We start from the raw sequence: 69,334 nt of genomic DNA, 5'->3' as shown, positions 1-69,334 counted from the left end.
GTAGCTAGCTACTGTTACTGCTGTGTGTGGGATCTGTCTCCGATTGACTCATTTTAAAAATGAAAGTCCTGTAAAAGGGTCTTCAATATGCATTTGGTGCATCATATTGTGCTAAAAGACAGAGCCTAAAGCAAACAGATCCCAGACAATCAACTCACCAGTTAATGAAACATGTGCAAGACATGGAAATAAAGGGACAGCAGTGTTCTTGTAGTGCTCTTGCATTATAGTACAGCAATGATAAGGAAAAATGTGAAAACCACCTGTTATTTCATATTAACAACCCTGTTCTGCTGCTTACTATAGAGAAACTTTCTTGAATGAGCAACGTTTCAGAGAAAAGGATGAGGATGGGGGCTAACTGACGCCAACATGACGTTGTCTCATGTAACGAGTAGTTTGGCTGATGATGGATAAAGATCAGGACAGAGCTGCTAACGCTAGCCTGACCCCACTGCAACCTGCTGTCCTACACCATAATGTAGTTAGCTAATTAAAGGTCACCTTGGTTTTGAAAGCTAGTAGCAGACATGCTAACGAAACACCTTGTTTACCTGTGAAATGTAATGGTAACGGTATCAATATGCCCTCAGTGTTCAGTATTTATTGTCTCAATGTCTAGGAAGTGATCAGATTCCACTGACAGTGTAATGATAAATAAATCAATGAGCCATGTAATTAATATCAGGCACAATGGAGCGGTGGTGTTAAATTACCAGTTAAGTGCCAATAAACTGCAAACTAACCTTGGTGACACTATTATTATCATTGTTCCAGTTAATTAAAATGTTTTTAACCTATTTGTGTAAAACTGTTTGTTCAACAAGTGCACAATAATGTTATTATAGCAAGAAAACAAGAGCAGATGTAACCAGAAAAGAGGAGGGAGGGTAGCAGGCAGGGGGAAGGCAGGAGGGAGGGAATCTCTGAAAGCTTCCTGTGCAGCCTCAGGGGCGTTGAACAGACACAGACTACTGCCAAGCCAACATCACACGACCCAAAGGTCTGCTGGGACGCCTGAGTTTCTAAGAATGCGCTCACTGAAAGCCAGCAGAAACTAAAACCCAAGGAGGGGGGAAGTGTTGTTAGAGCTCCTCTCAGGATTTGGACAGAATAATACAATAAATACAGAGATTACAGAATACAAATCTACTTTAGTATCTCTTTGATCAGTTGATCATGTGTCATGACTGCACATTTGGCATGATGCAACCAGATGTCAAAAACTGAAAGCTTTAAAAGCAAAGATTTGTGTTATTTAAAGAGGATTTCATCTAATTTAGTTTGCACTGACCTTCTGATGAATTAGAATTCAGACTATTTCAAACATTGATATGAATATTCAAAACACACATTAAAAAATAAGGATGTTGGAATTAGAAATTTGGCTCTCATAAGGGCCTTTTTTTGTCCCTCCAGGCCTACTAAGACTCAAGGATCTGAGAAACAATAGAGAAGCGCTCTGAGCTACATGCTAACATGCTCACAATAGCAATGCAAACATGCTGATGCTAAGCAAGTATAATCATGTGATGCATCTTAGTTTAGCGTGCTAGCATACTAACTACTATGCTATTTAGGCTGATGGGAGTTCATTAGTGTTGGAGGTATTTGGCCATAAACTAAATATTGGACAAATAAATGAAATAAAATATTTACCTCATGATGGCACGACATAACAGTAAAGATATTATACTTGTCATTGTCTCTTTATGTTTATATGTTACCTCAAACAGGCTGGAGGCTTTACAGGTCGCTGACCTGCACCAGTGACCAACATTTGAGGGTCCAAAACACAAACACTTCAGGCTGAACTGAGGGAACAAGCAGCCAGGGCTAAATCGATTTCTTGTTCAATGACTAGAGCTTCAGTGGCATCGCTCTGCTCAAACTAACTGCTATAAAAAAATAGTTATTGCTTCGGATTTTCAGCCTCACAAACGTCCCTCAGGCTACAGGCTTTGGGTGGATTTGGACAGAAATTATGGGTTTCAGGCTGAGCCCACTTTAAATGGGCCAGAGTAAAGATCTATAGCACCTCTTACCTCTAGTTTAACTGATATCATTTAGTAATCCATCTATCCATGTATTCATATCTGCTTATCCTTCTCGTTATGGTCATCTCAAGAAAAACTGCAGCTCCTTAGTTTCAACAGTTTTTCGCTCTGAATCACATCATGAGCAAATGTTGTGAAAGACATTTGGTGCTTTGTCACCAGCCTGGATCTCAGCTTATGAATTGCTCGTTTTGGTTTTCACATGGATGTTTGTGAAAACTAAATGACCAATTCATGAGGCCCACAAAATTAGACTAGAAGTCTTAACTGTGAAGAAACAGCACAAACAGATAAAATCCAAACGTATGAAGTCAGTTCGATAAAGGCTACAAAGTCATATTAAGCAATTGTTTTGTATTCGTTGCTCAGCTTTGACTCACATGTTCAGCTGCTGTAAAGCCAATCTGTTGCTGGGTGAGTCAGTCCCAAAACATTTGATAAAACTTTGCATGTTGCAACACAGATTTAGACACTTGCAATGAATTTGGACACACACTTTCCAGGATTCATTCAGGGCTTCAACCAATTATTATTGTCATTCTCGCTTAATCTGCCGATTCTTTTTTCAAGTAATCAATTCATTGTTTTGTCCAGAAAATGCCAGAAAATGTTATAATTTTCCACAGACCCAGGTGACATCTTCAAATGTCGTGTTTAGTCTGACCAAAATCCAAGGATATTCAGTTTATTTCAGTTTCAGAGTGTGGTAAAAGAGTAAACTGCCTGTGTGTCTACACCATTAGCTTACACCATTTAGCTAACCCTAACCCTCCCTATGGAAGTGAATAGTAAACTCCCTGAAACACAGCGGATAATGTAAATACCTAACTTAACTTCCTCTATTCTGTCTTGGCAGCGATTTTGAAAGTGATTGCTCCATTAAGACTATATTAAAGGCCAATGTCAGCTCTCAGCTCCACCCTGCTGCAGAAAATTGGATTTCACGGCTCAAAAACAACTGCCAAGAGAGCAGCAAGTGATAAACTCAAACTCCAGGCTTCAAATCCACCGTCCCTTCAGAAATGCGTGGGTGACATCACCGGCAGACGCTACGTCCATGTTCTGTTGCCTACAGATGACGGTTCAGCAAACAGGCAGAGAGAATTCATTAAAGATAAGGTCTGTGGAGGGGAAAAAAGGAAATGACCTTGTTTGCAGTTTTCATAAATACATTGAAAAGGACGGAGAACCAGGCACGGGAGTGGTGTGTTTGAAGATGTTTAAATGCTCATTCTTACGCAGGCTCCATTATAAGTTGGCTACACACTGGAAATACTATTCAGTGTAAGAATGAATTCATTTTGCATGACAGCAGCCTGTGAAAACAAGCAATCAGTTCAGTTTGTATCTACATCAGGTTTGACATTTACCCAGTGTGCACTGCTCCCATAAAAGACAAATAATGTTAAGGACACAGAGGAAGAAGTTTTAAAGCCATGTAAATATGTTGCACATGCAGAACAGGTGAATGGGAGGATTGTGTGCGTGTTATTGCTAATAACGTTATCCCTCTCCCTCTGTAAGATGCATTGTTAGAATTAATGGTCTGTCGGGTTGGAACAATACTCTTCATGGCGCTTAAAAAAAAACAGAATATTAACTAAACCTGATCCATCATGACTCCCAAAAGGCTAGTTTTTGTTTGCATATGTGAAATGCTTAAATTAAAAGCTAATCATTAAAAAGATAAAAATGGTGAAACTTGAAAATACGTATTCTTCATACTAAGGAGTAATAAATAATGCATTTTGGCGACGCTTTATTTTACAGCTGCCCGTAAAGATCAATGTAATTTGGTTCTGATTATTGGGAAAATAGAGACAGTGTTGGTACACACAGGTTAGCTGAAGCTGAACATATACTTTATGAATATTTAGTTTGGTGTGAAGGGAGCTTTTGTTTTATTACTATTTTCCATATAATTAGTACCAAATTACATAAAAGATTTAGGTTTGTTTGGGAAATTGCAGACCTGTAAATTAAAGAACTACAGATTATTTTCATTCCAACTTTACTAGAAAATATTGTGTATCGTACCAAACCATAGAGAGACTGTATCATTACGTTCCTACTCTATGGCACCTTACACTGTACTAGTCTCCTCACAATGGATGGTACTACTGGGGCTAGTTTTATACATTTCAATATTATCAGAGGTTAGATCTCAAACTAATGAAGGTTACATATATTGATTTGTAGGATTGGTGTTTGGAAAGGTAATTTCAACTTGTGGCTGATATAGTGGCTTCTTGTCCTTTTATTCCGTATCAGCCTACAGTATGACTTCAGTATCAACTTGCTCTACCAGTTTGATGCAGAGGCCGACAATAAATCTGTATTTTTTGCCTTTAACTTCAAACATTGTACAGCTGGACTCTTCCACATCCATCGCTGAACAGTGACTCAATCAATTTTCTGTTTCTCCCCGAGGGGCAGCCGATTGGTTGATCCCCCTTCGTCACCATAGTCACGACCTTTGTACCAGGAGACTCTTGAGGCCCATCTGAATGCAATGAAGGCAGCCCATCACCGTCCGATTAGCCTTTCACGAGCCAGAGATACTGAAATGAGAGTGGGTTCCCTGCCTATGAATAACAAATACTTTCCGTGTTCACTGATTGTGTACATTTTATTTTGCTGATGTCTTTGAATGCAAACTGGCCTTCAATGAAAGCTAAATGCTCTCTGGAGTAAAGAGAAAATAGATAGGCTCACAGTAGAAAGAGTTATTGTGAAACAAAGTAGTTTTCCAAACTGTTGTGGCATCTCTAATGAAGTGTAAATTGATAATAAATTAACAGTCAGGGGGCAAGAAAAAAGCCCTGACTGCCATTTGCTGCTGATGAAAGACTTAATTATGTAATCCCATTTTCTTGCAGTGAGCAGAGAAGACACCAGAGGGATGGGAAGTACAGCCTCACACACACAACAACACATGTGCAACATACAATGTGACAAGCTAAAAGCATGCTAACAAAAGCAGGCAAACACACGGGAGCTAAGTGACTTATGATGTCTTGGAGTTGCTTTAAGTCCACGCTGCACCGAATAATCACACTTTTACAGATCGTCTGGGGATGGAAACATTGAATTGTTTATTTTAGCAAATATTAAATCAGTCTCTGTTGAAACATTTTAATACTTACACTGGGTTTTAGTCTGGTCTGGCTGAGAGTGCCTGGTACATGAAGGCCTCAGTAATCACTTCAAGGTCCACTGCATTTAAAACTACCCTATTCAATATTTTTCATATTCATAAATGACTACGTCTAATATGAAAGAGGTTTATGACCCAACTCTGCAGTCACCGCCAGCTCGAAGGAGCGTTCCTTCTCGCCTTTCTGCTCACAGTTTTTATTTAAAGGCCGACAACTTTACTGTTTCTGTTTATTCTGACTTTCGTCAGTGTTGTTTCCAGTCGCAGCAGGCAGCAGTTTTCAGAGAAAAACCTGATAACTCTGTGTCTGTTGAATGGGTAAGTTTGCCACATTCGCCATAAAAACTTTATGAGGTGATAATATGTCAGCGTTGTGTTTATAGCTTGTTGCGTTGCCCCTAAGAGGCCAAAAAAATGTAGGCTGGTTTCAGTAGCACCCTTTCATTGTATCTGGATTAATAAGGTCATAACATGTCAACGTTGTGTGGCCAAAACATCAAGTAATGCGGGTTTAATGCCACCCCTTTGCATCCTGTGTCCATGTTAATGAGTGGTAGTGTCTCAAATGTTGTCCAAATGATGTCAAAAATAACAAATGTTGAAAGTTTGAGGGCGCTACTGTGATATATAACACCATCTTCAGATTTTGAGATATCTGCCTCTGAAACTTCTGCTGCCATTCAAACTTAAGCATTTTTTAGTTTTGGGTGAACAAATTAGGGCTTTGGGGGGTTCTTTTTGCCATTGTCACTATCTATAAATATGTGATTGTTATTGTTATTTCATCCTTAACAGCAAAAAATGAGTTGTGTTTAAGAACAATGCAACAGCACAACTCGTTGGTGGTATTTCATGTTGTAAACATTGATCTACAACACAGCGTCCCTCTTCAGTAGAGTGCCGTATTATGATATCATATTTCATTTGTAAACAGTCTGCCCACAACTCGACTATTTACCTTTCAGAGGAGCTCTGGAGATTTCCAACTGCCACTGAGGGAGTTATAACCACATTAGTCCACCAGTACATAACCGCCATTCATAACTCTCACTGATAGCCTTGAGCACTTAACAATTACTCTTTACTGCACTGTTCAAATGCTAAGAGCATCTGCTAAACCGAGCAGCTCAGAATAGATTCCCCCTTTCACATCGGGCCGTGAAACTCGATGATAGGGACATTTTATTTAGTGGAAATACAAGACCCATTTAGCCGCAGACAGTTTTTGGCAGGGAAAAAGACAAGCAGTCACTGGGCTCCAAGAAGATGGATGAGGAGGAAGAAACCAGTGCACAGTCCATATACAGCACCGTGACCGTCGCCACTGTTAAACCACTCGACTCACCAAAAAACATTCCCTGAATAATCTAGCTTTGATGAAATCCCATCACACTCACAGCTCAATTTATTTTCTTGACAGAGTGAGGAAGTCAAAGGTACTATCTCTTCTTCTGTGCTCTTTCTCCTCCCTGACGCCCAAATATGACCTCTGGAAAAGTGCACAAGATTCATCACAACTCAGGCTGCTGTTTATCCCTGAATGTGACGGAGTTAACTAACATGTTTACAGATGAAAATGGTTTGTTCAATTTGTGTTTTTGTCACTTCGTGTTTTTTTGTGAAGTAGTGTAATGGCGTTACTCATGATTAAAAAAGGCATCTGGTTCACCGACTGCACACTTTAGTTTGACCTCATTGTGATTGGTGGGTTTATGTGTGCAGTGTGTAGCAGTGAGCCAGGTGTCAAACTACCAGAGGCCCAGGTGTTGTTTCAGCATCTAAAAGAAAGAAACATGTTTTCATTCGAGCTGGACAATAAACTCAGATGCTACAGCTGAAGAATATTTGGTTAAGAACTGATGCTGCAACGTCAGGGAAAGATGGCGAGTCCATCGTCACCTTTTAGCTGGTAGAGAACCTCATTTATAAAACAGACTTACGATCAATTTTGATCTCAAGTATGACTTAAGCAGAAAACAACGTGTGAGTAGTTATTCATAAAACCTTACTTTGATGTGGAAATGGTCTTATAAGCAAACTCTATGGACTTGAAGTGATTTTCCTGCAGGTTATGTCGTGGTATTGCTGTGTGGGACGCATATGCGCCTAAACCTGTGGTGAACTTTGCATTGGCTTTATGAACAATGTGTCCATCTTATCTGGCCTCGATCTGCTTATTCACAGTGTCAAAGTACAGGGCAGGTAGAGTGAGTATATGGTCATCTTTATCAGTTTGTTCCTGGGGTCTGGAAATTTCCATCACAATGTGTAAATAGGCAACTGATTGCTAACACACTCACCATTTCATACGGTTATAATATGTCAATGTGTAACGACGCACCAGAAAGGCCAAAACTAAATGAATGCCGGTTTACAGTAATATAGAGCTTGATATTAAGATGCACCAAAGTTACTTTAAACAAACAAGACCAACACAGAGAATATTAGATGATATTTTAGAGTCTAAACTATATTTTTATGACTCTACTGGGTTGCTTTGTGACATCAAAGACTGCTTTATAGAACAACAATGAAAGGCCTGAGAGTCTTCAGAGATTCTGTCGAGAACACACTGTAATGAGTCAAATAGTGCTGTTTTCAACAGAGCAACAGAGAACACAAACGTATCCGGAGCAACACCAGGAAAAAACGGTGTGGCGAGCAGCAACAGCCTCCAACAGGAAACATTGTGGTATTAAACCTCACGGTGTCCTGCTGTGCAACTAAAAATGGTTCAAACCCACAAAAATGTATTTCAAAATCTAGCAGAGTTCCAAAATATTCCAAAGACACCAAATATGTCAGGTTGAATTTGCGGTGAATGTGTGCAAAATGATGCACAAAACATCCAGAATGTTTCCATTTGATGGCACAGTGGAGCCATAAAAGCTTGGATTTGAATATTTCAGTCAGTGTAAACATCACATAACTTCAATGAAGAGTTGGAACAAGCCTGGTTATTGAGATCTCATTATCACTGATTTATTTGTTGTAATCCAGTAAAATAAGAGAGCTGATAAGAGCAAGAATTACAAAGGTTTCTGTTCCTGCAGCTCTCAGTGCTCGAGGTAGCTCATTTTTCCATTTGAATTTGTTTAAAGTTGCATTTAATTAACAGCTCATCGTTTGCTGCGAGGATGAATCATTCCTGTCTCCAAATATAACCTCAGCTTTCATCACCACGCAGATTAACACACCGTAACACACACACAACTTCATGCATAAACTATCACTCTCCTAATAGGGCTGCAACTCACAATTATTTTCTTTATTTATTATCTTGTTGCTTAACTGTTTGGTCAAAAAAGATAATAGTTAAATTACAATTTGGCAGTTTTGCCAGAAAGAAATCTCAGCTCTTGTCTTCGTCACACAGAAACATACAGTGAAGTAAGGACTCCAATTTTAATATATATATCATGATATGGCAAATATACGCAAAATCACAAGTGGATGTTCAAAATAATGAAATGTGGTACTTTTATGCACTGAATTAAATCTTGATGCTCATTTGACGGCACAGACGCTGCAGCTAGAGAGTGTGACAGAGACGGGCACGAGTGATGACACTCTTTGTTGGTGAGTTTTTCATGTGTGTATGTGTGTGTGTGTGAACATAGATGTGTGACAGAAAGAAATGCATGTGTGCAAAAGTGAGTGTGTGAGAGAGAGAGAGAGAGAGAGAGAGAGAGAGAGAGAGAGAGAGAGAGAGAGAGAGAGAGAGAGAGAGAGAGAGAGAGAGAGAGAGAGAGAGAGAGAGAGAGAGAGAGTGATAGGTGGGAATGATTGGGTAAGTGGTGAATCCTCAGAGCTGCAGATGGCTGGTAATGTCATGCAGTGCTGAATTAATTTCACTTGACATCTTTGATTTCTCGTCGTGACGCACGCACGCAGTGAATTTTCTCCTCTGGCAGATTGTCCCTGAGGCTGAGAGCAATCCTGATCGAGACGACATGCTGATCGAGAAAGAAGGGATGCTGAATGAAATATTAAGATAATTACTTTGTACACTACTGTTCAGACCCATTTTGACAAAAAAAAAAAACAAATCATCAACCATTATAAGTTTAATATTCAGTATCCTAGAGACACTGGCTCGTCTTCAAATTACAAATTACTTTATCAGTCTATGTTTTTTATGGACTGAGAGGGTGTCCAGACTCATTGTTGACATTGTTGTTCACATAGTTTCTTAGCAACGAGAAGCGCCGCAATCATCGCGGAGAGAGACGAAGTCGTGTACAGCGTTCTTTCAAAAGTCAATACAAGTAAAACTCCAGCACTTCGCCTAAACCACAACATCAGCGTGACTCGCGTTATAATAACCACTTAACAGCAGAGCGGGACAGTTTCATGTGCTTCTTTTTGTTCTTACGGGTTATTGGGAGCAGTTTTTCTTACAAAATGAAGTCGCCACTGGAGAACAAGGGGAAAATATGTCTATTTATATCGTTATTCCTCACAGCCCACCGAGATGCACATAAAATACTCCTGAAGCACACAACAATAAAATCTGACTCTGTATTCAGGCTCAATCCTCTGGATGGCCACTGATATCTCCGTTGGAGAGTCTTTTCTGCACTTATGAGTGCATCAGGAGCGTTGCATTCTGGGTCGGGTCTGCACAGCCCACACGCTTGCTCTGTTTGAAGATTTCACCCACAAGACTCAGTCAACAAACACCTACGCTCATAATAAAGCACACTGTCTGCTGCCATCATGGGCTCAGACCACAGGAGGAGATTACATTCAGCCGTATGTTCTTTTCAAATCAGCTCGCCAAAGTGGAAAAGAGAGACTAAGCAGCTGATTGTCTATACACATACATATATATATATATATATATATATATATATATATATATGTTAGATTAACTGTAGGAGGATGCAGACTGCTGAGCACTAACAAGCTGTTAAAACTGCTGACAGAGTAGTTGTTATAAATTATGGTCATTCAACTTATTCTTGGAAGCTTTTAGCAAATGTTAGGATGCCAACACGCTAAAATAAGATGGTGAACATGGTAAACGTTTCACCTGCTAAACATCACCATGCTAGCATTGTCATTGTGAACATGTGCAGCTTTGCAGAGCCGCTATCATGACTGTAGACTTGTTAAAAGGGAGAAGTGTCAAGAGAAAACCCAAGAATAATGTCTCTTAGGAGGTTACACTGTACAAAATACTGCAATAACTTATTGTTCCTGCATTAAAAGTTAAATAAATCCATCAGAATATTGATGTATTAGATATGGAAGGAAATGGTGATGATCAGGGCACGTAGGGCTGAACAATTCATTGAAATATTATTGGAATTGCAATATGGCCAAGTATCCAAATCACAGGAGCTGATGGAGGCAAAATGTGTCAGAACATACCATTTATAAATGATGCATTGTGTTGCTACAGAGATGCCCCGGCCTATAAATCACAATCTCAGGACGTAAGAGAACGTGCTTGTTTGGTGCATATCGTTCAGTTAATAAAATATATAAATTAACAGTCTCCTCTTTAGATCTTTGGTGGAAAATTAAGTTTTCTTTTGAACCTGACACACACACACACATATACACACACACTGGCTTTTACTCATCATCCTGGTCCAGCCAAAGCGTCTTGTGGTGATTTCACCCATCCACCAGCATTTTTCCTCCCTCCTCATCCATCATTTTTCTATCAGCTATTCTGGCCTGAGCTTCCAGGGGAGTCCTGCTGCGGCTGTGTGGAGGACCCATCCATTATTCATGTCTTGTTTCCTGGCCACACGGACAGAGGAGACAGAGTCGACTCGTCCCCCAGCAGTGATGTATTGGTGCTATAAAAAAAAACAAAAAAAACTCTTCTCACAGCAGCCTCGGTCCAGCTCCTGCTCATCAGCACCAACCACAATGTGACATCTGCACAGAGTCACACAGGAAGTGACAGTTTTATTCAGCTGCACCATGTTCCTGCATGGCTTCAGGCCCATCAAGGCTAACGACATAACAGCAGCCTGAGAGGAGGGTGTGATGATTGGTTGTTAGGCTTACTGGGTCATCGCTCCTCCCCGGCTGTAACGTCCCCTTTGGGAGAATCTGTAGCCTAACATGAGTCTCGTCATTGTTCCCCTGCTTGTGCACCGTCACCCTGGTGGCACCAAGGCGGCTAGCAACACCATGTCAAACACAGTGACGTCAGCTCTCTGCATCCATTTTGGCTTTGCTCACTGCAAAATGGACTGAAGAGGAGCCAGACTGAGGGCAGCTGAGAGGTGCAGTTCAAAACCTGCAGCACAGCTGATAAAAACTGTTGTGCACGATACAGCTTCGTGCACAAAATGAGTTTTTCACAGCACGTACCAGCAGCTCACATTAGTGTCACTTTCTAATATTTAATACATTAGCATTCACCGCTTGTGTAATGTCTCTACAAGTTAATTGTGTTGTGACCTGCAGTCATCTCAACATGTCTTTCTTTAGCTGAAGGTGTGTTTATTAGAAACTGACTGACCTGCTGAGATCCGACAAATTACAAAAATGAAACTAAATTCATAATGAAAACGTGACAAATGAATCATTACCAACACAATAACCTCAGTCAATGAAGTCAAGTCAAGATTTTGTTGAGGAAATGTATCTGTTTTGAGATTAATCAAACTAAGAGATTACATCATGCTAGCGGCTCTGTGAGGACAGTGACAATGCTAACATGCTATTGTTTCACAGGGTTTTATGTTCACCGTTTTAGTTTAGCGTATTAGCTAACATTTGCTAAGTAACAAAGTAAAGCTGAGGCTGATGACAATGTCATTCGTTTGGCTGGTACAAATTCAGATCTTGACCTGATGATGGCGCTAGATGAAAAGTTACAGGACCACCAAAGTTATTACAATTCATCCAGAGACTGAAAACAAATTTCATTACATGTGTCAAGACATTTCACTCAAAGCTCCAAATGTGAAGCTCGCGATGGTGCAGAGAAAAGACAGAGGATCAAAAAAGGATTCGTCGTCTGAATTACGGCAGAATTGCAGACTTTGCCAGAACACAACTGCGACAAAAAAAAAGAAAAAAAGGTGAACGTGCTCTATGTAATAGTGATTTGTGCACTTCAAGACAACACCACCACTTCCAAGGAGGAAGTGAATTCTTCCTAGACACCAAATGATATGTAGGCCAAGCTCTATACGCAGACATCATTACCTCTGCGCGCTGCAGATGTTCTGCTGTAATGTTTTCTTTATGGTTGGGTGAATTAAATTGTTCCCACTACAAGCTTTGCTCTTGCTTCCCTGTGCATCAAAGCCTATTTGTGTTTCTGCTGGAGCGGGGGCGTATGTCTTCTCATTACTGCGTCCAGTTCAATCTACCGAACACTGGTCTTGAAAGTGGAGTAGATAAGAGGAGACGCTTTATTTTACAGGTTCCATTATTTCTTAATAATGTCCTGGAAGGTTTCTTGAAAGGACTTCGTAATTAGGTGCTAAAAGGGAAAATAGGGAGAATAATCTGAGACAGCAAACACATTAAAAGGAATAGTTTGACATTTTGCGAAATATGCTTATTTGCTTTCTTGTGCTGTGTGTTAAGTATGGAGCCAGATCAAGGATGCGATTAGCTTAGCCTAGCATAAAGACTGTCAGGGGAAACAGCTAACCTGGCCCTACCAGCACCTATGAAGCTCACCAATTAACATGCAGTATGCCATTTGTCATTTGTTTAATCTGTATACAAACAGAAATGTAAAAAGTTGCGTTTTATTGGGAGTTACGTGCTGCTTCCAGTCTTTGTGCTAGGCTAAGCTAACTGCCTCCTGGCTCCAGCTCTGTAGCTAACGCACAGATATGAGAGAGAGATATCAATCTTCTCATCTAACCGTCAGCAAGACAGCGATTAAGTACATTTCCCAAAATATCCAATGAGCTAGCAAAGGTACAATTGAAAGAACTGACAGATCCATTTAAACTCAAGTATATATTACCTTATTCTCCATATTTTTCTAATTGTACACTTTCCTGTAATTATCAACCAAACAGAAATATTTATACTATTGCATGTTCAGCTGCATTGACTAAGTGACTTTGGTAAAAGAAGATTGTTAAATGGAATAAATCAAAGGTGTACAACACCGTCTCCATTTGCCCTAATATTAGTGCCAAATGACATCGTCCTAACCAGAAAACCTATATGAAATTACAGTTACATATATGTTCCTTTCTAAGAAATTATAATGAAATTAGTAGTAGAAAGTTTGGGACTACAATATTAATCATATGCATTTGTTCATAAAAAGCAGGAGACAGCGGTTAAACACCTCCTCTGGCATGTAAGAAATAAATGCTGTCACTTGCTAATAGAGAGTTATGTGCTTGACACTAATCGCCGCTTCGACGCACCCATCTGGAGACGACGGAGAGGGCCATCGATTATCTCTCAGCCTCACAGTAAATCTTTCGCAGAGAGGAACGCTTGGGCAGAAAAACAGATCCGTCCAGAAAAACAATGCAGCAGGAGTGGACCAGCGTTTCCTTGAAGCACTGATCTGAATGTCGAAACAGCTGTTGCTAATTGCTGATCTCGACAACACCCGGATGTGGTAGTTGAGGAGGGAGGCTGTGCTCTACTTTTTTTTTTTTTTTAAAGATGTTATGCTAATGTATCCGGCACCATTGCTCCCAGCTGCAGAGAGAGGCGAGTTGTAACTTGTGACAGGGCTAATCTCTGCGGACAGACCGGAGCACGGCCCAATCAGCAGGGGTAGCAGGCAGAAAATGAGAACACCAAACAGAGCAGCTCCCTTAGCTCCTCCTGGTTTCAAGTGGAGCTCCTGTGTGTTCAGCAGTGTGAACAGTCCTTTAGATGGGAATGTCAGCCTCACCTGCAACACAGATGTCACATCACTCTACTTTTGTTGTGCTGAGTGGCGGCTCAGGGCATGGAAAGATTTGAATCAAATAATTTAAACATCTGAAGGGATTAGGGCTGCAGCTAATGATTAATCTCATTAGAGATAAATCTGAAGATTATTTTCTCGATTAAGTCATAATCATTTCGATTTCCCACAGCCCAATTATTTAGATAGCTTGTTTCAGTCCTAAACCCGTCATATATATACGAGAAAGAAAAGCATGACATCCTGACATTTGAGAGGCTGTAACCAGCAAATATCTGGCATTTTTGTTTGACTATAACTATCAAAATAGTGGCTGGTTGATTTTCTGTGATCAGCTAATTGTTGCAGCTCTAAAAAGGGATGTGTTGAAGCTTGGATTTGGCTTCACCACTTGCAGCTATCTTAGTTAGTTACTGCGAACATCACTACCAGTAGTTACAGCCTCTTTTGTTGTATGCTGCGTGACAGCTCCACTTGGATTCATATTAATACTTCTAGCCAATCATTTCTACTGTTAAGAAGGTCTGGGGTTCGATTCCCAAAGCTGGATTGGGTCTTTCTATGTGGGTATGTTCTCCTGGTGCTTCAGAGAAAGCACCCAAACCTGCACGTCCAAACGCTCCAGCACAGCACTGCAGGTGTAGAAAAATAGAAAACACAAAACTGAAAAGTAATCTTCCTGGAGAATGGATGGGTACCATTTAGGTGTCAAATGCATCCAAAGTCTATACACAAATCACAACCACTAGTTTGAAGCAAAAAGAAAAACAAAACTGTCAACAGGATACATTTGATTGCTGTGAACTTCTTTAAGGAGGAGCTGCTATGCTGTCTGTCAAGATAAAGATGTTACCAATGCAGCCTGATACAGGATAATTAAGAGGCTGAATGTGTGTCAAGTTTCGAATCACAAACCATAAATCTTTCTCAGGAAAAGAGGACTGTCCTGAGGTTCGCAACAGCAGCTGCTCCCCTCATGTGGGCTGGATGCATAAATAGCTGAGATCATGGCTGCCAGAGGGACAAGAGACCAGACATGGCAAGTTGTAAAACGCATCACCTCCAAAACACAGAAAGCACCATAAATTCATGCCATCAATCATTTTCCAGCAGCTTGTTCCTCTTTCAAACGCGCGTTAAAGGTCAATCACAATATCAAGCAACGTCTCTCTCTCTCTCTCTGTGCAAAGTCGTTTTAGCACCACTGATATAAACCACCGCAAAGCAACACCACAGAGGAAAGCAAGGGGGGGAAAACTGCTCAACACTCTTTCTCCATCTCATTCTCCCCGCTGGGTTTCCACAAGGTCATTTTGGCGCACGACGCAGGACAGGACACCCGGCTGCACTGACACCTCTGAGCGGGTCCTCATATTGTACAAATTAAATGTAACAACACATAAGCAGGACAACTTTTTTCTTTTTCACAATTTGAGAAAAAAAAAGATGTGCGGTTAAGGCAGAACTACACATTTATGGCCGTGCACTAAAAAGAAAAGGCGGAACAGGAGACGGAGAGGGGCAAGGGCATTGGAGCCAAAACCGTCGCCAATAAGACAAAAGTGGATCGATGACGGGATGCTGGCCATGTGTGCTGTTTAATGACATTAAAACATAACGCTCGTAACCCTGCTCCCCTCCCTGCCTCCTCCTCCTCCTCCTCCTCCTCCTCCTCAGAGTGAATCCTCTGCGCTTGGATGGATGACGGTGATCGCTCTTAACGCACAAGACCTCCGCGCAAGAACAAGAACGAGGGGCGCATTTCGCCAAAAACCCGCAATCAGAAATCTTCCACTCTTGTCTGAAAGCAACATTTCAAACGAATGGCCTTCGTTTTCTTATCCATAAGTCGACTTATTCCTTGATTTCCCTCCGGGTACGGGTTTAGGGGTCATCGCGTTGCGCAGCAGAGGCCTATAAACTCGTTTTTAGTGACAAATAAATGTCTATTTGTATCATAAACACATGTAAATCTACCTGTTATCCTGCACCTGGATGCACGGTCGACAACGACAGCAGCTGAGGCAATTAGGGGAATTAATGCATTAAATGGAAGGTTAAGAGAAAGCTGCGCATTTAAAGAGGATGAATCATTTTCTTACCTTTTGGAGGGAAGGTCAGCGCGTTTTAGGGTGACCGGGATTCGCTTTTTCTGTGCAGGGAGTCACCCCGAGTACCTGAAGCAAAAAGGTCCTGTGTTCTCCTGTGATGTACGCTGACGTAGTAGCAGAGAGCTGCACCCCCCTCCCTCCTCCGCCCCCTTCACTTACTACACAACATCCCTCTTGGATGAAGACACCGCCCCTCCTCTTCCTCCAGCAGACACCATTCCTCGCTGGAAGAAGAGGGGGGTTTGCAAGGTTTCATGAAACCTGAAACGGTGAAGGCGATTTATTTTTCTCCTGAGTGATTCAATCATTGGTGAGTCTCAATAGTACAATGTCACACTTTACATGGGCTTCACACGGTGCAAACTGCGCTCATGCTCAGTGGTGGTTAGACTTGTGATTGGCTCCATATGCACCAAACCATTTGGTGGTGCAAGACGATTGTCTCCCTGCACGTGCTCAGGCTCGTGCCTATAATTGGCCATGTTAAAAAGAAAAAAGAAAAAAACACAAGGATGCCCCTGGTGGAAGATAACTGAAGTCCTATTCATTAATCTGACTGTAATAGACCGAAGCCATGAGATTAAAATAACATGTTGGCCTGGTCAGCAATAAAGTGATTCATTAACAGTGAGCATCATTGTAGGAGTTTGAGATACAGATATTTACAACATGGAAAATCATGGTAAAGTAAGGTGTTTTAATCCAGGATTTTATTCAAAACCTGACATTACATCTATGAAGTGGGTTGAATTAAAAGGCCCGAACTGTTTCATCGAATACCTTTTATCCTCGATTCAGAACCGTCTTGACTGTGTATTTTGTACGACATAGGTACAGCAGTGGGAAGCAGTCTTCAGGGATCAGAAATTGGAAACATGGTTTCTTCACAGCAGACACTTTGAGTTGTCATTGCAGGAAAAGCACAGGTGTTACTAATAACATTAACAATGGTTCTGTTCTAAGTGTCCCAGTGAGTCATGACACTGTGACAGTGAACCAACATGAACAACACCAGGACCCTGAAACCAAAGCAGCTAAATGAAATAATTTTATTATTTACACCTGTGTTTTACTTACTGTGACTCTGAGGCCTAACTGGCAAAGATGAGGTCTGTTCCCAAAATGTGCCTGTCATGTGTGGTAAACTAAGAAAATGACTTAAAAATGCTTTAAATACTAACTGAGAATGTTTTAAAAGTTGTACAAGAACACAAAAGCCTCGTTATTGAGATGTAAAGAGAAGAAGCCATGAAAACACACAGTGAAGGCAAATAAATGAGACTTGAACTTATTGAAAAACACTATAAAAACGAATTAACTGAGGAATCCTCGTTCTCACCCCTCTTTCCCTCTTTCCTCTAAGCAAATTAACATCGCCATCTCCGATTGGTCGAACGCCACATGACCTCATTGTGCCGTCACTCAGATTTCCACTGACACTCCAGCTGTCGTCTGATTGTCATCAGGAGCCGCCAGATCAGATGAGGCCTTTCATCTCGCTTCAGGCTTTCAGCTGCTTTTGTCTGTGTGGGTCATCTATTGATCAGCCGGCCTGAAAGGCTGCTGCTATCTGCAGGCACCAGGACCTCCATCGTCTGTCCGGCTCAGTCTGACTGTGAAGAGCGATGAAACAGTGACAAAGTGACGCATTATTGGTGGCTGAAAGTTGAATTTGCTTTACCTTATTCCCTAAAAGATACACATACATGACTGTGATGTTTTGTCGAGTGTGGACTCGTTCAAGAGCTGCAGAAAGAATGATATAATGAACTGGTCGAAAGAGTTTTTGGGCCCTGCAGAGGAACCTGTTGGTAATCTGACAGAGCGGACGAACGCAGCTGCACACGTTTCCCTGCAGCAGCCGGCAGCTGGCCTGGCTGAAGCCCTGACACACCAGATCATCATCTCAACAAACTCAAAATATACCTCCAGAAACTGCAAACTGCAGCTCCACAGTTTGTATGTCTGCAACTGTTGACTCTAATTGTATTTTATTGTGTCTTCTGTACCTGCCTTAACGAAATTTACTTCAATTTAATTCCCAAAGAGGATCAAATTTCCTGGACGCATTTAATGAAGTGCCTCAGGCAGCGCTTATCTGCGGTTGTAAATGCTGTAATGAACCACAGCAGGAAACAGAGGCTTTATATTAAACTGCACAGGTACATGTGTTGTAATGTTGTGTCCATTAATCTCTATGATGCAACATGACTCATTAACGTCCTTGAGGCCTTTCATGACCGTACGACCTCTGACAATCAGTATTGTTCTTATTCCAATGGGGGTTTACTGTAAGATATCCTGTGTTGGTTGGTGTTTATGATGACAGTCACAGTTGGATTTAAGTTTACAGTATTTTTCCCTTTTAATGGTAAAAATATGGTTTTCATAATTAAAGGAGAAAATAATAAACGATAAATGTTTGTCTTGAGTTTTTAGTTTGGTTTTAGTCGCCATCTGGTGGTTATTTGAGGTAACGCTTACAGTCATTCAGTCCACCTGAAGAACTGAAGCTTCTCAGTATTAATATACACTGATTTAAAGACGAACAAACGCCTGAAATGAGTCGATGTTTTATAAACGTGTTATAAACCAAAATGTTCCTCATTTTCTGACCAGTTAGTTTTGCAGCTCCAATCCTTCACTGACGAGGACAAACTCTCCTTCAATCTGTCTCCACTTCCCCTTTTTTAAATGTACACATTCTCCCTTAACTCAAATACTGTGTATACGTATTATAGATCACCATATTCAGATCCAGTCAGAGTGTAAAAAGTTTTACCCCTTGGGATGATATTGTCTGAATGAGGGGCGCCATTTTCCATCTCCATCAAGACCCTGACCTTTCAACTGGACTTTTAGGATCTTTGATGTCTTTCAGCAGACTGACATTTTCTAAGTAGAATATTAATGCAGGAACACAAATTGATATAATATGGTATGAACACATGAAGGTCAAAATGAAGTACTGAACAATAAATGACTATATGAATATTAGAGCAGCCTCACTAAGTAAAAAGAGGACATATAACATTAAATTTAATTGAAGTGGCTACCATAAGCTAATGCTAATAGTACTACTACTGATGTGAGTGATGAGAAATAATATAGATTTCTTTTTAGAGGGAAAATGTATTTAAAAGAAATATTAAACATATATAAATAAACATGATGTTAAAAGTTTTATGGATCTATATTGACACTATTGTAATACAATATTCTTACAAAATTACAAAACATTTAATATATTTTGATTAAATGTGACATGTTTACATACATAAGAGTATATCTTTGTTTTAAATAAAATGAATTACATGATTAACTCAATATCAGACAAATAAAATACTTTAATGTATATTTTTCAGATATTTATTTTAATGAAAATACATGACAACTATCCCACAAACAGACACCTAAAAATGGCCTTAATTAAAATGCTATGGTGACACACAATAATAAACAAACTGTGAACAGCCTAATAAAGGAAATCCCCTCCGGCGGACTTGGTGAGATTATTATGATCAGACCAGTTTGGTGCGACATGGATCCTCTTCAGGATTTCGAGGCCATTTCGGTCTCCTGCTCCACTTTGTGCTCATTGGTTGTTTCTCTCTCTCTCTCGCTCTGATTGATGCAAATGAAACACCTCGGCTGCGCCTCTCTGCGTCCACTTTGTGCCGCTGCCGCTGTGGAGGAGGAGGAAGAGGAGGAGGAGGAGGAAGAGGAGGAGGAGAGACACGACGGACGGGAGAAACCGTCGGAAGCGTCTCAAACACGTACAGACGGAGGCACGAAATGAAAGTAGCGCTTTGTTTACGTCCCTTCACATGCCTGCGGATGATGATGATGATGATGATGATGATGATGATGATGGCGCATCCCTTTCATTCGCATATTTAAAACGTGGTGCAGGAGGAGGGTGGTGCAGGATTTTTTTTTTTGGGAGAGGGGGGAGTTGTTTTGTGCTGAATTTAAAGACAACAGACTCAGTGGTGTCGGTGGTTTTCTTAAAATATGATGCTCGGCAGAAACCAGGTCGGTGAAATCTGGATTTTACCATGAGAGGAACCGGCATGGACCTGCTGTGGAGGATCCTGGCAGCTCTCAGCTTCGACTGCTTCAAAGATTCATCGTCGTCAAGGTGAGAGACGATTGGTCAACCTGTGTTTCATCGGATATAACCTAAAACCCCTGAAATCCCCACAACATTCCTGTTTAGTTGGTGTCTGTGGGCACCTTGACCTGTTTTCCAGCCTCCCGTGAATCTGCCTGTTTATTTTTCTCTCCTATTTTCTTGTATATTTATAAATCCAGCACCCTGGATGATCCTTAATTGTGTAGTCCTTCCTGCAACTGTTTGTTTTATTCACACTGAGGACAGATTCAATGTGCAGGCTGTGATAAATCAGGCAAAACTAGATGTTTTTAAACACTGAGGGGAAGTATCGTCCTTCACTTCACAGTTGTTATGACAACAGGTTTTCTGAGTCATTTTGTCCAGCTTTGCCTCGCTGAAAGGCCAGTTCATGTTACACAACTTAGAAACAGGGAAGCTGAGATCCTATAAAGCCCAATGAGAAAACCAGTCCAGGAATATTAACATAACCGATCTTCTTTGCACATTAAAATGGCTTCAGACAACATGAGGTTGTGTTCCCAGTATTTCAGGTATCCACTGCACCTGTTAATGAGGAAGCAACAGACACAGAACATACAGTCTCAATGGAAAGACACACCTCCACAGTTTTAAATTATTGAGCAATCACCCAACTGCACCCTAACGGAGATCATTTCAGGTCTTGTTTTACCAGTTATTTGTTCCCTGGAACAAATCTGTGCAAACAACTCCAAATCTGTTATTAGTGTGCACTGGGAAAGAGATAGATACCTGTACACAGTGTACAGAGCTTTTTATAGTATAATCAGAACATGAAAATAGAGCATTATCATTTGGGATAAGATAATCAAGAGAGAAAGAAAAATAATATATATATAAATGTCATAAACAAAAGCTGAATCATATTTTTAAGGTTTGGTTGGGTTTTGTCTGAAGACGTCGGCTTGGACTTCGATGGACATTTGTTTTTATAGACCAAATGATTCATCGATTAGTCAACACCATAATTGGCAGTTAATCCATATTGAATATAATCCTCAGTTAGAGCCCCAGTTGGCTTGTTTGCTGTAGACTTCAAACAAATCTGCTTTAAAGAAGAACAACATGGAATAAAGTGATACTATGAAACAGCGTTGAAACGATTAGTCGATTAATGCCGGACATTTGTTTGTTCCAGCTTCTGAAAACTTAGCGGTTTGTTTATTTTACCCTTTTGATTTAATTGAAAATCAGAAATACTTTATTGATCCCCGGGGGGGGGGGGGGGGGGTTACACAATATCAGAGAATATCAGTCAATTTAAAGACCTGTGACTCTGGGACATTATGATGATTTTGATTTTATCATGACAATAATTGTCAGTTGCTTTCCTACATTAAAACAGACAATTGGGGACCACAAAAGTCATAAGAAAGGGTTGTCAGCACCCACATTACCATTATGGCCCGGCAATTACCGAAAGGGATATCTGAAAATAAACCAGACAATAATATGGTCATTTCTTTACAGAAACACATAACATAGACAAAGAGTTTAGTTTTTTAAAGGAATAGTTTGACAATTTGGGAACTACTCAATTATCAAAAATAGATTGGCCGTTGATTTAGTCGACTAATCGTGTCAGCTCTTCAGTGTGTGGATCTTTTGTCTGACTTCTGCCTTCACATCCTGACTGTTGTGCTCCCTCTCAGGTCTCCCACCAAGCAGAGCTCCAGCCAGGCCGGCAGCCTGGAGAGCAGCTCCCTGACCGGCTCCCTGTCGCTGGGCCCCGACCTGCCGCACTGCCAGTGCTGCATCTCCTACGAGACCCGCCTGAAGCGCCTCTCCTGCGGACACCTCTACTGCGACCCCTGCTGCGACCAGATCGTCAACCTGGCCTTCGAAGACATCGAGGGCCTGTCCGACTACCCCTGCCCCATGTGCAAGTCCATCCGCCAGCTCGGAGGCCTGGGCCCCTCCTCCTCCGGGTACTTCTACGGGCCCTACGGCATCCTGCAGCAGCAGCAGGTCACAGGGAAGGAGCCCGGGAGTCGGTGGGGGTGAAGACTCTCTTGTGATCTTCAGCTGTGACCCGGTTGATTTTTAATGCAGTGCCATGATAGCTATGTGATGCCATGGACTACAACTAAAGGCCATCTTACTTTCCTCTGTCTCTCTTGCTCTGTCGTCTGTGGTTATCAGGTGAAACATGTGAGAATCCTTCGGTTTAAAGTGCCAAAATGCATCTCAGTCGATGGCTGAAAACTTGTACGTCATCCTAACAAATGTGGAAGAGAGGTGTCTTTATATTTCGGTCCATTTTTCGGTCCACCTCCATTCATATTTTTAACAGCATGCAGGTGTTCTACCTACTTCTAGTTTCATCCTACTGAACATAATGTTGGAAACTGGAGAGACCAAACCAGAAGCTTTACATGAGTTAACTGTGCAGTAGATATTTTGTATATTTAACGTTTTTCCTGTGAAAGTATTGAGCATTTTGCACACGATTCTCAAATTGTTTTATTCTGACTTTACATATCATGCAAGACGTTTAGATTTTACATTTTAATTCTCTTGTAAAGTGCCATGCTACTTTTTAAGTGTTCCAGATCATATGTAAATATTTATTTTGTTAAAAAATAAAGTTTGTGAGCTGTGTATGAGAACTGATGGTTTGCTTTTGTGGCACAGATTCAGTTTGAGAGTTTATGAACTGATAACACTTTTTTTTTTTATTTATCAGGATCAAAACATGCTGATACAAAAAATATGTACATCTGGCAAATTTAACTGATGTTCGTACCAAAAACATTAAATTATACAACAGACCAACAGTTGCAGCAGAAGATCAAATTAGATTTTCCATGCAACAGGACAATGATGACCTTTTTCCATGGAAGACAAGCAAATGCATTGGCATCACACCTGGAAAGCTCTGAAATTGTAGCTGATATCGATGTGCCTTGATATTGATGTAATGAATATTAACAACATTTGAATAATTCATAGTGCTATCAAGTGAGGTACCTTTTGACATGAGAGAAGGTCGGCATCAGTCGTATATCTGACATCCTGCCCAGAAAAACCTGCTTTTTCAAACACATAACGGTGCAATTTCATTCGTCCGTGGGACGCCAGTGCATCTACTTGACACCCACATCATGCGAACGACAACCTGTTCAGATTCAGGTCCAGATACTTCCCTTTGTGCTTTAAATATAGTCAGACACCTTGACCTAAATGCTGGCTGCATACTAATAGACCACCAGGCAGGATGAAAAAAATAAAAAAAAGAGGTAAAGACAGGAAGAAATAAGCTTCCCTTTGCTTCCAACACTGGTACCTTCTCAAGGTACGGCGATCAAAAGGCAGAAAAATCTTTGTGTTTTTCCAATTCCACCACAAAATGATGGAGAAATTAATACTAAATAATACTAAATTTGGTCAGAAACAATTCAGAAATCACGCTTATTTACATTTATGACATCAGAAATTGACCGATAAAGGTCAAAAATACTTGAAAGAAAGGTGAAAGTTTATATTATATTACTAAAGCCCTGAAATGATGTCAGTCATGCAATAATGTGCAGTGACGTTAGCCACAACCAGACACACACAGGCTAATATGAACTGAATATAGGCCTCTCGCTGCTCCTGAGCATGCATGTAAGTGGAGCGATATGAGAGCAGTACCAAAATAGCTCTCATGCCCTAAATTCCACATTAAAGTCACTGGTCACAGCGCCGGGAGCTCAAAAATGACGCTTTCCAAACAACAGTCTACTTTTCCATTTGAAGCTAAAATACAAAAAAACGAGGAAATGAATATGTCTTTCTGCACGTTAGCATGACATATTGAAGACCTAAAGAGCCAGTTGTAAAAGAAGTCTTCTTCACTGCCATGTAACCCGTCAAAGTGCCCTTATCTATCTATGTCCTGCCCAGTCATTGTAACCCATTTTGGATAAGAAGCTAAAAATGGAAACTACAAGCCTTCTGTCTGTCTTGAAGGGTGACAGGACGCAAAATGTGTCATGACAGTTTCCACTGCATTTTAACATGCTGCAAGACGTGCTCATGAAGTTCTGTCGGTTTACATTATTAAGCATCTTCAGCCCTTATTCTTTTTGTCTTAGATATATTTCATTAGTGGAATATTGAAGATTTTCTTTACAAATATACAAAACAGTTGTCACATTTTTAATACAGTACAGACGATAAGTAGCAGAGTCAAGAGCTCTTGCACTGATTATTTTTGGGTCCACCCAAATGTTTTATATCACTTTGTAGTCAATCAAATGTGTTTTGACAGGTGTCCTCAGTACATGCTACCAGCGAGGGACACGTCAGTCTCATGTTGTGCAGGCAGGGGATTTGGTCATAGTACCCGGTCCCGGGTGGAGCATATATGAGGACAGTTAAGACGAGGACCAAACTTCAGGAAGCTATCGAGGGCCCGTTGCTCTTAGGCAGCTTGGCGTTGTTGGGTGCTGGGTAATAGCGTTGGTCAGGACGGGCCTCTGTTACTGAAGAGTGCCCAAATAGAAAGGTGTGCTTGTTGCTGCCGCCATTGTCTTTGTGGCCGGGCCTGGATGGTGGAGCTGAGGCCGGTGGAGGGCCCCTGGAGGTGTGGTGGTTGGTGGAGGTAGGAAGGGGTGCCACTCTGGGCATCATTGTGCTCTGAGGCCTCGGCGCTGGGAAGAGGAAGGTGCCGTTGTTGGTGTTTTGGTTCAGGTTGGTGTCGGTCCGCCGGGGCTCGGCCATCTTGGAGGGCGGGTTTGGATCCGTGCCGGTGGACGCTTGTGCTAGCTTGTCTTTGAGCTGCTGCACCTCCCGGGCTAGCCGCTCCACAGGGTGGGGGTGGTTTGCAGAGATGGGGTGGGAGAATGCCTAAGGATGGAAAGCAACATGGTCAATTTCTCTTACAGTAGGTGGTCACTAACTTAACTTCTTCAACCTCAACGAACCCACCGGAGGAGGAAGAATTATTACTCAAATCATGATTAAAGAATCCGATGATGTTCTGTATTTTTCTTGTCGTCAACAAATCCAATCCAACAAATCCAGCAGTGAATTGATCCTACTAATAAGTATTTTCTGTGTATCCAAAGCCTGATATACTGTATCCTATCATATCTTAGAGCGCCATTATTGTCCAAACACTACTAAAAACACATCAATAAGCCGTGGTGCACCACAGGTGTGTTAATCCACAGCTGAAAATAGTCCCCCAAAAAGCACTATTTACTCTTATTTGAGTAAAGTTTGCCAAGTATTACAGTGCCCAGCTGTTTTAGGAAAAATATTTAGCCTTTTTAAATAGAAAATGAAACTATATACAGAATTTGTGACCTGTTTTAAAATATCTCGTCTTCTGTAGGAACGAATGGGATTGTGGTTGAGTGTCACAGACAGGTCAGGGAGTCGGAGAGCATTGGGATACACACATGGGAAACACATTTGATCTTTAGTGGGATTTGTTGACAACAACAAACATGTAGAATGTCAATCCTTTAACCAATCCTTCTGTTGACTGTGTTAGAGAGGTGTAAAGTCATTTTTGATGCTGTAGTTTGTGGTTTTGTTGTACTGAAGTGCACTATACATGAGAGTTGTTTGTGTCAAGACTTTTATGTGAAAGAGCAACAGCCACATTAAAACAAGGGTTAGAGTTGGTTTGAGGTCTTGTGCTCCAGGTAATTAAACTAACTGGTGTTTGTTTTCGGACTGAGCTGTGCAGAAGTTCCCAAGCACAAATGTTCAGTGATTTCTGAATGAATAGATATCCTGTGTCAATGCGGATAAGAAAAAAGGGAGTTTGTCGGCCCGGAGGGGCAGTTTAATGGTGTGTGAAATTGTAGCACACTTCAATTACACAAAAGCACAGATTTATACCCTAATCTCTCTACACTGCTAACCTGAGTTGGTGCTTTAGTGGTTTTACTTGTTCCTCTACAACTCCCTTAAAATAGATGACTGCACCCACCCACACAGCCCTCAACTATTCTTAACATCACCATGGGGACACTGACAGACGTGCTGTTGTACAGACATCACAAAGGTCCATATTGGGAGTTGCCGATCAACAGCTCCAACTAATCTCCACATCAAAGAGACAACGTCATCTATTCAGTCATGATGTGACAGGATGCAGCACAGAAGACATGATGAGGCTGAACATTGCAGATATGTGGAGCCTTCCGGAAGTGCTGTGGGCCAGATTTAATAAAACATTTGTGGAGGATGTCGCCCACTTGTTAAACCCAATGACACATCAACCCTGCAATATTTAAATTAGACAGCAATGATTAGTGCTGCCTATCTGATGGTTCAGTGTACTGAGTGTATCCCTACTCTCAGTAAATCACATCCTTTTCATTACTTAAAATGTTAAATCATTTCACTGGCTGTCAAACCTTTACCAAATACTCTATTTGTGAATATCAGGGCGAACATAATTTACATGATAATTTAGGGGCCGACATTATAATGTTAACATTAAATGACAAAAAGCCTTTTGTGTTTGTGGTAACATTCCCTGATTTTGTTGTAGCACCAAATAAGCAGTCTAAATCCTAACATTTCCTCCCAGCTCACCTTTAATGCTGAGAGGAAATGTGTGAATTCAGAGCAGCTACTGGAGACTATAACAAACTCCTCTCGACTCTAAAGATTTAAAATGCAGCGGTGAAGTTGTTTCAAATATGGAATCTGTCACCCAGTTGAATGGTATTTTTAATAGGTTCGTATAACAATGGAGCACCGAGGCATTGCCTACAGTGTAAAAGCCAGTGGGTCCAAACCTTTCTGGCTTGTGAGCCCTGAACACAAAACAATGTCTAGCTGCGACTCCTCATCACAGATAATGTGTGGTCAGTTCAACCGAAGAGAGTTTCTCTTTCTCAGAGTGTTTCATTAAAAAGACTTTTAGAGGTCTGATGAGGTGGGAAACTGAGAAAAGTCAGTCAATGTACCTGTGCATGGAGTGCCCCCCGGAGGTAGCACTCCCTCCACAGACCCATGCAGGGCCCCATGAGGAGGGGCAGTAACGGCTCATAGGGGTCAAGTGGTCCTTGAGGTCCGGAGGTGGAAGTGAGGCCTTGGGGAAACTCTGTCAGGGCCCAAGCTTTCAGCAGCCTCTCCAGGCCAGGCACGTTCTCAGACGACGCCGCCCTCCGGTGGCTCTTCTTGTAAACGCCTGAACTGCTGCTACGCCAGGGAAGCAGGTTAGCAGGACAGGAGAAGGTCCCCCGAGAGAGGAGGAAGACTGAGCCGGGGATGGTGTCAGTCAGCTGGTGGGGAGATGTGGGAGGAAAACATACCATCAGTTAAATGGCTGTATCAAGTCTGAAAATGACTATTTCACTAACTTGCACTCTTCTAACCAGAGAAAAGCAATAAATCAGTGAAATTAGCTGATGGTCAGTTTGATTACTGTCAACCTGTTACCAAGGAGTCGATTTGAACTGGATGCATGTTTTGTGACCACAAGAGGGTGCAGTTGCCTGTTGCAAATACTAAGGGCACTGAAAGATGTCAGCTCAGTAAGGCGATTAGACGATTTCCTAGGAACAAAAAATCTGTAACAGTCCCTCATGTGGAATGATCCATGTTAAGTCAAAAGCTTAACATCCATTACCAAACATTAACATCCCAACATGAGATGCTGTCTGATGTCAACCACTTTTAAACCTGGAGTTCCCACCAGGGCCACTAGAGGGTGTGTTGCACCACAAAAGAGTTGGCAGTCATACCCTGTGTGTGTCTGGGTTGGTGTTGAGGTTGCCATTGAGCAGCAGTTGGAGAGGAGGGATTGGGGGGACGGGTTGGGTGAAACGGTCTAGTCTCTGCTTGCTGTACTGCAGGGCCCAGTCCCACACGGGGGGCAGAGGAGGGTCAGATGGATCTGAGGAAGAATCCGGATGAAGCACATCTCTCCAGCCATTGACTGGAGTGTATGACTGCCCGAGGTTCTGGGTAGAGTAGGATATACATTCGAAGGTTTATGTTGTTATCAATTTTCAATATTATACAGACTATCCGCTGTAATCATTTGGGGATTTGTCTAGGTCAGTGTATTCTTCATGATAAACAACAGATAAAGAAAACTATATATCACATGTTGTTTCCTCACCAACTTATCCTTAAAATGCAGAAATATCCCTACAGTATGCATGCAGCAAAATGTCTAGTAATGACTTTAAAATGCAATAAAAATGTCACATAAAATGTGCCTTTGTGCCTTTTTCAGTCCTGTAATCAGGCAGGAGATATCAAAGTCCCTCTCAGGTGTCCAGTACCTGCGAGCGTTTGCATCTCTCTCGCTGGCAGTTGGCCAAGAAGCTGGAGAAGAGTGGCAGGTGGATGCTGTCGTGCAACGCCAACAGGAAGTCATCTGTCAGCTGGAAGCGAGAGGGATACTGGGACAACAGCTGCCAAACACAGTCCAGGAAGAGCAGGAAGACTGGAGCCTGCAGGGACAGAGGGGAGGGAAGTTAGTAAGTAAATAAACTTTATTAAAGTTACAAGCAATAACACATTTTACAACAATAATCTCAGGAAATGGCCACACACTGAGACATAAAACAAAATATAAAACCATAAATAAAACCACTGCAACATCACTGTGTAATTCCATATTTGCATGGTTAAATGTGTGATTGGGGATCCAGTGTGACAGTGCTGTTTTGGGGTGAAGCTCACCTCCTCCTTGTCGTTGTCGCGGTGGTAGTTGATGCGGCTGTAAAAGCGATGGCCAGCCATCACCCACTCCTTCTGCACCAGGCTCTGGAAACCATGCTGGGTCCGACAATGTGGGTCACACATCACCTGCACCAGGCTGGACACCACGCAGCTCATGTCCCGGTCATCCGCTTCTGTAACGTCAAAACAAAGGGGAGCACATGCTAAAAGCTCATCAAACCTCTATGTTATTACCTGACACTTATTTTCCATCAACCTGATATGAAGTCAAACGTTAGTACACTATTGCTGTCGCATTATGAATGCATTTCTAAATGTTACATGTACTTCAATGGTGCATTGAGCTCAAACGAATTTCAATTTTAGAGCACCACTCAGGACACACAGCACTTTAATTTACAACCACCATTTAATTCTGCTCTTATTCCTCTTAAGGCTTATTAGCTGTTTGACAATAGAGACAGGGAGAGACAGCAATAGACAAAGAAAATATCGATACAACAGACCAGCACATAAATGATGATGACGAAGACACAGACCTAGACACAATAAAAGAAGAGGGAGAGGCACACTGAGAGACAAAGTTTTCTTGGGCTGGTGTAGTGAGTCATTTCTGCAGTGGGATATTTACTGCTGATCCAGCCACTGACAGATCTGCCGCACCAAAGAGACTTAGAGCACGACTGATATATGAACCTCTCAGCTAAACAGGCGCCCTGTAAAGGCCGGCCTGATGTTAATCACTCACAGCTGCAGAGTGGCAGAGAAAGTCCAACACCAGAAGCAAGTAGTAAACATTCGTAGCTGAAAACAGCCATTGTTCGAGTAATGAAGTGTTGGGTCTGTCTCTCCGGGTGTTTATGAATGCACCACAGGCAGCCAGACCAGAAGATTAGAAATCAACAACAGCCTACGGTTTGTAAGAGTCATACAATGGAATTTAAGGAGTACTTCAAAATGTCATCTTTTAAAATCAGCCTTCTTTTGTATTCTTTTGTCCCCTTTCCTTCGCTGTCAAGACACATCTATAAGTGCAACAAAACAACAACAACAAAAACTCAATCTTACTGTTTCTTGGTAACCTAAGCAATGACAACGTCAGGAGTTAGAGCTAAAATAACACAATTAATCAGTTGGCAATAACGTGGAGGTGAAAGCTGACAGGAGCCCCAGACAAACACTCTGAGGTCACCCTCACTGCACGTTTGGGTTTACCTGATCGGTCCAGTAGCATTCCCCACCACCTGATACATCTCACTGCCAGGTGGTGATCAATTGACACCTCTACTCCACAACAAACAACAGTCAGCATCTTTCTTTTCTCTTGTTCAAAGGAGGAAACTCCACTGAAACACTGTGAGTATCCCCACACCCGCTCAGTTCCTCTCATCCCAGGCAAGTCCAGAAAAGGAAAATCCTTATCAAGAAGTTTGGTCCAAGAGTCCGTGCTGTGAAGAGATGAGCCAAGCGATATCTACAGTTCTACCTTTAAAGAGAGGTGACCTTTCACGTCCAAACAGACGGGCCGCTGTCTTCCCCTGATGCTGGACTAGAAACGCACCAGACCGCTACAACTAGCCTCGTGATTGATGGGCTCACTTAGCACTAACAGACCCGATGAACTTAAAAGTTCAAACCAATACTGAATTTTAAAAACTATCAGATAATGAATCCGCACTATCAACTGCATTATAACTCTCCCAGACAGACAGCCATAAGAATTCTCTTGAAGTCCTTTAACTCGTGCTAAAGTAGAGTGAACTTTTGTTGCACATATGTGTGGGTCTATATGTACCTATATTACAGTTTTGTGAGGCCTCTCATATGCAACAGTTGCAGCCTGGTGTAACCGTGTCCTTAACAGCATGTTGTATGGAGGCCTATTGACAGTGTGCATGTAGGCTCAGTGGAGTGTGCTTGTCGCTGGTATATAGCTACTTCAGGGCAAGCCCTAATGTGGGATTAATGAGAGGGAGGCGCCCTGAATAATGAATGGATTGAATAATATGAGCCGGGGTCTGGGTCACATGACTCACCTTGCAGCGCCACAGTCAGGTGACCGCCGCGAAGCAGGCAGGCTACCTCTGAAGCTTTCTTCAGACAGGACCTGGAGACAAAAGGCGGGTTGATATTATCAAATGTATTGAAGCCAATTACAATTCTAGGTAGAAAATCAGTAAATAAATAGATAAAGTGAATCTGTCTCAGTAAATATAAGGCAACTGTAAGAGCAACTTTTTGGGGTTTCTCCATCAAGGATGATGCATTTAACAAACATACAGTGACCCCAAGAGACCAGAATGCTGTATTGGAAGATCTACTTAATAGAAACCTAGTATTTTAATGAGTATCCTTTTACTTGTACAAACTTTCAAGGTCTTGAGTTCAAGGATTTCAAATGCCCCAAATGATCACACAAATTCCTCAGTCAGTTAACAGTTAGCCAGCACGAGTTTAACAATCAAAAGCAGTGGGGAGGAAGAACCTGATAACTTTTTGTTAGGAATGATATTGATTCCCTGACTGGACAACCAGAGCTGTTACCTGGTGTAGTCGAGCCAGTGGGTGCTTTCCAGGGTAGATAACCATTTGTCATCAGGCACTGACACAGATGTGGAGATATCTAGAAGCCAAAACAGGAAAAAGACAGAAGATGAGAATGTAAGACAAGTCTTAAATCTAGAGCACAGAGTTATAAATAAAGCTTTTAATAAGATGCAGCAACTTACATCAAGCATTCAATATATGTAGAAAGACTACTGAAAACTTGCTGTTTGTTGAAACATTATTTACTGCACATCACTTTAAATATGAGTATGTCTTCCAGGCTGTAAAGAGTTCCTTAAAGAAGCTGCGTGCTACAATTGAATGTCTAAATTCCTCTTTTGCGTGTTTGTTGGTGTTTAACCCAGAAATCCATATTGAGAAAATCAATCAATTATACTGATTATACATTTGTTATTTATAACAACATTCGATTGGACAACCATTTCACATCAAAAGTAAAGCTACCTCCTCAAAACTAAAACATCCATATCTTGAATGGGACCCTAAGTGCAAAATCCACATAATCTCAGGGGGATTAGATTTTAATAAAATCCCCAAAATCTATTTTCATTTTCTATCTAGTTGTTGGGAAGACCCAAAGCCCACTGCCAGTAAGCCTGCTAAATACATCTGAGTGGCCATTTTTACAGGAACTGTGAAGCACTCACCCACAAAAGACAAAACACAGAGCTGACAAATGTGTGAACCGTGATAATCAGTGACCTTTACACATTGTTCATGTGCAAGAGAGAGTGAGTGTGTGTGAGATAGGTCAGCATTTCAGTTCCAGCTTCAGTTGTAGACGACCATGAGTTTTATCATCTCTCTGTTTACTCAAACAAGGAATGTGCTGTGTGTGCCTACATGACAAAAGCAACAATGAAGACCATCTCATGAAGCCTGTTTTGAGCTACCACAGTATGAGTGACTCAAACAACTCTGCAAAACAGTGATGTAATTATACATTTTGAAATGTACATCGAATACATCGGTGGTTTGAATGACACATACACTCAAGTGAATAAATAAATAATCCTTCAGACCACATACCTGACATGATAGAGGTTTATATAACCAGTGGACTGCCACGATGTGGATGCTTCATTTGTCACATTTGTCTTTATATGCTTTTGGATTTTTTTGTGCTGTGTGTAAATACATATTTGCTCAGGTGTTGTGTGTGGATGTGTGTGTTCATGTCTTTTCCCCACCTCCCAGACAGAGGGCGCGCAGCCGGCTGTGTGCCAGCTGGATATCGGCAGGTGAGGGCAGCTCCTCGCCCAGCTCCACCACCACACACAGAGAGGACTGGCAACCAAACAGGATCATCTCCAGGTTTCTACAGAGAAGGACATCCTGCTGTTAACACACTGCTACACCTGCAACAAGCTTGGACTACTTTGTAATCTAAAAAGCCACCTTTCAGTGGCAGAGCAAACTAATATTTATTTTTAAGTATGGGTTTAACTGTTGCTTCAGTTGAGAGGGAAAAAATAGTTGATACTGATAGGGACCAATGTTTAATCATTCAATATAAAAAAGTAAAAACTCTTTGTGCAAGTTGAGTCTACTATTCTGACTTCATGCTGTATTAGGCCACTTTCTAACTGCACCCATTAGGTAAGGCTATTTCCGGATTCAGGTTTCCTGTGTTATCAAACAGCATCTTCTCTACAGGCTGCTAATCGTATTGCCAAAGGTGTCAGACTTCCTCAAACAACTGGTGAGGCGAACAAGCTACAGTTAAACCTGTAACAGGCAACTTGTAGGCACACTGGTATCTTAAATTACAGCAGAGGTTAATTGCTTGAAAAATATGAATATCCAGAAATGCAAACTGATTTAATATAATGCACGCAGACAACTCTGCTGGCCTGTGAACACTTTCTGCTGAAACATACCAAAGATGCAAGAGGACAAAAATCTAACATTGGTGATTCCAGCTTTCCCCAGTAGACCACTCATGTTTCTGTTTGACATTTATATATATATAATTAGGTGGGATGGGATGGTTTTTGTAGCAGCCCTTCATTTTGATTTACACAGAGCTAATGGCTACATTTTTACAGGCAAAACATCAAACCTGTAATTACTTTTCCTGTAACCCATGCTTTGCCACGTGATAGTTGGAGCTAACAGTACAGCTAAATTATTTTAAAACACATTCAAATGTTAATGCTTACACTGACAGACACACATGCACTGAACTCCTTTTGTAAAACATCAAACACACACACACACACACACACACACCTGATGTCATCTTTCTCGTGGTAGATGTTGTTCTGGAAGCTGGCCATTCGCAGTAGATCACTGCCTCGGGGGTGTCGCCAACACCAGCGCTGCAACACAAAAACACAATTTCACTGTCTTTAATAACACGTTCCACATTGTTGAAATTCCCCACAGGCACGTCTGCATCTGTAATTTGTGTCACAGGAATGTTAATAAGAGGGGAAAAATGACTGTAGTTGAAATATCATTCTATTATAATACATAAGATACCCATGAAAAGGACAAGTGCTCATTTGAAGAATTCCTACTTTATTTTATTTTTCTCAAGTTCCAAAGTTAGTTTTGAAAGTCCGCACCTCTTTCTTAAAGTATGAAAATAGTAAAAAGTCAAACTTGAGACTTGAGTATTTTGGAACTTCAGCATGTTTGTTAGAGTTTTTATATAATGTGGTTTATCCTGTGACCTCCAAAATACTCAACAGAGTACTCCCTGCTCCCTCCCTACTTTTGTTCTTAAAATGAGTGGTAGTAGGTGAAATCCAAATGTTTCTCAATGCTAAGTGCACTCACAGGGATGCGTCCTTCATTGAAGTGGGCGAAGCTTTTCTTCAGCTCAGTGTCTAAAACCTTCTGTGGAACCACGATGAACCTAGGCAGGCTGACAGGAGACAGAAAGAGTGCTTGGTTTTATTGACAGAATATAAATAGAAGAGTGATAGCAGCCATGGATGATGGGTGATGAGATTCTTTTATATTCAACACATCAGTTGAGTATACTAAGTGGTCTTCTTTGTGTCTTTTATAGGAGTTTAGCCATGACTTTGCCTGACATTCTCAATTTCCTTCATGTTTTGCAAAACTGTGCTTTCCAAACATGCTCTTGTCAAGGCCTTGCAAGCAGATGTATTCACACATTCCTAAAAAAAAGTGTGTTACTGGTATGATGTAACATGATGGACAAGTGTAAATTAGCGTTTCGCAAAAAACCCTAAATACAGTGCATCTGGTGCTTGTGCATAATTGTATGTTGCAGTTCCAATGCTATTGTTATGTCCATGTCAAAAGCTTTGGCGCAGCATTTTGTGTTTTTCTACACTTTTGGTTATGAGATAACACTGAAGAGAGGATATTTGGGAAAACTGATATACCATACCAATTTTAAAAGAAAGATGTGCTGGTTACTATTCACCTCGGGTGTGAATTTACCTGGTGGACATCTCGAAGCGGTCGTTGACTGAGCTGATTCTCCAGCCCGTGGCCCCACACCTCTCCAGCTCTTGCTCCCAGTCTGAGGCAGACTCATACCAGTTCATGTGGGCGTTACGGCGACGGTTGCTTAGAAACTGCTTCATTTCTGGAGGAGGAAAGTGATTCAAACACTTCATTTCTTAAATATCTTGTGTCAGAGGGCAATACTGTTTTGATGCTTCTGACACTTTTGGAGACAAGATCAGATGGCGTACTGTATATGGTGATATTGTGACTTTTTAATATGATTTCAGAAGAAACACTATGAGTAACTGTGCATCATGAGTAGAGCTAGAATAGACCAAATGATTGATAGATGAATTGGTGAAATAATCGTCAGTCCTCATCATGGGGAAGATGTATTGAAACAGTATTGAAACCAAATGGAAAAACAATTGATACTGGCTATCCACTGGGATGATGTTCAGCAGACAGGCACAGCTGACTGTGAGAGACCTCTAAATAAATCCAGTCTGAGCTCTTGCTTCCTTTTCCACTAAGCTAAATTTAGGGGGAGATCAAAATGGTAAAATAATGCAAATTCACATCAGAACACACTGTCTTCGCAGATTGAATATAATGTTTGTTTATAAATTACTTTGACAAGCACATCCGAGGTGACTGAATCTTTTGGCCAGTCACAAAGTTAAAGTGATGCCTTCATACTTTCAGTACTGACCACACACCGGACACACTTGACCCCTGGGGCAGAGTTGAACTGTAGGGCATCTAGCGACTTGTTTCAGAGGGGGGCTTGCATTATTTATCCAACAGCTGACAGTCATCCTCAGCCTGGTCAGCCTAGCGTAGCTTTAACATAGCATAATGTATTGTACAGAAAGGCTCATATTACTCTATATGGTTGAGGTGAACAGCCAAGTGGCTTGGTTACAACTGGGCATAATGGTAAGAGTTTATGTTTTGTGAGTGAGATGTAAAGAGTGTCCTATTTGCTAAAAGTGGGTTGGATTCCTTCTCTCTGGTAGCACAATATTACATTTAATTATGGTGAATAAATCTTTCACAAATTGAGCTTTTCAATCACTGAGAAAATCAGCCCTCGAGGACTTTAGTGAGCCTCGCCTTGAAACCACTAAGAGATTTCCTCACATCTGGCTATAATTTCAAAGTCAGCATTTTTATTGTGTCATCATAGAGGAGAATGTTTCAAATGCTGCCAACCAGAGAGGATGAGAGCTTTACATCTCATTATACTGTTTAATATTCTCTCCAGTCTTAAGAGCTGTAACATCACATTCTGATTGTACGGCAGACAGTGGAAATAGACGGAAACAAAAATAGACAAAACAGACTTGAAGTCAAATGACAAACAGTGATCACAGTTTTGGGTACAGTCTGTCCCTGGAGCTAGAGTGGGTGAAAGTGAGAACAGGCTTGATGAAGGCACATCAGGAGAAAACTTTTAAGGCTTCAGAAAGCAAGTACAGCACATGACTAACACATCTGTGCTGCTTTTCTGATTCATGTGGGTATTTGCTTCTCGCTTTCAATGAGCTGTTATTTTTATGAATATTCATCAAAATGAAATATGCAAAGAAAAAATGAGTCATAGACAGATTTACTGATAAATACTTTAGATCATCAAATGTCACTCATTACTGATTATTTGCTTTAAATCCGAATTAAATACCTGTCTACACTTTACAGGACATCGGTCTGTATATCAAGATCTGTGTGAATAGTTCCACACATGCAGTAAACAACCTTTTGACTGAACAGAATATCATCATTGTCGTGAGTCTAGTACATACCAAACAAAATCGTGAATACCAAAAAATAATACGTGAGTTATATTTACTTATTCCTCCATGTTCTCTGGGACTGAATACAGCAGCAGGATGATAGACAGACTGACTGATAAGGTATTGTATCAGTGCCAGGGCGGGAATGGATGGTTGTATACATGAGGATGCATACATTAATCTACTCACCTACACTCCCAAGGGCAGCGTTCTGGAAAGATAAAACTGACCCTGGTTTGGGAGGCTGGTAAGTCTTGGCGATGGTGTAGGTTATCTGAGGAGGGAAACCAAAGTGAGCACATCAACATGACAAAGGTCATCAGCTTTCAATATCAATGCCCTGCAGAGTCAGATCATTGCTCTATGGTACAGATCAGCTTCTCTACACAGAAGTCTTCAGGCTCTGAAATGACTGATGACAGTATGACGGTAACCAGACCCTTGAATCCAAGCCAAAAAACACACACACACACACACACTGAAATATACAGTTGCATGCAAATAATTACCAACTTCAGTGCAAAAATCTCAATGAGAAGAATTTGGCATAAAACAGGTTACACTGAAAAACACAATAAAAAGAGCAAAAAAATGTAGAAAAACAAAAACTGCATAAAACAACAAAACAAATATATAAAACATGATTTTAAAGCCTGGGAAAAAAAACAATCACCCTCTGACAAATAGGTTTTCTGCAAATTCCAGTTTTCAGACCTAGTCATGCTAAAAATTAGAAAAAAAATCCTAAAATCAGGAGCTGGATACACACCTCTATGACTTGTGCGTCAGGAGTGAGGCGGTCAAACAGGAAGCAGATGACTCGCAGGTCCCTACAGTAAAGCACCAGCTCCTCCGGAGTGAACTTCAGCGAGGAGTTTGGGGTCACCAGCTTGGTCCTGTTTGGGCCAACTGCAACACAGGAAGGAAAAGGAACCTACATTAAACATTAAACATGAAACGGGTCAAGAGCCAAAGAACTCCAGAGTATAGATTACATACATACTTACAGTATGTAGGTTTGACCTATAGTATGAGGGCTCTACTTTACCAGGGAGCCCAAAACCTGCACATGCTAACATACAGTATGTGTTAACCACGGTAACCACGGGTGAAATCTTATGTATTACAACTTCAAGCCCTTCAATCCAAACCAATTTAATAATAATACAAACAATTGGTCTGAAGGTATACCAAAGCCATTTTTACAAACTATGCAACATGTCAGCTTCCTAGTCTCTTATCATTAATATTATTATAAGTAACATAAGTGCTGGTGGTACAACTGTTAGCTGTAGCATTAACAGTATCACAGCAAAAGGCATGATATAGAGTATACTAGTCTGTCACTGGACACAAAAGTAATACTAGTCAATAAATCTTGAGTCAAAGTAGTTTTATTATTAAATATTAAATATTTCTTTCTGGTTGAGAGTAATTGCATTTGGGCATAAGGTTTTACTTACCAACCACAACCTTCTCTATGGAAGCCAAAGCCACATCATGATCTCCTAAAAGCAATGGGTCTGCATTGTCCTGCACCATAAATGTTATTTAAAAACATTTTAAAAAAACAATACAAAAAACAACAGCAGATTATTAAACCATAATAGAATATGAGTATTTTAATCAGTACAGCTGTTCAGAGGGACTCACGTCAGGTTTGGGACTGTCCTGGGGCACGAAGGCCACTCTGAAGTGGGTACAGAAGAGGGTCCCAGACAGCCAACCTCTTCCTTCCCTGGCAGTCAACTTCTTCCTCACCATAACAGCTCTCTGAAGTACACACTCGCCTGGTGGGGACAAAAGGGAGATGCAGTACAGAGGTTACACGGTGGGATTTATTGGTAATGTAGCGGTCTTAGTTTTGCACATGTCTGAGTGTGTATAGGGGGGCTTCCAGTGAGGATACATAACAAGAAGTGTACACACAGAGAAACAGCAGTTGTTGCTTGTTGTTGCAAGCACTCAGGCCACGGTGGATGGGCAGCAAGGAGCAGAACAAAAACGCCATCTTAGGGATGACAGTAACTGCATATATATTTACATATAGTAAATTACCACATTTTAGTATGTACGTATTTGTTTGTCTAATGTACAGCTGGATATCAAAACTCCCTTAAATGGGTATTTAAATTACAGGTACTTCTTGTAGATACAAAATGAAGAGAGTCAGCAAATAGAGTGTTCATCCAATCAGGTATAGGAAGGGTTCATGTTGATGACTCAGAGAAGGAGAGCATCATCTACCGGCTTGGCTACTAGATTTTTAAAAATGTCTAAAGAGAAAACAGAACTCCGTCCCAGGCAAGTTTTAATAATATTTGATTTGTTGAAATATGTACTCTGTGTGTGTAGTACTGTGTATTAATAACCTGCTGATGAGTCCTCATGATTGGCTGAAAAGGAGAGGAAGGTTGAAGAAGCATCTGAAATTCCAGGACAAAGCTTCCAAAAACAAACCTTTTCACCCAGACAAATATCTTACACACAAACAGAGATGTGCATAAACACTCTCAGAGAAGAAGAACAAGAAAGGCAAACAGGCACACACACACACACACACACACACACACACACACACACACACACAGACACACAGACACACACAGACACACAGACACACACACACAGCAGTGACACAGCACATTTATAACAGTCTCCCGCAGGAATACAAAGGCTTTGCCAGCTAGACTGTGGGTTTCCATGGCAACAGAGTCCAGGATAGGGTAGACGTGGAGAAAATGGCCTTTTTGTCCATGACAAGAGGAGAGTTTGGCCAGAGACACATGGCAAGGCGAATGTTTTCATATTCACTCAAGACCATGAAAAAGACAGGGAAGGACTGCCGGTTCCTCGAAACTGAAAAAACATTCTGAGGAAACACTAAACTCCTTTACTGCACATGTGGAGGGAACTAGCACAGCCCTTAAACTGGAAACTGACAGTAGAGCTGTAGGGCTGAGCCCAGTCTCTGCAAAATAATTCTTCTTACTCTTAGCTTAATGAATGTTTACTTCCAACACCATAATTTGTTGATTGCAAAAGCGGAGTTTAAATCTTTGGGCGTGCTCTATGGTTACGCTCATGCCCTTCAGCCTCCAAAACCGCACATTAAAAATCCAAGGCTGGACTTCTCAATTAAACTTGACCACACATGATCCAGCTACAGAGGCTTCAGATGCTTAGCACAGTGAACACAAGTGAACCCCTGTTGAGAGCTTGTCTTTCAAAAGGACAATCTGTGGCTTTGCATGCCTCATTTTAATGTCTCCCCAGGGTGCAACAGAGCCAAATACATTCCTGTAGCCTAAAGTTTTGAGAGCTGAGGAGGGAAGGAAGAGGAAGACAGGGAACAAGGGCTTCTGGGCCTATTTGCACTCTTTGGTGAGATTTAAGAAGTTTGTGCTAGCAGGTGCTTAAACCCAGCATGAGTCTGCTGGACAAGGGAAGGTGTTTTACGAGACAGTTGTCTCTGTAATAATATAAAATCTTTTATGTTCTTCCTGGAGAGCTCCAGACAGAGTGTAACAATATATGCTGTAAACACAGTCTTAGTTAACCTGAAGCTTCTTCCACACTGATTAAAGCCAGACTTTACATTACAGTAGAATATTATACATTATAAATCTGTCTCCTGTCTGTGACCCTGTGTGTATATGCCACTGATGGTGGGACATTTGACTTTTGTTTGGTAAATGTGGCCAACAGTTAGCTGGATTACAGCTATTAAGATGTCAGATTCCCAGTATATTCTTCAGTGCCAGCAGCAACTTGACAGATGGAAGTTACATCAACCTCTGACAGCATTACAGGGTGGACAGCTCGCGAAAATAAAATGTTGGGTTGGAGTTTTGACCGACTGAGGATCAGAAGGGCAAAACTAGAGACGCTACACCACAAAGTTTTATTACTCTGAAACTCAGCAGTTACTGGCATTTCTTATTCTTACTTGAGTAACAAGGTCTCACATGACACAACAATTCGGGACCTGGCTGTCCAACAATTAATTCAAGTTTTCAGGAAGTTGTTTAAGAACGTGAGCTCCTATGAAGACCAACTCTAGTTGTTGTTCTAAATGTACACGATCTGAAAGCATTTGTTTTTGCATATCTTATATGCTGTTGGGCATAGATATGGGATGTTTTCCTCCACATTAAGACTACATTTGAGTTTCCCCTTTAATGTTTCAGCTGCTTTTGTTGATGTTGTGGTCAATGACTTGGATATAAGGAGAGAGCAGCCTGAATAATCAGCCTGAGAAAATACAGCTGAGGGAGATCTGAACCACATGCTCTCAGTCTCTGTTTTATTTGTTTTCATCCACATTTGTTTCTCATTTTCAGCTAGGATGCATGCAGAGCGAAAGGTTTCTGCCCTCCTCGAGACGAGAAATAAGTTACATTGGGCTAAATCGACAGACTAGCAGCTGATAAGGATATTTCTGTATAAATGACGATGAGAAAAGTCCTCGCTGCCTGGAGTCTTACCTATAATTTGACAATGCACAAAATGTCCAGAAGACTGCTCTGTTGACAAACTACCAACCTTCACGTGATGCAACATCCACTAACAGTGACAGCAGTTTTAAAATGACAACCAAGGTAGGTCAGCTGGTCAAGTAATACAACAAAAGCAAAAACTTTCCCTCCACTAAGCTGGTCTCTGTAAAGCTGCTCAGTCGTATGCAGATTACTGTAATTGCTAGCCAGTTAACAAACAAGACATGAAAATTATAACAACTATACAATACACTACATCTCAAGACATATTGATTATCAGAAAAATAAATTCCTCCAATCATGGACAATAAACATTCATTCAAACTCATGCAAACAAAGAGAATTTAATACCTTTTTCCAATATCAAGATCGAAACCCAAGTATTCAAATATCGATGCTCTGGTCTCTTGTCCATCAATCAACGAAGGATAAAGCTGATTGACAGCCTTTTAATCCCACAGTAACATAAGACTGTGGAGAAAAGGGATTGTGAAGTTGCTCTGAAGGGGGCCTTGGCCTCTTGGCATTGTGTGTGAATGGACAGTATACCCCCTCCCCCACTCACAGCATTGAAAAGGTACGTGATCTACCTATGGCTGTCGGAGCTGTCCTGACCTGTTTGCCCTCCCGCGGGCCGGCTCGGTTTCTGCGGTCCTGTGTCCCGGTGTCACATGAGAACACCGTGGACACTGGGCACTGTCCGTTAACTACTGGGACAACTTCTGCAAACATATTTCTGATTTAGTTGTTCGCAACTTGTCAGTGGATCCAGTCTGAGACAGCACACATTTAAGGCACTTTTTAACACAACCTGAGTTACCCTACCATGCAGCAATTGATGTGAGAACTAACTACTAAAATGCTGTTTTTTCGCAGGGTTGACAAACGACTCATCCTTTTTGCAGAGTATGTGCATGTGTGTGTTTGAGAGAGAGAAAGGGAGAAAGAGTCCACAGGTGCAATATGAGCCCTTTCACTCTGTGCGGTGACACCGAGTCGCGACTCCTTTGTGTCTGAAAGTGAACTTGTTCTCACAAATTGTCTCAACACTTACTCTGCAGAGCGTGCGCAGAGCCACAGGATAGATTTCCCGCGGCCGAAATCTGAATCTGTTTTTTAAAAAACTTACCAAAATAAAATTAAATGCTACATTTCGAGCAGGCTAATAGTAAGTAATTTTAGCTTACAGAAGAGCTAATATAAGTCTCAATGGAAAAAGAGAATAATAATTCTGAAAACATAACAGTGCTGCCAATATATATCTGCATTCTTCTTTCTCTTAATATAAGACAGGTTCTCACGGACAGCTGCATTTAATACTCTGCCTGGAATGGAGGTCGAGATGAATTTGAGAGCCAGCAGGGGAAAAAATGTTAAGAGTAAAGACATTTCACAGTGAAATGTTAACAGCTAAGAATAGGACCTCTGTGCGTGTTGTCAAGGACCAGCAGAGTCTGGAAAGTATTTGATGAAAACACACTGCTGGAAAACAAATTAGGCTAAGTGAATGAAAATAAGGAAGGAAGTGTGGGTGTTTGTAAAGAGTATGCGTGCATGCATGAATATGTGTGTGTACTGTATGTTTGTGAGGAAGTGTGTGTGAAAGGTCAACGTAAGCCCATGTCAAACAAAAAACACCTGAGGCATAAAAAGCAAGATAAAATTTAAAAAAAGAGAGAACAGTCATAAAGTGAGACAGAAATGGGCCACGGCAGCATCTCTCCGCCTCATATACTTCCCTCGAACAAACACATACATACACACACACACACACACACACACACACACACACACACACACACACACACACACACACACACACACAAACACACACACACACTCATTTACAATTAATCTGCTCTGGTGAAGAGCGCTGTGAGTAACTGCTGATGTGCAGCATTAAAGATTAGCCTGTGTCAGATCTAGGCGCTCTGGTCTTCTGCCATTCTCATGAAAAGCTCCTGCAGGGTGTTGCTGACACAAGAATATGAGCAGGGCTGGGCTAGCGAAATAACTTAGACTGCAGCAGCAGAGATTTTCTGTGGCCCTGCACTATCCAGCAGATTATCACATAGGTTAAGAGGGTTGACCTCTGGTAAAGCTAGCTGGATAAACTCTCTCTACAGCAGGGGTTTTTACAGTTGGAGGGGAAAAGGAAAGTGACTTCAGGGTGACCAGGATCTGGGGGCCATATCTTGTCAAGGCAGCTTAATCTCTAAACAAGGAGAGACCTAGTCACAGTTGGCAGGGGAGCACAGTTAATAGTAGTAATTAATGTAGTTCACCCAGCTACCCAACTACTTTAGTGAATACACAACACTGCCTGATAATGCACATCATGCACGTCATCCATGTAGTTTTGTGGTAGTGCTGCTACAAGCAAATGGTTAAATTCTGCAGTAACTATAAATCAGTCCACACGTTATAAACATCTGGTATAGTAAGCTCTGCAACACCTCACCTTTAGTTGCATACGACACTGAAACATTTGCTGATGATTTTAATTTAATTTTGTTAACATCAGAGCACATTTCATTATGCAATTAAGCTGTAAGACTGTTTGATCTCAGCTACACAACTGTTCAGTGAGTCCCTCATTGTGTGTTCAGATTAGATTTTCAACAACAGATGTTTTCCCATCTCAAAGGCAAAACACCTGCTGTGACATTCCTGGTCCAGGTGTGGCTACAAGTGCAATGGACATTTCAAACCACAGAGAACAATGACTGCAGCAGCAGTTTTCTGCCTCAGTGTTATTTTCATCTGATCCTGGAGCAGCATGGCAGTTGTCAGTTGAAGGTCATGCCGTGGGGTGTTATATTATTTAGTGCCTTTACACATTTCTTCTGTCTGACTGGCTGCGATGTTCAGCTGCAACCTGTTTATTGTTACAGTGGTAGTTATTATTTATGTGTGGATTTGTCAAATTTCTCAGAAGCTGCAATTTAGGAAGTACAATAGAAAATGTTGGTTATAGTAAGGTAGCTTTAGTAAATGCAATACATATATAGTCATATACAACTGTGCAATACATACATATATATATATACACACACACACACACATACATATACATTGTTATTGTATATATTTTTTCCTTTTATTTTTCACTTAAATACTGTAAATGTGTATATTTTTATTTTCTATTTCTTATTTTTATATTTGTACATACTTTTAGCTCTAAATTATGCTACTTTCTAATCTTGAATGGGAGCACCGGTACTGTACAATCTCCCCCCAGGGATCAATAAAGTATTTCTGATTCTGATTCTGATAAAAACTGACAACTAATCTCTGAACTGATCTCTAAACAATAGCTCATTAAAGCACAGTCTTACCTGGTAGGCAGCGCAGCCCAAACACATCTCGACTCCTTGCATTCACCCCACTCTGACTCAGCATCCTCTCCTGTAAGAGAACCACAGCAGACATCAACATTGTTTAATCCTTCTTGTTTCCAAAAGGACTGTCTACAGACAGGAGATGTCTTGTGCTTAAAAGGGAATAGTTTGCCATTTTGGGAACTCGCTTATTCGCTTTGTAGCTGCCAGTTAGATGAGAAGATCAGTCTTTATGCTAAGCTAAGCTAACCGTCTGCTGGCTGTAGCCTTAAATATAACGGACAGACCAACAGAATGCGACAGTTTGTAGACTACACATCAAAAGAACCTAAATACCCTGAATGATTATGTAAGCAGTGTTTGTTTGAAAGGAATAATGTTCTATTTCTAACCTAACCCACAGACTCTTTAAATTGTTTAGTCAAGAAATATACTCAGAACACACCAAACACATGGCCCGAGCCTTATGTCACATTTCGTCTTGTTGATTATATCTAAATGATGTCTCGTCCTGCTTCTCTCATCTGGCTCGTCTCATTTTCAAAGACAAAGAAACAAAGCCAAACCACACAATGCTCCATGATTCTTAGTTTCCATGTTGCTGTTTGTTCCCGCTTTCTCTATAATAGTAATGAAGTCTCACGTACTTGAGTCTGTTCTACAAGCAGAATCCAACCCCACAGAGCCACAGAGGTTTCTATAATCAGACTGTGAGCTTACTAGCACATATGCTTCCACTTAACTTTGCTACTAACCCTCCTTAAGACGGCCATTTACATTTATCGGCTTCAAATCCCATAATATGCCAAGGTCTGCAGTATGATTATACAGGTGAACAAACTTTATAGTAGTACAGAAATAGTGAAGGCTCTGAGCTGACATCCAAGAAAACTATACATTGTAGAGCCTCAAACGTCTCCTCAGCAGTTCTGGCCCACAATGAAACTATTAATCACTGTTTCATCTAAAGGCACCAGCTCTATCACAAAGAACCAGTATTTCTTCGAGTCAGCAAGGATGTGTGAACAATAACAAAGAGTCTACTCAGTTGCCAATGTTATGCTAACAATTTTGCAGTGTGGTGAATTCTGTGTTAGCAGCCTGTTCATGAAAACCTGAGACTCTAAGCTTGTGGCCCTCCATAAAAAAACAGGGAACATTTCACAAAGAGGACCTTTGCTCCTTGAAAAGGTGGTAAAATCACACTTATTCATGGCTGGTTGTTTTCTTTGCATGTCAGAGCAGCTGACTGTTTCTTTAACAAACACCCATAGATTCTGTAGTTTGCTACTGATGGTATATTTACATGATATCAGAGATATTTCATTTAGATTTGTCAAGTTTTTAAAATTGTTTTTGATATAATGACATATATATGAAGCAAATATTTCAAATGTTCGCTAAAAGAAAGAATGAACTGTATTTGTCTTTGTAAACTGTTAAAAAAGAATAAACCTTACTATTTGCTAATTAAACTAGGGCTATTAGCCATGAACACAGTAAAAAAAAGAAAACATGTAACTGTTTGAATAAATTCAAATAATATAAGCATTATGGGAAAATTTGCTCTGGTGCAATAGCTTGCTGTAAAATGTTTCTATATTGCCAACTCCAACATCTGTAATAAGACTACACTAGCCAATAGCATTTAGAGGTCACCCTGACCTATATTTTTCATTCCAAAACATTCAAAATATGATTACAGTTCCAACAATTTTACTGACCAAATACAAAAGGCTGAAGGCTCTGTGTTGACAAAAACCACTGGAGGAAAAACAAAGCTTTCTTGATGATAAGGCAGGACAGTAAATTTTTTACAAGACTTAGTTTCTGCTTGCCAGAGCATTGTTAATTTTTTTCCATGTGGCTTTAAAATGTCTTGTGCTTTCCCTCAGTCTCTCCATCAACACCCACAGAAAACCCGCAGCTGAATTCCTTCTCCCCTTTTAAGAACATCAGAGGCTATTCAGATCTTGTTTTGTTATTCCTCTCATAAGTCTAGTGTCTTAGATCTGTCCTCTGAATGTTGGCAGACTTGGACTTCAGGGTCTTGTGAGGCAAGTGAACCAACTAGATAACACTGCAATGCACAAGGTGAAGTACTACTGGCACTCTACTGCAGACTGGGCTATGTACATAATGTGATAAGGGTGATATGAGTGGAGCTCGGTTAAACTAGCAAAAACTTGATTTGAGGACACAATAAATGTGACAGAAAGACAGCAAATGCATTTATATGTGAAATCCAGGAATTTCTCCTTCACTTGCAACTACAGAGGTAAAACAGGCAACAGAGATAAGGAAAATGGACTGAGATAATGTCTAGGCATAAACTTAAAGGTGGCTGCCCTCATCTCTGAGTCACATATCACTCAAAAACCACATTTCCAGGGCCGTGTTAAAGCTGAGATCTCACTTTTGCTTTCATTGTGTGGCTTCAGCGTCCCCCACTCTATCACTTTTCTTGCTTCTTTCTCCTCCGTGACGCCTTTTGCCCCACTTTTGCCCTCCTCTGCTCCCTCCCTTCACCCCCAGGGACAGTGGCCAAGGCTTATTGCAGTTTCCATTGCTCATGGCTTCCCCTTGCTACTGGAGCCAGACTTCTGCAATAAGCGTGCTTGTTCCCGGGTCTGGAACATATTTCTCTTTCCTTAAAACGACAGGCCAGACCCATGAGGAAAGAGAACGAATGGGAATTTCGGAGGGTAGAGAAACAGTATTCTCTTGTTTCATCCCAATTTAAATCTCCTATCATTCTTAAAATCTTGCTTTACGTGGGATCACTGATAACGAGAGTTGTTTCAAGTCTGTTTCTTAATGATTTTCTGCAGGGGAAAAGGCTCTGGACTAACACGACCACCTCTCTTGACAAAAAAATGTACCAACAAGCTGGGTTTCATTTAAACAAATTCCAAACAAGACTCAATTGTCCCAAAACACACTGTGGACTTTTACCATCTGTTGTTAAGATGAACAACTCCGAGTCTCTTTAGAAAGCTACTCCTACTGAGATATGCTCTGCTTGGGGCTTGTAAAATACACTTTTAGCTTTTAGCCACTGCTCACTGTATGAAAAGGGTCACAGCCCATTTGTATTGTGCTTTGCATTTCCTCACATGAATGGGGAGAGTCATATGGCATTGTGAACTGGCTTGGAAGGAAAATGAGGACATGAGGTAGTTTTGCTAAATGGGGCTCACTTTGAAGTGTTTCCTTCAGAATAACACTTTTGTCTACGAAAATAAAATGAACTGAGACCGACTCATCACCATGTCTCCTTCAAAATGCAAAAGCTGCCTCAATGTGAGAAAACACAGAAATACAGAATAGACAGAAACAGATTCCGACATATATGGTAAAATAATGAATACATTTTTCATGAATTGGGAATTCAGATGGTTAATATTTAATGGGAGAATTTCACTATAGTGAATATCCAGCTTTTAACCCATTTCTGTGCAGAAGTCTGCAGCAATTAGTACAGCCTTTCCTGTTGTCACGTTTTACTCTAAAACCTCCCATGGATGTCTGGCAACAAGGGAATGTTTACAGCAGTGCTTGCATTCTCATCCGTACTTTATTATCACCCCATCAGTCTAGACTTCTGGACGCACAACAAACAGATCATTACCGGCTCGTTTAATGCTATCCCTGCTGAATGATTTGCAATTCATTGTCTCATATCACATTTGCGTCTACATTATGCCTTCCTCTTAACAGATGTTTGTGCAGCTGATGATGCATTGGAAGGTCAGTACAGGAAGGTTCAAAGGTCACCTGAAGCCAAATAAAACAGTGCTTATTTAATGTAGGAGGATAGTGGTTTAACAAGTCGAGTCTACAGTCTTGCTAGCAGCCCTGTGAGGCTGTACTACAGTGGTGCGTAAAGCTAAATGCTACCATCAGCATCCTATCATGCTCACAATGCTAACATACTGATGTTTAAGAAGCATAATGTTCACCATTACATTTAGTGTGTTAGCATGCTAACATTTGCTAATCAGCGCTGAAAGCAAAGTACAGCTGAGGAGGATGGAAACGTTATTAGTTTTGCAGGTATTTGGTCATAAACCCAAAGAGTTAGACAAATTGAAATTTTGTTGTGATGTCGACACTATGTAAAAAGTAAGGAGATCATTAAAGTTATTGAAAGAGATGTCCCGAGCAGAGTAATGGCATTATTAGAAAACACCAAGTAAAAAGGTACCAGTGCAGCTTACATTCACAAATCACTTATTATTTGATTTCACAGCCTTCACAGTCTTCATTTCAGTTTTCAAGTCAGATTCAGTGATTCTTCTTTTTGTGTGCCTAGTGGCTAGACAGACCACTCTGTGACTCAAAGATCACAAGTTTGACACCCACAACAGACAGTGTGTCCATCAACAGAAGCATTTCCTCCTCGTGGTCTCTGGAGCACACTTGTATCTCTAAACCCTTTATATTCTCACTAACAGTACATCATTGCAGATGAGCGTGTCAGCTAAATGGCTTAAGTGAAAATCTAATGCTGAATATTGAACATTCTCAGTGGCTCATAATCATCTCCCGTATGAAACATTATTTTGACAATCAGCTCTACTCTGACAACTCAGGTCCCACGAGTGAGATTATCAGAGCCGTTCCATACACTCAGAGCAGATAAACGACCAAGCTTCTCAAGACCCAGCCCTTTCGCAAGTGAATAGTGCTGCTGGTTAATTATCACCCAATGCCAGATCAATACACCCTCTAACGGGACCATAAATCTGTTCTGCTTGTTGTGCTCTGTTTAAGCAGTGTGAAGCTTCAGCAGCTCAGAGACAGGCAGTGAATGTGGCGTCTGGGTCTTATGGGAGCGGATGTGGGTGAGTATACTGCCTTGGCCCACTCCTATCAGGGTTGGATCTTCAGCCTCTCTGAATAGAGCTCAGATGATCCCTCCTCTGGCATTTTTGCTTCTGTGGAGCTTTGTGCTGTGTGCCTTTCATGCTGCCTGCTTCAAAGCTGGCTGGGAGATGCAGATAGAGTGAACTCAAGGGGATAGGCTCAGCCAAAATAAGCCAAAATAAGACTGCTATCGTGTCAAGATAGAGGCCTGAGCATCCTTATGTAGCATGTATGTACTGCTGTTGTTTTGTTAATACCTCTTAGGTTTGTCATTTTTGAAGCTATAATGCCAAACATTTTCTAAACTCTTAATTGTAAGGATTTTCTGCTTTTCTTTACCTTCTGTGACTGTGAACCTGATCTCTTTGGATTCTGGACTGTTAGTTGTAAAAACCAAGAAATCTGAAGACGTGACCTTCGTCTGACTTTTTGTAAAAAAGATAATCAATCAAGAAAGCAATCCGCAAATTAAATGATAATAAAAATAAATAGGCTGGTAATCATTAATTTATGCCATCCAAAATGGCTTGGGTATTAAACTGGGATTAAAGAAGAAAAGATTCACCAGTAGATGCAAACTGCAAAGCCATCTGGTCCAAATTCAGCCCGGGATATTCAGTTTTCTAAAGCAGTCTTAACACATGCTCATGGAAATGAAACCCACAGGAGTGTGTGGGTGGCCTGTGCATATAATCTACACAGCCTACTACTCCACATTACCATATCTTAGGCTCAGCTACATTCTCATACTTGGACACACGGGATTCCACTGGTGGGGGGCTGTGATGGCGTCTCATTCTGAGGTAATCAAATTCAATATTCCTCTACCTCCCAACTGCTGTCTCCATGGCGACAGCCAGATGTTGTGCAGTGCACATCACCCCCACTCCACATGCAAGTCCCGCCCGAGGGCAGAGCAATAAGGCATCTGTTACCGTTTCCCCCTGCGGCTGCTGAAAATAACCAGGGAGAGACAAAAATCCAGGCAACACAAAGGCGGTGCCAAGAGACTGTTCCCAAAGGAATGAGCAACCCTGAACACATTCATACTATGTGTATACATTGCTTTGTGCTGTCTATCAAACTAATGAGTCTTTCTTACCTTTATCCTCTCAGGTGCTAGTAAACAGGGACAGTATCTTACTGATCATTTGAAATGCAGTCGCATAAGGATTTCATCTTCAGCATTTCAAAGCAGTTCAGAGTAGCCTGATGTGAGCTTTCATAGCTTTGGAAACTAAAGCAGATAAAACTCACAGTTCTCCGGAGATGATGATCGCCTGCACCATTTGTCTTTGTGTACAACAACTTAATCCCATATGAGGCAACCAACCTGCCATGTGAAGTGATTAAGATTCACCACCATTTCTCTGGCCTTTCATAAGGCATGCAGCCAAAGACAGTGACATTATGTACCCCTGCTAATTATGCATCTCCCTGTTGTCCAGGCAGAAGGAAACAGCAGCCCTATGCAGCCTAGTTTCCTCCTGTTAAAGCTGCCAAAGCTGCTCCTGAATTGTGAACAAAAATAACATGAGACAGTCCACATTCACACACTGAATGGGCTCTCAGAGGGATCTCTAAGGAGGAACCGCAGGTTTCTAATCCAGCCAGACTGCACGCTACCTGAATGTACATTTATAGGTCTGCATGGTGAATGATGGCAGGTGTTTCCTGCATCATGACACTGTCTGCTTCCTGGCCTCTCTGGTGTTTACCTATATGAGGAGTGTTGATGACTTTAACATTACAGAAAATTGCTATAACTCAAACCTTCACCTGATTGACTTGAAAATCATAATTCAACTGAAAATGATATAACCTATACTGTTCATACTGAAGCTTTTGCTGTAGTGGCAAGTCCCAGAACAGAGAAGATGAAAGAAATAGGTGTCAAGAGACTAACCAAATAGGCAAACAAAAAGATAAACAAGCTACATTTTCATAACCAAAGACTTAAAAAATTAACATCTACTCTTTATCAGAAAAAAAAAAAAAGCATAATCAACATTATACTCAAGTATAAGTATAAGTCTTTCACTAAAGAGAGCTAACTAGTTAGCGTCAGTTTTAGCTAACTTAACGTTATGACCTTACCTTGATATCCGGGAGCATTTGTCTCACTTTGAACGTGGTTTTAGATCCTGTCAACATTTTTTTTGACGACAGGTCGAGTCGACTTAGACAGGAAAAATACGAGCGGAATGAAAAATGAAAAAAATAAGCTAACGGTCGCTGGGTTAGTGCTCTTCTCTTCCCATTTCAGCCGTCAGAAAGAGAGTAAAGGTCCGGGGTCCAGTAACGGTTAGTCTGTATCGCGGCTGCTACAACTGAGGGGTTCAGTGTGGACAAGCAAACTATTTTCGCTCTTTTCATCGCTATTCGGACTGACAGCATCCGTGTCCAAACCACACAAATAACGACAGCACACTCTGCTGAAACCTACCACCAGTCACCGGACCGGTCCTAACGGGTGTTAGTCACTAGCGGAGAGATGTGTTCACCGTTACTGCTGCTTTCCTACCCATTGCGCTCTGTTTGTTTATTCCTTCGCCATAGTGAAACACACACTGGTGTAACAAAAAAAAAAAAAGCTAAGTGCAGCAGTGGAGTTTCTTAAAGGGGCAGTACACCTTGACCATGAAAAGGTGTATGACATGGAGAGTCCCAAACTGACAGTGAAAGTCCACAGAAGTTTTATTTTACTCACTAGAAGGTGAGCACAGTGACAGAGGGTACAAAGAGGACGGTTTTCCCCACTTTTGCTACACCCCTTGAACTCACCACCACTCAACACTGCCAATTACACAGTGGTGGAAGAAGTACCACAATAATACAAAAGATACACAGAAAGTACAAGTACACAAGTATTATCAGCCACATGCACCTATAGTACAAAGTACTTGTCTTGCTGTTATATATATACAGTGGTGGAAGAAGTACTCAGATCTTGTACTTAAGTAAAAGTAGGAATACACATACAGCATACACAGTGTAGACTTACTTTGTTACAAGTAAAAGTCCTGCATTCAAAATCTTACTTAAGTACAAGTACATAAGTACTAGCATCAAAATAAACCTAAAAGTACCAAAAGTAAAAGTACTCATAATGCAGAATGGCACTTTTCAAAATTATTATATTATTTGATTATGATTATTTATGCATTAATGTGTAAGCATCACTAATGTTGCAGCTGCTGGTAGTTTAATCCATAACAATATATCCTAATTTATTAGTTGATTTATATTTTGTATTAATAATATTCATCTGCAAAGTAAAGCTGTTAAATAAATGTCGTGGAGTAAAAAGTACAATAGTGTAAAGTAGCATAAAATGGAAATACTTGACTGAAGTACCTAAAAAATGGTACTTGAGAACAGTACTTGAGTAAGTGGATTGTTAATAGTATATAATATTCATGTGTTGAGCATTTTACTATTGTAGCTGGTCCAGGTACAGGTAATCTTATCTGCTTCATACAAACTTGGGGTAGTTGAATCTATAATAATATGCATCATATGTCCTGTTACGTCTTAATCTGCAAAGTAACTAGAGCTGCGAAATAAATAAAGTGGAGTAAAAAGTTAAATATTTCTGTCTGAAATGTGGTGAAGTATATCTGCATCCTTGACATGACAAATCTGTCTGTTTAAAGTGGTTCTCATGTAAATTTCCCTTCAGTAAAATGAAAGAGTCAGGTTTACTTTTCATAGTGAGTGCTCTGGCTTTGTACTCAGGCAACTTGTTGTTGAGGGTTCATTTGAACCAGTAGCTGTGCCAGTAAGCCAACATCAATAAAACCATTCAACTCTTGACCTTCTGGTGTTTCAAGCCTGCAAACCTCCTAATAAAACAAAATAATCCTGTTAATTTACGCTCTAAAGGCTCTTTTTGGTCAGCAATACCTTTATCCAATCCTTTCGCAGGTCTGTGTGGTGACTGGCTCCTCTCCTCTCTCATCCAAACTTGTGCAAAGAAACCACAAATAACTCTCTTTCAGACAAACACAGGAGGCCAATTCAGAGGAAATTCCTTTTCAGCGAGAACAGGGGAAACTTTGAATAATCCAGAGCGACAGTCCGTCCTGCCGAACAGGTGGTGAGACGGTGTCCTTGTGAACTATAATAGAGAGAGGTCTGGATTTTTTACCACATGGGAAACTGTTCAATATTACATAAGGGTCTCCGATTTCTCTAATACATAAAACAGTCCCAGACACAGGACCTTGCATCATCAGAGCTGGAGATATTCAACTATGTATAATGCAACAAGGTTAGGGTAATACAGAACGACACCGATAACAAATTCACAATAAAATATATGGCTGAGCTCCGTGTTTATCTGTTCAGTTTGTTTCTATTCCACTGAAATGTTTCCAATGTTTGTCTCTGCAGCTCCACTTTAATAAGAAGATAATAATATGATACTTAATTGACAATTGAGGAAATTCTGTTTTCTCTTACCCTGCACAGAGAGTTGGGAGCTATATGACAGTAGGGATTCAGTGCCTTGCTTAAGGACACTTGGACAGATGCTTTCTGGTGACTCTGTCCAGTTAGAGGACAGTCTCACACCACCACCCTACAACCTTAAACAAGCTGACTTATCTGGAATTGGCTTCAGATATAAAGAAAATCTAGATTTTTGTCCATTCCAAGTAGAGCTGCAACTAACGATTGTTTTCATTTTTGAATTACCTGTCAGTCATATCCACGTCTACAAAATGTTCTAATTGCTTGTTTCACCTGACCAACAGTCTAAAACTCATTCAGTTTACTGTCACATATGACAATGAAATCTTAACAATTGAGAGGCTGGAACCAGGGAATGTTAAGCATTTTTGCTTAAAAGCAAATTGCTTAATTAATTAGTCAGTTATCAATATCATTGCAGATAATCGTCAATTTATTTTCATCTGTCGCAGTTCTAGTTCCAAGATATTCCAGCCAAGTGCTGAGACTTTATGTATGGACTTAATTGAAAATGTGTAAACCATCTTTATGTCATTAGACTGTCAATTATATTTTTAAGGAATAAATCAGTGATCATGTGGTTGTAGCTTTTACGATCCAGCAAGATAGCAAAAGGTTTCTTTTCATATTAAACACAGAAAAGAGAGTAAGCACAGCATTCTTGAAATACAATGAGAATTTATTCAAACGGTGCAAAAAAAATTAATAATTATAATAATAATAATAACCTAAAACATAAAATCTGATGTTCTTTCTATCCAGATTGCACTGTCACACAGCCTTAGGACTCTCCTCTCAAAAAAATGAAAAGCAAAAACATTAAAACGATAAAAAATAAAAACAGATCAAAATACCAGGACAACTGAAATCAAGTTAAAATAATGCACAAATTTGGTAAAAGGGATTGCCATTTACATGCAACAGTTCCAGTCCCATGCAACTCGAAGTATTCCATGTTAATGACACTGATGATGAATATTCTGTTCACACAGAAATTACAGTGTTGTACAATATATAAAAATATACCGGGTCAGCTGTGTCGCAAAACTAATTCTGAGCCATTTCTCTTCTGGTTTGGAGGAAACGAGCTGGGTCAACAAGAACATGTCGTTGTCATGTTTTAGCATAGCACGGATTGGTGGTTGTAGAAAAAAGTAAACAAAATGTACAAATAAAAAAAATAAAAAAAAGAAGCAACAAACAAATAAAAGCCAGACTGCTAGACAATTAGCCATGTGAGAAAGAACATCCTAAAATGTCGCAACTAAACATTCCACAAGGAAACCTATTAAAAATCTCACTATAAATATATATTCTCAAATGGTATCTTGTTAGGTCAGCATTGAGGAAATTAGTTTGCAATGAGAGACCCTTGAGTATCAAGAGGCCCGTCTGGGAGTCGCCTTCAACAGCCAAAATGTCACTTTTTGGTAAACACCAATTCTACCCCAAATCCAGGCTTATCATCACTACCTGTTTTAGTGTCCAACAATATACATTCTTACCCTTTTAAAAACACTGTAAAACTTTGGGCTTACAAAAATAACTTGGAACATATTTATACAACCTCTCACTATTTTTTTTCTTAGATACAAAAAAGTGTTTGTAGCCTGTAAAGTCTGATGTTTTACATGTTTCTGAGGCATCTGTTTCATTGCAACAAAATAAAATTTAAAAAATGCTTTTGTAAGCTAATTATTACTTTGGAGGGCGGGAGAGAGAGAACGCACACATACACATTTTTAAAAACAGGCATCACCTTCCCACAGTAAGGGAACACTTTTTGGGTCTTGTCTGAATTAAAATGTTAGCATGGACACATGTCAACACAAATAAACACAGCAAATGCAAATGTTTTTTTTTTGGGAAATAGCATGATTTAAGTGTTTTATTGTGGTTAAAACTCTAGTGTTACTTTAAATGCACAGCAAAAAAAAAACTCCCTTCTTCCTTGACCAGCTTTTGTAACGTAGTAAATATTGTAATATAGTGTTAAATTAGCACTAGTAAAAATAATTCCCCAATGTTTTAGTCATTTTTGTCTTTAGTTTGAGTGTGGGTCATGAGGGTAAGCTCCGAAGACTGAGAGAGAAACAAGAGTGCCCTCAACTGGGCAAGGCAGTGAATTGCATACTAAATTGTGCTTTTCTAGACTTAATGCCATAGAACAGTGTCAATAAACAAGAGGAGGGCAACTAGAGTCACACTACCTCAAAAGAAATTCCTCACCATGGCTTATCAGGGAGATAATAACAAATGTAAATAGTCATTTTGACATTAGTACAACTAAAACAGCCTTGAATTTGAAATTATAATAAGGAAGACTCAAAACAGAACATCAGTCAGTATCAACTAGTTGATAACTGAGAAGAATAAAAATGATAATTTGTTAAACTTGGGGGCAGCAGTAGTAAAAACTGCAGGCAATGAAGCAAGCAGTGGATACTTGATGTTCGTCTTGCACAACGTACAAACAGGACTGTGATGCCACGAGGACAAATGCTGAAAAAGGCAACTAGGAAACTGAGATAGATGGTGACGCCGGCACCAAAATGCTGTAGCTCTACAGTAACTGAATCCTTTAGAGAAACCCTTCTGACCTGGCCCCTGACTTCCCATGAACAGAGGTGGCAGTGTCTGCAGAGATGAACAAAGGACAACAGTCAGGCCACTTCAAAAACAGTAAAAAGTTTTGTATCAACGGATATCAGGAAAGTGCTTGAATTTGTGCAAAAAGAGGTAACGCAACTGGATTTTGGCGGGACGAATGCCAGATATTATGAAACCGCCTTCAGTAGAACTTCAGAATTTGCAGTGGGCGACCAGACCAATAGGCATTAGGATGTCAGTAAGAACACCATGAATGTATGTCTTTGAAGTTAACCTTTTGTGTGATCATGAGATTGTATGAAACATGTTTCTCAACCATCAGAGCATGTTAACTTGTTACCTAGAATTTGTCAATACAATGTGAATGTTATTGGGTATCAACATCCCAACAAAAGTGCATGCATTCCTTTGCATCATGCAAACACAAATTGGAGACATTTGTCACAACTGCAAACACCGTCACTGCTTCAAAGCAAGTTTATGTCGCTTGTTTAATAACAAATCAGTGAATTTGCTTTACTTGTCTGAAATCCAAAATGTGTTTAGTAACATCAATAATTTAACTTAACAGCATGTTACGCATGTGACGGGTGTCTCCAAAATCTGTTGTGCTGGATGTGACATTTTGTCTTTGTGGTATTTGTAGCATTGCATGCCTGGGTTGGCCACAATAATCAAATGCCTCAACGCCAACCATTGTTACAGCAAGAGGAAGACCAAACTATGAAAGAGAAACAACCTAACAAACATATGAAACACTCTGGATCAGGCTCTGGGAACATTATCTTACCGTAGTGCTATGTTGCTATGCTGTTTTTGTTCTACAATGCCTGATTAATAACGTGACGAAATGCATTTAATCTTCAAATGTTTGACATCTTAATAATCCAATTTATAGGTATATGAATTGGACAAAAACGTGAATCTTTTAGGTGATATTTGTTTTGCCAAAGAGATACTTCTAACAGTGCAGAGCATTTGTCTTAAATGCATGGACATTTATGTGTTTGCATTCTGGAACATTAGCACCACAGCAGCCCACAGAATGCTTTATCATTAGCATTGCATGGTAGTTTCAATTTGCATTATGCAAATGGTGACTGACGAAAAAGCAATTCGACAAGGATTAATTCTGCTGTTTCCCGAGGTACATATGACGCAAGCATCTAGTAACAGTAGTGTAAAATGTGTGTAACTCTGAAATCACCCTAATAGGATGTGACTTCAAAATACTCTAACATCCCTTAATGGACCAATCCAAACATTATCACAGACCACAAATGTAGTGGAGACGCTCGTGCCTTCTCTGTTTGTGCTTGCATCGCTGTGTATGAAGTAGTGTGAGTCTGACTTAGTGTAGATCTGTGCATGTACTGTATGTGTGTTGATGAGTGTTATGTATGGTGCCTGCCATATACATTCTCTCCACTAGGAGGAGACAGTAGCAAGGCGTTAAACTCTGATAAAGGAGGAGAGCCTGCAGCTCACGCACACACACACACACACACACACACACACACACACACACACACACACACACACACACACTCATACACACTCATACATAACGCCTGCATAAGAGCCACAGCAAAATGTAACAGAAGTGCAGTTAGTTTATTCTATGGTCTAAGGTGTGACCCCAGCAGTCAGAAACCACCCACACACTTTCCGAGGTTGTCTATTCCAACAGGAAGTGACGCAGCTAAAAAAAGGGAGGGGGCTGGTTGTGCCTTTCTCTTGTCCAGTCAGAGGCAGATCCGCCCCAGCGGTCATCTATTTATTTTAAACTGAAAAAGGCCACTCATCAAATTCAAGCCATAGCAAGGTCCATTCAGAACCTGTGGATGGCTGGTTCTGTCTCCCTCTTTTTCAGCTCTTCCCGGTAGCAGTAGGAGCAGTAGTTGCCCGTCTCGGGGTGTCCGTAGTAGGTGCAGCTGGGTGTCCGACAGCGGCTGGACTGCAGGCTGGCCAAACCACCGGCGCTGCCCAGTGAGTAGTGTCTGACTGGGGGTTGCCCACTCCGAGAGTCTAGGTTGGAGCGAATGTCCCGGAAACCATTGGTGTAACTCCCACCAGCGGGTTCAGACCCAGGATAGTCTGGTGGGTCAAACTCAGGGGGATATGAGGGCGCAAGGCGGGAGGGACTCAGGGAGGCGGGGCCTTGTGAGTTATTGTACTGGGGATGGGAGGGACCCTGTGTTGTGGGGCAGTGCCGGGGAAGGGTGGCGTATGAGGGCAGGCCGGGGTAGGAGGTTGCCGGAGAGCCGCCAGCTAACTGGCGCCGAGTATCCATGTAACCATGCATATGAAGGTGCTGGGTGAGGGGTGCCGCAGCAGGAGGCTGGTCTATGAAGGACGGCCGGGGGATGGGCATAACACCAGAGTACATAGAGGGGCTCAAAGGAGAGGGCTTGAGTTGGTTGAAGGAAGGTGACGAGTTCTCCGACAGCTCCTCTTTGGCCTCATACGGCCGGTATGTCAGCTCTGTACCACCAACTGTCTCCTTCTTAGGCGGCTGAATGCCGTTGGTGACGCCCTTCCTCTCTGCATCACGACGCTGTTGTTCTTGCTCGGCGCGAAAGCGCTCCTCTGCATCGGTAAGGTAGCGCTGGATCATCTCCTCCTGGAAAGGCTGCCGGTTGCTGGTAGTGAGAAGGCTGGCGAAGATGAATTTCCTCTCACCTTGCATGGCGGCTCGCAGGATGCCCAGGCTGACCTTCACATCTGCGCTGTACTTGTAGGTATCGCTCTCAGTACTGCTCCCGCCACTGCTGCTCATACTGCTCCCCGTTCCATTGAGACGCTCGCTACCTGAGGAGGGGGAGCCTTTCCCAGAATCCTCTGAGGCGTGGGCTGAAGGCGAACCATCCTTGCTGCCCTTCCTCCCCCTAAATGAGCCCTTCTTCTTCTCCCCACCCTCCTGCTTGACACCTCCAGCTCCAGCGTTCTTTCCTGTCATCAGTCCACCCACGTTTTTCTTTAGCTTGCTGCCTAGGCTCTTGCCAAAACTGCCAAGCTTATTGGCCACAGAGTCTGCCCTCTTCTTGTCTTTATCCTTGTCCTTCTCCTTCTTGGTTTTGTCCTTCCCCATTGTTCCAGTTCCCACCCCTGCCGATCCACTGCTGGAGGAACTAGATGAAGAAGAGGAGCTGTTCTTGGCCAAGGACCCGCCTCCATTGACCGCTGATCCTGTGGTTGTGTCGCCGTTGCCATTGGAGCTGCTGCTGACTGACTCCTTGTCTGACTCTCCTGAGTCAGGAGGCGTGCGGGCGTCCTCTCCTGCCGATGCTGTGGGAGACTCGGGCTGGGCCAGAGGGGCTTGCTGCAAGGAAACAAAGCAGAAACACAAGCTAGTGGAAAAATACTGTAGAAAAATGTACATAAGGCCCCAATCCAGTCACCACATTACAACGACAAAGAAAACAAAAATATATAATATTCATAAGAAATGGGGGGAAAAGAGAAAGTCACATTCTGGCATAATTCTAACAGTACAGGCACATGCCCCTCAGGTATGGAAGGGGAAAAAAGAAAGAGGATGTGAAAAGAGTGATTCACAGAGCTGTTTCTTGCCGACCAATGCAGAAAAAAAACAAATGACTCAGTTTCCAAATGCCTTTTCATATCTATTTCATATCACATTTCACATGTTAAGGAAGCTGTAAAATAAAGAATGCTGTATTTGGAAAGGACATGACCTACATGATGACGCAGTATTTTGATCTCAAACACGAGGCAGTTACAGAATGCCCCATCTTTCAGCAGTAACGGCCGACACACAGCTATCCTCTGGTAGCATTGTTGAACAGAACAATCCCCTTAAATTATATCTTAATACAAGGATCCCTGTATTGCCACCAGCCCCTGCAGCTCAATCATGAAACTGCTCTGAACTTGTCCTTCCAGCCCTGATGTTAGCATGTGGCACACAAGAGGACCTTTGTCACAGTGTTAGTGTGGCGTGACTTAATGACCTGAATGGCCCAGTGTAGTTTGTTTTCAAATACACTGTGTACAGCAGTCAGGGGACAGCTGGTCTGAAGGAAATGGAAAAAAAATATTGCCTTTGTTTATAATGAGCGTGGGAAATTAACACTAACCACAAGCGACTAAATCTATGTCTCGTCTACTACGAAGTCGCTTTGGCATCAGTCTGATAATCAAGTTACGAGTTGGGGTTTCTTTTTTATTCCAAAACTCAAGTTGGCCGGTAAAATACTGAATGAGTCTTTGGAATCCTCAACCAGCGTTCATGGTTAGTTGAAGAATAATTAACTTCATTCATTCATTTTTTTTTAATCACTGATTTATCTTGCATATCGTTGCAAAACCAGGACGTCCAATAAAACTGATGAATAATCTTGTTGTCTGAGCTGGCTGTTGCTGTAGAGGAGCAAACATGACTCAGAATGGAAGTGTGGACTTTCATCTTTACCTCACAGGGCAGGGGCAGCCAGGTGACTGTCATGTAGCTGTGTAACATCTGGAGCTTTGCCTCCAAAGAGAGAGCCACACTGGGAGGAAGAGGGAGGGAGAGAGAGAGAAACAATTTAAAGCTCAGCGAGAGGAGGCCAACACTTCCTGTCAGAGCTCCAATGTCGTACTTACAGAAATAAAATTACTGGTGTTGTTTAGGTAGCTGATGATGTTATTTTATGTTAAAATGTAATAATGGTCTTTTTGTAAGATAATATTGGACAACAGTCAAGGTGTAACAACAGAAAATGGATCAAAAAAAACACACAAAGGCAGCCAAAAACAATGCAGCATTTCTAGCCTTACAACAAGAAACAACATACTGTGAGCGCATATACAAGTTTATTCCACTATAAATAAATTAAGCTGCTCCCTGGGATAATGGTAAAGGTCGCCGATAATAAGACTGAATAACTGGTAATTTGGCTCTGAATGGTGCAGTAGATAGCAAATACACTAAAAGCAAGCTGTTGTGCACTCTTGTTCTGCACTAGCCTTTTAACTCAATGACCTTTTCCAAACAATATTAAAACAGCCACACATGTAATATTATCTCCAGCCACCATTTCATCGGAATAAGACATCCACAGTGTCATCAACTGACGTAAATAAGGTGGAAGGTTATTTTTACCAAGCTGCTATTTTGGTGCTCCTTCCCCTGGTCCATTCATAGAAGGTATTTAGAGCTAATCTTATTGTCACTGGCAGTGAGTGTCGCTAATCTGGAGTCAGGGGTCAATCCCTACACACCGACACTCGGTCCTAAAGGGACAGCTGTCTATAATGACGTACACATACAAGTGAACATTTGTAAAAAGGCACCTTGCGAATACATTTGAGCTGACAAACACAAATGGATGTAAATGCGTAAGAGAAGAAGGAGATCATACCTCGCCAGCATCACGTTGTCCGTGTCATCCTTGCCCCACTCCCAATCTTTGCCAGGGTCCACAGCGAAGTGCAGAGGCAGCATTTTGTGCTCCGAGTCAGTGAGAGGGATGACAACTGCTGGTAGAGACGGGGAAAAAAAGTATTCTTAGAAGAAAAGTTAAAACTTTTTAATCCGGCACTCTGAATTGTCTGCAGACAAAAATACTTCTGAGTGCAATCAATTCTTTCACGTTCTATTTTAACGTCTAGCCTGCTGAGTCTGACCAATATTGTTTTTGGATGGTCCAATCTGATATTTTTAGACTGGTGAACAATTCAATGTCTGGGCGATGTCTTGACTTTCAAGGATAAACTTGTAATTTGTGCACAAACGTCAGTGTGAGCAAAAGTCACCACTCTTATGAGGTGAAAAACATAAGAAACAGCATTTAGACTCACAGTTTTAAATTCTCACCCAATACAGGTCTTGATTAAATGTCAATCTTGAAACCTATAATTTTGTTAGTCGAACTGTCATCAAAATCATTCAACTCCAGCACTGGAAGGCGGTCTTTGCTTGCTTGCTTGGTGTTGAGCTACAGAGATCACTGGATATACTCAAAAGCCCCAGTGGCCATTAGTCACCACTCTTAAATAAACCACTATGGTCAATATTAAAAAAAGACTGACCCATGAAGCAAAAGCACCAAGCCATAAAGTCAGAAAACTCTATGTGAAAATTATTTGAGGTCTTTGATTTTTCAGCAAATCTTCTCAGGAGAAATCTATGTAAAAAGTATTATACCTATGATTGATGTGCTGTGATTTATAGCTTTAAAATGTCAACTGCTTACTAGGAGGCTGCAAAAAAAAAGAAAAAGAAAAAAGAAAATCAATATTCAGATGCTGCAGTGCATTACCTTGCTCTTTGGAGCTGTCCTTCTGCTCCATGGAGACCAGGGCAGAAAAGTGCGCCTGGTCGTATGCCAGGACCAGAGGCGAGCGATGGCACTTGGCAGCTGGCACTTCCAGTGGTAGGTAGATGCCTCCGAACGGGATGGGAGCAAAGGCTAGGGAAGAGTAACAAGGACATTAAGCATCTGAAAAGCAAGACCTCAGCACTCTTTCCTGTGTGGATTTGAGCCAAAAAATAAAACTTAGCTTTCAACTCAAATCCTAAATCTCTGAAATCTGTCTCTGATATAATAATAAAGCAAATTAACAGCTACCACAATTATCAAACTATTACAGTCGTTGCTTTATTCCCTAACAGGAGTGCTGTAGGTTGCTTTTTGTAAAGAAAAATGTATGTGAGTTTGCACATTTGTTTTATGAGAAAGAAATGGGTCACACAGTATTTGACAGTAGTATTGTTTGTTTTAACCTGCTTAAGATACCAGATGGGTGGTGTTTACTTCATTAGGGCAACTCAGGCAAGTCATCAGTCACTGACAACTTTCACTGACAGTCACCGACCAATACCGCCCCACGTTTGTATGCCTCCGCCAACCAGTCAAACTACATGTCTGTCCACACTCATATAATATATGTAGTGAATACTTGGTGTGATTCCAGTGAATATATATTGTTTATACATATACAAGTGAAAAGCTGAATGTACGAGATGGAGGAAAGCCTGTAAGTGTCTATTCAACTGTGAAATATAAATTCTTGAGTGTTTTGTGAGGTCACAGTGACCTTTGACCTTTCAACCCCAAATTCTAATCAGTTCATCCTTGTATCAAGTGGACGTTTGTGCCAAAATTGAAGAAATTCCTTTCAGGCGTTCACAGAATGAGACGGACGGACCACCCAAAAACAACATAAACTGTTTTCTTTCAAATACTTCCTTGTTATTGTCTCAGTGTAGTGCAAATTCTGTATATGACTAATCTTTCTGAGGATGAATTATAAGATGAAATTATGATCAGTACATGGTCCATTAGCAATGTGAAGCTTCTGGCATATTTACCCTCTCCTCCAGAGTCCCTCAGCATGGTGTCGGCCACCACCACTATGGGTCTTCTGAGGACGTGAGCCAAGACAAAGACGTGAAACTCCTCCAAACTCTCATACACAGGTTCATCTGAGGACTCCGCCCTGAGGACAACAACAACACAGCTTTTGGTTAATAGAAACAGAATTGCTAATACTCTTGCAAAACCAGAGAATCAAAGTTTAAAGCAGACTGTACATTTTTATCGGTCTTATTAATGGATTCCTCATGACTTGGTGGGCCACAAACTTCATAACATTTGAGAGTAAGAATATTGAGAGATAATTAAACTGGTTTTACACATAAAAGTAATTGGAACCACATTAAGCGTTTGTATTATAGAGCTCTGCCAGTATATTTAACCCAGTGAACTGATGCTTGTTACAATAAATAGCAGATTGACTAAAATGAGGGCCAGCCACTCAGTTCTGATTGTGAGCGCAGTTGTTTGTTCATGAATAAAAACATGAGTGTGACTAAAGTGTGTGTTGGGTTAACAGTCCCTGCATTGTCTGAGCCAGACCTTACCCGTTGGTGCCGTTGGTGCTGTAGTGTATTCTCGGCTCACTGGAGGCAAGCTTCAACAGTTCATTCCACTCTTTCTGCCACTCCTCCTCCGTGTACACCAGACCAGACTGAGGAGAAAGGAAGGACACACACACACACACACACACACACATTTGCCATTTAGAGAGGGAGTGTCAAATGTCACAAAAGCATGCACTGACGATATGGCGTCTTACCACAAGGTTACATCCTGACAACTGGGGAGAACTGAGTTGTTGAAATTTAACTAGAGCCTTTAAAAATCCCTGTGTCGTTCACACAGTAGCAACAGAACCCTCGTCAATATCATGTTTTTAACCTCCATATATGGACAGAAGGAAACAGCTTATGTTTTTTCCTCAGAATCAATGTCTCTATTCACCTCCAGTACATTCAGAAAAGTGCGGCCACAGTCCTCTACTGCAAGCCACTGTGCAGCTCCACTGGAGCAATTTTGGTTTAAGTGATTTGCTTAAGGACACCTCTGTGGTAGCTGTTGGAAGAATTAAGCAGTCATTTGTGTGGCATCTCCTCCATGGGTGTCTGCATGCTGTCTGCAACCACTTTGGAAAATATACTTAGTGTGCTGTTAGGCTTTCTTTCATGTGGAGAAAAGTCATTGACTTCTGTAAAAAAAAAAGGCTCTAAAGATGTTCTTTTTGCCTTTGCAGAACATTGGAAGTAAAGTGTAGAGCATACACAACTCAAACAGTCTCTTTCTGGGGTTTTGATCAAGAGAATCATACCAGCACTTACAGACAATATAGTTTTCCAGTAGGGTGATGATAAAACAATCTGAAACCACTGTTTGCGTTTGATACAGTCATCCGCATGTTGTCAAGAAAGCATAAATTGACAAAAAGAGATACAACTGTTCTGCCAGTGTACTTTTATAATGCCTATAATGTTCCGTTTTTTATTTTATTTTTCAACCTTGGATTGTACAAATACGACAGAATTACATGTAACTACAAGTAACTGACTTGTATAGGACTGGTACACCAAATTATCAAGTATATAAGTCTAGGCCATGATTATCATACACATCTAAAATGAGCTGTGGCCACTTGACATTTCAAATATATTACTGCAGACGTGCGAGCAGCTGCAGGCAGGTATGCACTATCTGGCATAGGAAGCATGTAAAGGCCTTGACTTGTCCATTGTCCCTGTATATTTTGTCCCATTTGGTCAAAGGAGTCAAACTAGCAACAGCTCTCTATGCTTTAGACTACCACTTCCCTCGTACAGTCATCACAGAGTTACAAAGATGACCTGAAGAAATGTGCAGCCTCTATAACAGACCTCTTTGTTCTGCTGGGTCTGCTGCCACCTCCACCTGCGCTTCAGTGCATCCCTCTCCAACCCGTGATCCATCAGCGCATACAGGGACTTCCGTAGCATCAGGTCCCGGTCATGAAAACCCCACATACCTGCAATTGAAAACAGAACATTTAACACATCAACAAAATGTTATATGTATAATAACAAAAAAATAATGAAGAGCAGCAGGTGTTTCAGGAGCTTTTTTTAAATGTTTTTTTTGTGTTGACATGTTTAAAAGACACTAATTCTCTTATTGAAATACCAAAAGAAATAAATTTACTGCAAATCAATAAATGAAAAGCTGAATTTGTAGATATTTCTGCCATTAAAAAAGCTCAGGTTAAGCACAGGAATATTACTTTCACATCTACTGTTCAGGTGATGCACTACAAGGGCTTGAACAACGCCTGCACATTAGTCAGGACATTATTAATTTTCAGGGCTAGGGCTCCTAAGTGGGCCACAAAGGCTAAGTGAATGTGCACTGCAACATTGTAAAATGCAATTAGTGCTTAAACTAACAATGAAGCTCTCTTGATGAATGCTAATGGAGTGTGAACCTGCACAGTATTAGGGTCCTGTTTGAAAGGTCCGTGATACTCACCAAGCGAGGCTGCGTGTAACAGGCAATTTCCGTCCCCACTTGTTGCCAGAGGCAGCAGACTCTGACAGTTTGAAACCACTTTCGTCCACCAGTTCAGTCGCCCTGCAGAAAAATAGGAAAAACTTAGCTTACCTGTTTGCATTACAAATATGGCACGGTGTTAATCCAAAACAATTGCTGTAGTCCTTTCCAAATGGAAAAAAGGAAGTGGTCTGGATGATAATCATGTTGTGTCAAAGCTAGATTTCCATGTTGGAAACTAGGAAACTAGTCACATGACTCAGTATTATTAAAGAATATAGAACAGTTTACTACTTTTATGTCAGCAGTCATTTTCCTAAATGATTATCTTGTTTTGAAATTAAAGTATATAATTACAATATGAATGTGCAAAAACAAAATGACTGTTCTATGGGTTGAGGACAAAAGGCCTTACTAATAACAATAACTCAGTTCTGCAGTATTAAAGTATCCCAGTGAGCCACAATAGTGTAACAGTCAGTCAGCATGCACAATGCCAGCACCCTGAAACCGAAACAGCTAAATGAAATTCCGCCATCATCCATTTTATTATTTACACCGGGGCTTTTCCTACTGCGACATGTCATAATGTCCTCCCTGAAAAAGGCCTATGGGAAATTAAAATCATAATTCCTCAAATAAATTTAAATTTCCATTTGGATGGTTACACAATATAACTGATTGTGTAATTCTCAATTATCTGTTATGTTCTAGCTTTCCAGTGATGTGATGTTATATGCAAGGCACTACATTTGAATGTATGGTTGCTTGATGTATGATTGGTTGCTTTTGTGTGGTGATGTCCACTATATGATGTGTGGCGAATCAGTTGTAAATCCTCTGTAGTAGCTCTGTATCAACACACACAGAGATGCATGTGATGTGATGCCGTGTAACAGAGAATCAGAGACGCACTGCGCTGCCTGTTTTGCAGAAGTCTACAATTTAAAAAAAAAAAAAAAGAGAGAAGAGACTTGCTGCGTTTTTTTTTATTGTTGCTAGGCAACCTCCGAATCACCTGTTCTTAGCCTAACTGTGATTTTGCTGTGAAGCAAACTCACAGGTCTCACCACCACAGAAGGCCCGCCTCTCAATTCATATCACTGGACAATGGGGAAAAAACGCAAATGACGTCAGGCGCTTTTCTGCTCCGAGTTTACGTTTTTTCAACTCAAGGCATCAGAGTGCGTGATCAGTGCTGAAGACGCTTACTGCCTATAGAAAACAACTGGAAAAAGATGCCTCTTACTGTAAAAGCTGCGTCCTGTCTGATCAGGGCCTTAAACAGGAACCCCTGCATTCAAATCCTGGAATCTCATATGTGAGTTAGTGTTCAGTTCTTCTCACCTGCATGCTCCAAGGCCACCATCATCGACTGCTCGATAAGGTCCCTCTCGATGAAGCCACGGAAGTCATCCCGGTACACGGTGAGGTCTGGTAGTTGGAAAGTGCACAGCGGCGTGTCCAGAAGTGGCTCACTACTGCTACCTCCAGTGCTTGAGACGTGTGAGCGGGCCAGGGACACGATGGTTGAACTGGCGTGGGAAATGCCCCTCGACAGGCGCTTTTCTGTGGCTGAAAGGAGAGAAAGTGGAGAAAGGGGGATTTTTACAGGTAATTCTTTGTAGTTATCTAAAAACCTGGTAACATTATCTACCAGTAACATTATGTTATGCAACATAAAAACCTGGTGGCCTCACCTTGCACCACCTCATCTTGGCGGTGGAGTAGAGGCCTTCCTACCCTGGCCATCTCCTTTTCGGGAGGGAGGTAAGTCCTCTCTTCTGCGAAAGAATACGCTAGGTTCCCAGCATGCACCTGTCGCAGCTGTTCAAAGTCACTGAGGGCAGCAGTAAAATCCCAGTTCTTGCCTACAGACAAAGAGAGAGAGATATGAACATCTGTATGAGCCACCAGGTCCAGCATGACAGCCTGAATCTTGTTTTTAATGACACGTCCTTAATGGAGCTTAAATATTTACCACAACTCAATGCAATCATAGGCTTATCTTATGTAAAGGCCACTGGCGCATTCCTTCACTTGGGTAAATATCAGAATTTGGAGCACGTCTCGGCTCGCTGGCTTGCTGCTGTTCACTGCGTTGCATTGCATTTTTAACCCATATTCTTATCTGCAACTTGTGTTGCTGCTAGGCAACAGGAGCCCTGTTGACTCCAGCTATATCTTCCTTCTGTTCCTGTATGATAGTCTAATTAACAGCAAGCCAAAAGCACTGACTGAGACAACGGTCAATTTGGATGCTGCTCATCACATCACCAGCTGTCAGCTTCATATGACCCCCCCCCCCCCCCCCCCCTTTTTTTTTCTTAGTTATATTGTGTAAGGGATGGAGTGAACAAAGACTAGAGTAAAGGATAAAAATAAAGGGAATCAAAGTGCAAATTAACTGAAAACATTTGATGAAGACCTAACTAATTTGACAAGTTTGCTCTTTAAGATTAACTTGATTTGATAGAGAATGATTGGACAAAAATCAAGCCTACTCCATTCATCAGTCCCAAGTTTCCATTATTGTGTAGCATGTGCACTAGACAATGTGTCAATCACACTGTCACTGTCTCATAGCAGTGGTATTATGAAATACTCTGCAACTCACCCTCTAGCAGATCTCTGGCCAATCCTGGTTCAGCTCCAGTGGAACGGACAAAGTCGGACAGGACTGCGTCCATATCCACGGTCATGTGATCATGAATTCACAAGTTTGCGGGTTGTGTCCGGGCAGAAAAAATTAAAAAAAACAAAAAGAAAAAACAAACACAGACTCTGCTCTCCCTGACAGGACAGCAAGGGAAGGGGTGAGGGGGTCCAGTCCTCTACCTTGTGCTACTCTACCAGCCACACCTGGAAAAGAGGACACAGATGAAAAAAGGTTAAACCTGCAAGAATAAACTCA

The 69,334-nt window shown here is 41.1% G+C and overlaps 2 protein-coding genes across 2 annotated transcripts; both read right to left on the bottom strand.

Annotated features, from left to right (window-relative positions):
- Positions 1 to 24,511: 24,511 nt before the first annotated feature.
- On the bottom strand, positions 24,512 to 51,652 carry mtmr11 (myotubularin related protein 11). Its single transcript, XM_070912538.1, has 17 exons — positions 51,596 to 51,652; positions 44,627 to 44,696; positions 38,443 to 38,579; positions 38,253 to 38,322; positions 37,559 to 37,698; positions 36,979 to 37,063; positions 34,985 to 35,132; positions 34,349 to 34,436; positions 33,797 to 33,885; positions 32,755 to 32,882; positions 31,541 to 31,619; positions 31,033 to 31,103; positions 28,997 to 29,169; positions 28,594 to 28,764; positions 28,048 to 28,266; positions 27,268 to 27,585; positions 24,512 to 25,183 (listed from the first exon to the last, which is right to left on the bottom strand). The coding sequence occupies exons 1-17, from the start codon at positions 51,650 to 51,652 to the stop codon at positions 24,731 to 24,733; spliced, it is 2,496 nt and encodes an 831-aa protein (XP_070768639.1). The 3' UTR covers positions 24,512 to 24,730.
- Positions 51,653 to 57,972: 6,320 nt separating this feature from the next.
- On the bottom strand, positions 57,973 to 69,122 carry otud7b (OTU deubiquitinase 7B). Its single transcript, XM_070912194.1, has 11 exons — positions 69,038 to 69,122; positions 68,121 to 68,291; positions 67,768 to 67,995; positions 66,400 to 66,501; positions 65,775 to 65,902; positions 64,452 to 64,558; positions 63,900 to 64,027; positions 62,848 to 62,997; positions 61,948 to 62,065; positions 61,017 to 61,095; positions 57,973 to 59,903 (listed from the first exon to the last, which is right to left on the bottom strand). The coding sequence occupies exons 1-11, from the start codon at positions 69,120 to 69,122 to the stop codon at positions 58,413 to 58,415; spliced, it is 2,787 nt and encodes a 928-aa protein (XP_070768295.1). The 3' UTR covers positions 57,973 to 58,412.
- Positions 69,123 to 69,334: the final 212 nt, after the last annotated feature.

This window comes from Enoplosus armatus, chromosome 9 (assembly GCF_043641665.1).
Source record: "Enoplosus armatus isolate fEnoArm2 chromosome 9, fEnoArm2.hap1, whole genome shotgun sequence".
NCBI classification, from domain to species: Eukaryota; Metazoa; Chordata; class Actinopteri; order Centrarchiformes; family Enoplosidae; genus Enoplosus; species Enoplosus armatus.
The sequence above is the reverse complement of the archived record's forward strand: the minus strand, read 5'-3'. Positions and strand labels throughout refer to the sequence as shown.

Coding starts and splice junctions, on each gene's coding strand:
- mtmr11 (XM_070912538.1), bottom strand. CDS start 51,652: ATGTTGACAGGATCTAAAACCACGTTCAAAGTGAGACAAATGCTCCCG. Junction 35,133..36,978: donor CGCTGCCCTTGGGAGTGTAG/GTGAGTAGATTA, acceptor TTCCTCCTCCAG/AAATGAAGCAGTTTCTAAGC. Junction 31,620..32,754: donor GCGCGCCCTCTGTCTGGGAG/GTGGGGAAAAGA, acceptor TTTGGCTTCTAG/ATATCTCCACATCTGTGTCA.
- otud7b (XM_070912194.1), bottom strand. CDS start 69,122: ATGACCGTGGATATGGACGCAGTCCTGTCCGACTTTGTCCGTTCCACT. Junction 64,028..64,451: donor AGCACCAACGGCACCAACGG/GTAAGGTCTGGC, acceptor TGTTGTCCTCAG/GGCGGAGTCCTCAGATGAAC. Junction 62,998..63,899: donor GAGGGACTCTGGAGGAGAGG/GTAAATATGCCA, acceptor ACTCTTCCCTAG/CCTTTGCTCCCATCCCGTTC.